Source organism: Solanum dulcamara, chromosome 2 (genome assembly GCF_947179165.1).
Source record: "Solanum dulcamara chromosome 2, daSolDulc1.2, whole genome shotgun sequence".
Classification (NCBI taxonomy): Eukaryota; Viridiplantae; Streptophyta; class Magnoliopsida; order Solanales; family Solanaceae; genus Solanum; species Solanum dulcamara.
The window spans coordinates 62639857-62711945 of NC_077238.1; the positions used below are offsets into that span (position 1 = coordinate 62639857).

The 72089-nt window shown below is 34.7% G+C and overlaps 1 protein-coding gene and 2 pseudogenes across 1 annotated transcript; 1 reads left to right on the top strand and 2 right to left on the bottom strand.

Moving 5' to 3' along the window:
- Positions 1-6799: 6799 nt before the first annotated feature.
- On the bottom strand, positions 6800-12790 carry LOC129880619 (zinc finger protein CONSTANS-LIKE 10-like). The gene is made up of 5 exons (XM_055954723.1): positions 12601-12790; positions 10934-11675; positions 10223-10450; positions 7904-8202; positions 6800-7536 (listed from the first exon to the last, which is right to left on the bottom strand). The coding sequence occupies exons 2-5, from the start codon at positions 11516-11518 to the stop codon at positions 7407-7409; spliced, it is 1242 nt and encodes a 413-aa protein (XP_055810698.1). The 5' UTR covers positions 11519-11675; positions 12601-12790; the 3' UTR covers positions 6800-7406.
- Positions 12791-23367: 10577 nt separating this feature from the next.
- Positions 23368-23960, top strand: LOC129872161 (uncharacterized; annotated as a pseudogene).
- Positions 23961-25517: 1557 nt separating this feature from the next.
- LOC129872169 (uncharacterized) lies at positions 25518-30184 on the bottom strand (annotated as a pseudogene).
- Positions 30185-72089: the final 41905 nt, after the last annotated feature.

Genomic DNA, 72089 nt, shown 5'->3' on the forward strand with positions numbered 1-72089 from the left:
TGAAGACCTTGAGAATGAAAACCTAGCTTTCCTTGGTGAAAAAGAAGACATTCAAAGGGGAAGGATTTTGTGTCTTAGAACTTGAGTGAGAGTAATGAACTTGGAAAAGCTTAGGGTCTTTAGATAAGGTAGGTTTATTCCCAAAACGACCACACTTCATAAATGAACTATGGGGAAAAGACTAAAATGCGCTTCTTAAAACTTGCCAGACAAACCTTATGACTCGCCCCTATGAATCATAGTCCCTTTTACGACTCGTAAGGAGGACTCATCCTGCAGGGTCTGAGAAAATCCTAAGGACTAAGCATCTAAATTTTTTTAACAACTCATTCTTATGAGTCATCGACTTCATTACAAGTTGTTCTGCAGGGTCGAGTAGTTTTGCAGGGTTTGAGCAAACTGTAGGACCAGGTCTCTGAAGTTACTTGACAAGTCATTTCTATGACTCGTCTAAAATTCTATGAATCGTAACCTCAAATCATAAACGTTCCCCTCACTTGGTAAAATTTCCAACATCAATACCCCTTCTACGAGTCAGCCCTACGACTCGTAGAAGTAGCTAGGACTCGTAGGTTGAGTCATAAAAGCCCATTCAGTCTATTTTCTCGTTTATTCCTTCATTTCAACTATCTATTTTCGACTTACGGATCTTACATTTGATATCTAAGGTAAGAGATAATGCACCAATGAATTTTATTCATCCATTGGGTCCCAAAAGAATTCAATTCTCCCAATTCAATTTCACTCAATTCTAAAGGGTTTCATGTCAATTCTTTATGAGTCTTTCTCAATTGATTCCAATCAATGTTATTTTATCCTGTTATGCATAAATTTACTACGATAAATGATTTTAAATTAATTTCACATAGACCCATGTGTAATACTATGATTTTCAATTATGTACTATGAATTTATGATTATGAACTTATGAATGATTTATGAAAAGTTATGAGTTATGTTTTCAACTATGAATGAATGAATTGTGAAATATTTTCTCACAATATGAAGTAATCATGATTTAGATCTTATAAAGGTAAATGTCTATATAAACATGTTATGATCATGATTTTCAAAGAGAATTCTTATGCTATATTTTATGATGTGGATTGCTATTGATTATTGTCTTTCCTAATGTTATGAATGATAGATGATTTACTTATTCCGTTGGTATTAAATGAGTGCCGAGAGGACTTTGTGGTGGAAACTTGGTAAGAAAATCTCTAATAGCAACCCCTAGTCCTAAACTACGTGCTCTTATAGATTTGCCTTAATTTGCTAAGCTAGTGGATCCACATATAACATATGATGATGATTATGATACGGAATCTACCTTGGTAAGTATCCTCTCTCTTCTTGATGTGGGAGTTATATCAAATTCTATGTTATTACTCACATGGTCTTAAATGTTGGTTAAGATTAATATCCCATAAATGACTGTTTTCTTATAATCTCTTAAATGATGTTTCTATGATGCATTGACCTTATTAAATATTTTCATGTTTTATTTCACTCTTTTCAAGTTATTTGGTCAAACATCATTAGTTCATACCTATTATGTCTGTTTATTCATCTTATGCATGTTTCTCACATACATAGTATATTCCATGTACTAGCACAAACTTTTGTCTATTGTCTTATAATATATGTCACGACGTTTCCTCTCCTCCACATGACTAGTTGGTGATCTACTCTTAGCTATTTGGTGAGTCCTCATATTTTGAGGGCGAGCCCGTCATGTTATTTTTTTATTGTTCAAGACTTATGTTCTTTTCTTATATTTGGTGACCTAGGGATTTTCCTATGCCCCGTCTAAAGTTAGTAGAGGCATGCCTAGACTATAGAAGTATGTTTAAGTCATTTGGAATTTATGTTTGAATTCTCCTATATTTGAGATTCTTTATATTGAGATTATTTCCGCATATATGGTTTTCTTTTGATGTTTCTTATTTATCTATATATGCTACGCTAAGAGGCTTGTTTGGGGTCCCTCGAGATCCTAAGCACCATGTCAAATCTAATACCTAGCTTGGATCATGACAATAACTAACTAAAGTTATGCTACTAAATAACAACTAATCCATGAAGTCCCCAAATGAGGAGGAATCACCAACTGCTGACTGGAATGCTACAACCTGACTCTCCACGAGTCTAGGAATGGATGCCTGTATCTATACCATGAAAGGATCAGCACAAAGAAGTATGCGGTTAGTATGTGGAATCTACTGAGTATGTAAGATGACACTAAGCATAATCATAACAAGTGACAACGTAAAATGAGAATAAGAGAAGTTTCAATAATTGAAATCATAGTGAAATGACTAAAAAAATATTATAAATCAGTGTATAAATATCATTTGAGAATGATTAGAAATACATATATACGAGTCTAGTTAATAACTCTGCATTAATCAAGTGTATACAATGCCATATCTGAAAGATCAAGAATGATAAGTTAAAAGTGTAACATAAAAAGAAATATTTTTGTTGGGGAGTTTCTTACAATCGATATACACCATGTGAGCTTATGATATTCAACTTATAATCCCAGTTGGACTAGCTGCCCTAGACCTTGCCAAGGTATAAAACCTATCCATCTATGTGGATCCACTATCTGTTCCTTAAAGAGCTTAAGGAGTTGGCCTACAAGGTGACATACTTCAACCTACAGCGGTACGTAATTATGGGACTTGGGTCTTCCAACTCGCATCCTTGTGCTAAATAATCTTTCCAAAATAATATATATATATATATATATATATATATATATATATATATATATATTGATGCTTATAAAATAGGTAAATTATCTATTTGTCTGAATTAAGTATGAGGCTATGCTCAAAATCATATCTTAAATAGTTTGTATTAGAGTTGAAATCCATATTATGCTTACCTTATTCTTTAAAACCCATCAAAGTTAAAGAAATTAAGTTATCTGGTTCAATAAGGTTTGAAAACTTGAAGTAAATCCATAAAGAACATAGGCTTAGGAGGAAAAATCATAAATTTCATGAAAAGCCTTAACTTAGATTCTATCAACTTTGTAAATCCTTTGAAAGTAAACACAATCCTGGAAGTTGAAAAGTTGAAATTTGGAGTTAAAAAGGGGAAACATTGAAGTTTGGCTGCTGAAACTGGCCTAAAGGACATGGCGACTCGTCGAATTGAACTTAGCGAGCTAAGGAGTCTCGCTAAAAACTTTTGAGAATTTCTTCTCAGAAGCAGGGCAAGTTGGCGAAGAGGAAGAGGAAATGGAGAGACACCAAGTTGGAAAGGTGACCAAGTCATCCCCGCATAAAACTTTAGAGAAGTTAGTATAGGAGGAAGGCACTGAGCAAGGAGAAGGTCCTGATCGATAATTTACCGACCAAGTAGTCGAGCAAAATCGAGCTGATCAAAATCATCTGAGGTTTTTCCCTCAGACCTCAGGAAGATTAGGCGAGGTAGCAGAGAGGTTGGTGATTCATCGACTGGGTCGGTGAGCACGTCCAATCTCGCCCATTTCACCTCTGCCAGTTTTAAGTGAGGTTATTTTAGTCTATTCCTACTCGTTTGACTTCTAGACTACATCGTTTTAAGTCCATTCCTAAGGACTATAACTATCCAAACCCTTTGAATTCCCCTCATTCACTCTCCAATCCCTAATTACAATATTTCTCTCTCTAAAATACTCTCCCGAGGATTTCATCTTCAATACAAGTTAAGGCTCAAGAGAATTCCAGTTCAAGTCTCCATATTCACTACATATACGGGTCAATATATCAAGGTATGCAGAAATTTATCCATGGATCGGATCCTTTCATCGATGGAATCCCAATGTTTTCTCTAAATTCTCCTTATTAAATTCTACTTCTAAGCCCTAATTCTTATGATATTGCATTGGGTTAATTTAATTATAGTTTCTCTCATCATCATTGATTTAATTATGCATGAATTGTGTTAAATTGTATGATTTCAAGTTGATTGCCAAGGACTCATGCATTATGTTATTTTCAAGTATGAACTTGTGAATTTATGATCATGAATTGATGAAGTATTTTATAAAAAGGTATGACAATAATGAATTATGATTTTAATGATGTTTCAATGATGTATTTATGGTTGTGAAAGGAAGTTCTCATACACTATGTTAAACAGGTGAAAGGTTTTTCTCACCGACTAATGAATTCTTATGAATCAATCATGTTTATAAGCTACTCTTATGACTATTTTTATGATGATACTAATGATTATGTACTAATGAATTCCTTTGGGATAATGACTAGGCACCGAGAGGAATTTTAAGGTGGTGTTTAGTCCAGTTGCCAAGTAGCTACCCAAGGGAATCCTACTAGCAACCTTTGGTCCCTAACCGTGTTGCCCACGTAGGTTTGCCTTTATGGCCTAGCTAGTGGATCCACATATAGCTCATGATTTTAAGATGTTTTAACGAAGTCTACCTTGGCAAGTAGCCTCTCTCTTCTCAATGTGAGAATTACATCGGATTTCATGTTATAACTCACATGGTCTTAAGTGTCGGTTAAGGTCCTATCCCACACAAAGGTATATGCCATGATGTACGTTCTTATATTCATTTTATGATGCATTAACCACATGATCACGATGTTAATTAAATGTTTTCGAGTCTTACTCATATTTTTAAAGATATTGGACATGCATCCTACATTCATATTGCTTATGTCCTCTTATCATTGTCCATGCCTGCTTCTAACATACTTAGTGCATTCCATATACTGACACATACTTTTGCCTGCATTATATCATAATGTAGGATTCGACGATCATGCTCATCCTCTCGCTCGTGGCTAGAGTTTGAGTTCTGATCTTTTATCATTGGTGAGTCCTCATGATCCGAGGATGAGACATTTATACTCTCATTGTTCTTATGCTTTTATTTCTTATTATGGGTGATCTCAGAGCTTTTCTTATGCCCCCATCCAGACTAAAGTAGAGGCATGTTTAAGCGTTCATGGGTTGTAGCTCTGATTGTTCGAACATGTTGCTTTAAGCTTTTTTCTTATTGAGACTTCATTGAAACTTATCTTCCGCTTATGATTTCATTGATATTTTAAGTTACCTTATGTATGCTAAGAGGCTTGGTTGGGGTCCCTTGGGATTTCGATCACCCTGTCACATTTAAGGCCTAGCTTGGGTTGTGGTATTGGTCATGAGAGTGAAATAGTACTCTCATTGAAGTCTTACATACTTGGAATGGAAGCCTTAGCTTGAAACCTTGAAGACGTAGAACCCTATTCTTGCCGAGAGGAACCTGAAGCGTACTTATTTTTGATTCTGAGTGTTAGGCGGGAAACTGAGGGGTTTAGGTTGACTAAATTCACTTAATCCCACTTAGAATAGGCCAAAAAGACATAGTATAATGATTAAAAGAGTGGGGAAAAAATCAAAATGACCCTGAAAGAAAACTGTTGAAGGCAATCTATGAGGGGCATCTACGGTCTGTGGTACCATCTACGAACCATAGATCCTGTCTGTAAAAATCAGGCCTAAATTATTAAGTCTCTGAAGTTTGATCTACGAGACTCATTTACGGTCCATAGTCCTTTTTACGACCTGTAAAATCCATCCATAGAACAGGCTAAATGTCAAGTCTTTGTACTTTGATCTACAATCCGTAAAATAGTTTATAATCCGTAGACTGAACCCGTAAAACTCAGACTGATCTTCTAATCTCTTAAGTTGGTTCACGAGCACTATCTACAACCCCTAGTTGCTTTTACGGGGCCATGAATAACATTCGTAAAACCCCCTTTTCTGTCGAAATCTGCTTCTTAACTCCACACTTTCTGATTCGAATGGTTTGGTTTACTGTGCGACTTTCGGGATGTTATAGGTACATGTATATACAATATATATAACTAAACACATCTTTCTAAATGTCATGTTCACTTTTTAGGAATCAAATAAATAAAGTTTTTACTTTCTTAGTCTTTCACAACTCTTTATTAGATTCTCTTTCTTTTCAATGGCTATAATGAAGATATATATGAATTAGTAGATGTGTTTTATGGATTTTGTAGCAAAGCATTCTGCTTTACTTGTGAATCTTAGCTCATCCCACCAAGTAATACAGAAACATATCCCTTTTATTAAAATATATAAATATTTTATCTGTGTCCCAAATATTCTTGCAATCATATTCTATACCTGACAATGGCATCACAACTAACAAATAGGACAACAAAACATATGATCGAATTACATGCTTAGAGGGACTTGTCTATAGAGATAAGAATGACAAAATCCTTTACGTACTTACTTTTGTATCATGACTCGTCCAATTGGTCTAATATGCTAGGACTAAAATAAACTTCTCAGTAAAACAAATGTAAAATCTAATAAACAAGTATTCCGTCCGTTTCAATTAATTGTCTAGTTTTAATTTGACTTGGAGTTTAAGAAATTAAAAAAGATTTCTAAAGCTTGTGATCTTAAATTAAAGATATGTAGAATGTACCAAAATGTACTTTAATCTTGTAATCTTAAACATTTCATGCAAAAAAATTAAAATTAAAGAGTTGCTGAAAAAGGAAAGAGACATTCTTTTTTGCACTGCATTAAAAGAAAAGTAAGACAAACAAATTAAAATGGAGAGAGTAGCTATTAGAAGGGCATTGTTTTCAAAAAAAATTAAACAGAAAAAGGTTTTCCTTCTGCTTAGACCAAAGAATATGAATCCTCAACTAAATTTGATCATAATTGCTCAAATAAATCTCAGATTCAACCAGAAACTATAATTCTCAGCATATGAGAAGATTATGGCAGTGTGATGGTTTGTAAACTCAAAGCTCCAACTGTCTATGCTATACATTTTATCTACAACAAATTAGGGAAAATGTTAACAAAAGCAAGTTTCCTCTGTCGTTACGTAATTCATTTTAGCCCTTCTACACATACCATACATGACAGCATAACATAATAGCCAAGGAACTCTCAGTCCTTCAGACATGAAAGGACGTACAGTTGAATTGTTTTGGACTCAAAATGTGTAAACGTCCACCTAGTTACAGGAATAACAACTTAAGAAAACGTGGTGTAGTCGATGAACAAAATAATTACAGCCGAGATGGGCAGTCTGAGCCCTTTCTGGAATGAAGCTGATCATGTACCTCTAGAAATTGCCAAGTCCCATTCTCTGCAGCACACTTGGTTAACAAAAGGTTGCATGTTCATCTTTCCTTTTCTCTGGCTGATAAATTGGATTTTGGTGAAATAGCAGAGGATTCTGCTTTCCTCATCCAGCTTCCTTGATAGGACATTGCAATCCAATGCTGTTGCAAAAAAGGAAATAAGGCTCCTTTCATCCAATCGCACGATACCTCAATCAGCTTTGCTCAATTTAATATCGATCCTTTGTTTCCTAATATGTATGGTGATAAGTTTTGGAATCAAAAGCTTCTGGTCTCGTTCAGTGGGTCATAATCGTAAGCATCACCAGCTTTGACAAAACGTCCCTTCACACGCCTTCTCACATCAGCCCTTGCCTTGCGAGAAGCATATCTCACATGCTTATCAAATCTACACATGAAAACGGACAGTTAGAATATATGAACAAAAGGAATAAACCAAAAGCCAAAGTTAGAGGAAGCTTCTAAGACCTCTGATGTACCTTAGCTACCAGTAAAGACATCCTCAATTAGATAAACTACTGAACATAAACGTGGACAAAATTTCTTGACTTAAAGAGAATACGAAAGAATATGAGTTTTGAATTAGGTAAGTTAAATGAGAAATGAGATGCCAAAATTAGGAGAAGCAGATGTGCGCCCAAAACTAGAGATTGCACAACCCAGAGACTTTTATTAGAACAGCACCATTTCTTCTGCATGGAACTAAAGATACTACTCGTTGGTGAAGTTATGCTGGTTATTACAAGAGAACTTACTTGCGGGTCTTCTTCTTTTCCTTGTAGCGCAATACAGCATTGCTTCTGCTACTTGACACCAATGAACTTTCAGGACATAGATGGCACCATGGTGGTTCTCCCATAAGTAGCATTGTGGAGGCTCCACATTCTTGGTAATCCCCGGCATTGCTCTCTCCCCCAAGATTAGAAAATGAGAGGATGGATGCTTGCCTCGCAAAGCAAGCGGTAGGTTCTGTTTTGCAGCTCATCAGGGAGTCTACGGACTCTGCATTGCTACATGCTGGCAGCATCGCCATTACCCTTCGAATTGATGACCCCTGGTAAATTTATCATTGATTCAAGTTCATGAATGTTTAGGTATGATTAAAGAGACTTTCATCATGAAAAATATCAAGAATAATCAGATGAAGAGATGAACACATCAGAACACTTGAATGGAATGTAAAAACATTAATCACTCACAGATTATTCAAAGGAAAGAAAGAGGTAAGACTTTCCGCAAAACAGGAAGAGATAAATGTTTAATGTTTTTGTGTATTAGAAGACCCATTATAGGAAAATCTCGTTCAGTGGTCTTACAAAATCCTACAATGATCAGTTTAAGTTCCTGATGTGTCATCCAATATAAACACAGATGCTGGGATCTATTTCATATACATGCAGTAAATTCAATACATGGGCAGAACTAAAACAATCTTGCCTCGACCCAAAGTCTTCATCAGCATCAGCTCCTGATACTTGGGGACGAGAAAAAGAAGAATTTTTGTGTAAGTATCTTAAGATACAGATTCATCCCCAGGAAAAAAATGTTTTGCATGTGGAGAATAATACAGTATGTACCAGCTCCGATCATGGATTTAGAATGTTTGTAATCACTTGACAGCAGACAGCTTCTAAACAATGGATATCATGTTATTGATTCAACAACTATCAATGAATACAGTTCCCACATCTATGCATTATGGATACCTTATAGAAAATACTGCCTCCGTCCCAATTTATGTGAAAGTGTCTGACTGGGCACAGAGTTTAAGAATGAAAGGAACACTTTTTGAAACTTATGGTCTAAAATAAGTCATAAATATTTGTGTGGCTATAAATCATCTCAATTAGGTTAAAATGAGAAGTTTACGGTCAAATTCTTACTAAATAAAGAAAAGTGTCATTCTTTTTGGAACGGACTAAAAAGGAAAGAGTGTCACATAAATTGGGACGGATCGGAGGGGGTAAATGAAAAGATCTATGCATTATGGATACTTGAATGAATATATAGGAAGTAGAGTATCTGCTGCTTCTTGACTAGTTTGCTACCAACCCCTGTCCCCACCCTTTAATAAGAGAAAAAAGGATCTTCATATACAAACAAGAATACAAAAGAAAAAGAAGCTAAAAGATAATGTACTCTGTTAACATAACAGAGCCATTTTCACTACAAGTTGTATAACACTCTCAAATCAACTATCCAAATGAATATTCTATCAACTCTTGTCCACGATAAATTTTTACTAGAAAAGGGGAACCAGAGGCCTACCGGTTTTTAACAGTTAAACACATCCATTTCCTTTGCTTATTGCGAAAACATATACCTACCACACATTATAAATTCATAAAATGCATCCAAACACACAATATTTGGCATTTTGATCAAAGTTCTGGCAACAAAAACAGAGACATAAACCAAAACCTAAAAGAAGAAACAGCACAAGAATAAGAAATTCCCAAGTATGCAGATCAAAAGGTTTGAGAAATTAGTACTATGTGAATCCTGTCCATAATGTAACACAAAATGCCTGATATAATCAACTGGATAATCAATGTTGCAAAGGGATTTAGGAGGAGAACATCCTTTATAATGCAAAACAATCTAGTTTCTCGAATCTTAAAGTAGATGATCGTTATAGTATTGGGTCAGTCACAGCCACATAAGTTTAGATGACAGCAGAAAACTTTCCTGATGGTAAGAATTATGTTCTCTAAGCAGTGTTGCAGTTCTCCACAACTAGTACTACGTCTTACTCCCAAACAAGTTGAGTCGGCTATATTATCCTCATTGCCATGTTTCTCCATTTAAATTCATCTCAGGCCAACATTATACAAAATAATATTACAGATAAAAAGTAAAGTTCTTTATATTTTCTCCTTGAATAAAAATCGCCCATAGGACTAAAAGACTCCTAGAAAGCATAGGGCCAAAAGTAAATGTGATAACATGACTAAAGCACATTCCATACTAATTGGTATAGCCTTACAAAAAAAAATCCATTATGACTTATCATTTGCTAAGTTCGCATGGATTTCAACAGATGCAGGACTAATAATGTTAATAGTAAGAATGACCTCGGCAGCATTGGCATCCTGGCAGCTGGAATCAGAAGCTGACATATCTTTTGTCCCAAATAATCCATCAATGTCGTTATTCTCGAATAGCTGATTTGGATTATTCAGAGAACCACTAAATAGCTCTTCATAATTTTCAAAACTCAAGTCCACTTCATCCATATTGAAATCTTGAGAGAAAGGATCATCCTCGTATGTAGTTGAGCCTTTTACTCCAGAATAACAGCCCTGTGTAAGAATAACAACAACATAAGCAACTTCCAAGAAGTCTTGTGTCGAATGATTTAGAAGCAATAAGGTAACACACATTGTGGATAACCATTCTTAAACATAACATAATAAAATGATGCTGTGCAATCAAATGCTTGACAAAGAATATGGAATTCTCCCATAAGGCAGAAGAAAGAATCATAAAGTACAGTTCATCTTCCTCTACATTTTTAGACCTGTTACGACTTCACTAATCTCAGGTACTGTTACAAAAAGGAGCTGGGCACAGGAAAATCAAAGCTCAAGTTTGTTGAAAGATTCCAGAGGAACAACAAGGTGCAAGATAACCTCAGCTTCATGAGCCCACCAAGTGGTCGACTAACTTATTGGTCGTCATTACTATCAAATCGAAGTCCAGGAAAACAGAACTATCAGTTCCGCGACATATCAGCAAGAATTATTAGCATCTCATTATAAGATATCTTTTAAAACCTAGATTACCTTTGATGAAGAGAAATTCACAGATCCAGCAATTTGCTCCACCTTGTTTAGCTTGTTGCCAAGAGTAGGCATAGAGGATCCCACCAATATGCTTGATTTGCCTGGAGTATGCATTTCACTCACTTCAACTGTCGCAGATGTATCTTGAGAGTTGAACTTTCCTTGAGGAGCTTGGCTATCCGTAGGTCGGTTTTCAGTGATGCTCATTGAACCCATTCCCTTCTCACAAGTTGAATCACCACCTGAATGGTTATCTAAGAGAAATGACCAGATAGTAGAAAGTTCTGCAGCGGAAGGGCATCCAGTATAACAACTAAGTGCTTGCCTCTTATGCATGGAACCTGTACTAGAACCAGCATGACCAATTGAATCACAGTTCTTGCAAAGAGAAATCTTTTCCTCAACACGTCTAACAATAGCTGGTTGTGAATTACATCTTTCGCATAAAAGTGTCCTGGAATGGCGCTGTGAAAGGGCATTGGCAGAATGCACATTGCGATCACACGACAAACATAAGCAAGCTGCATCTGACCGGCAATATACAATTGACCGCTGCTCCCCACAGTATTCACATATATGCCCCATCAATTCTCCTCAATAATCTTAGATTAAAAAATATAGTCTGTAAAACTTCTTCAGCAAAAAGATTTAGAATTTAAGCAATAGAAGTTGCTTCCTAGTTGAGCACGTACATACAGATTGCTCAAACAATTTGTGCTTCCGCTGTACCAGGGAATGAAATCTGCATTAAGTAAAATCCCAATGAAAAGAGAGAAGAGTTAAGATAGAATACAACCGTATCTTTCATTTATTGAGATATTTGCTCATCCAAAATGAAAATTCACCTTCTCACGACAATTCAAAAATTCAAACCGAGATAGCAACAACAACAACATATACAATGGAATTCCACAAATGAGGTCCGGGGAGGGTGGAGTGTACGCAGACCTTACTCATACCTTGGGAGGTAAAGAGGCAGAACAAGATAGCAGTAAAATGAAATTCCACTTAAAATAGAACACTAACTATTAAAGAGAATAGATGCCACTTCACTCAGAAAAGGGGAAAGCTGCGACAAACAAGTTAGAACAGAGAATCTAAACAAAAAGTGGAGAACTTTTGCAAGAAGCAACATCTTTTTTCTTTCAGACAATCACAAATCTATCAATTCCAAATTACTTGGGGTCAACTATATGGATCTTTTTCCAATTTTCTCTATACAAATTGAGTATCTAAAAGGATATATCATAGTTAAATTACTTTCTATGCTCGTCTTACCGCAACCCTCCTCGTTTATCCGGACAGCTAATATTATCTGAGCTGGGTAAAAGCTCTTTCAACTAAAACAACCACAAATCCTTTCAAAAAAAGAGTTCAGCAGCAAAACAAGGGTGGGTGGGAAATTGAACCAACAAAGCAAAAAGTCAAATATAGCCCAAGCTGCAGACTTGGAGACTTTCACACAAGAACAAAGAAAGCTACTCCAAGCAAATGTGAAAGAGCACACATATCAACAGCAAAATTCTCAAAATGAACAGTAAAATAATGAGAAAATTCAAAAATTTCAGCGACCCACAAACAGATCAAACAACAGAATACCAGATTAAGATCAAGCAACCCCCATTTAATTAGAAAAAAAGAATTTTCAAGAAAGCAACCATTTTTACCTGATATAATTGTGAAGCTGACCAAAAAAGGATTAGCAAGTTCTGGATAAAACTCTTTACTTTATTGTGCAGCTTTTAGGCCGTACAATAAAAAAACCTGAACAAGAAAAGATGGACCTTTTTGAGAATCTCTGTCCACTGTATGAGGGTAAGGTGATTGGTTCTTTAAGGATTGTATGCTGTTGAATAGTTGAGTTCTGATAACAATAAAATATCAATAAAAATATCAGCTGATAAAAAAGTGCAGGACAGAGAAAAAAAGAAAAGAAAAGGAAATGGACAGGGGAATAAGGTGTAAAATGTGGGGCCCTGTTTTCTTGTCCCCACTTGAAATGGAAATATACTCTAATTTGTTGCTTTTCCTCGTACTCTTTTTTCTTTTTTCTTTATAGTAGTATATAATTATATATGTGACTCGAGATTTCAAATTTGAGTTTTGAGTATGAAATTTTTTTGTGGATGTGGGAAGTGCTATCCCCGATGAAGTCCTATTCTATGAAAATTCAAGAATAGTCGGATTTCAATATGATTATCGGATATTGATTGAAAAATCATATATATATCATAACTTCTAATATTTTATCCTAATTTGTGTCCTGCACAATCTCTTATCTAATAACATGTTCACGATAAACTGAAAATGTGTTATGCCAATAATAAGTAACTTGCTTTATTAGGTTAAATTATATTAAGAATATAAATATATATGATATTAACAGTGTAAAGGGGCAATCCGGTGCACTAAAATTTTTATTATGCGCAGAATTCGAGAAAGGGCCCGATCACAAGGATCTATTGTATGCAATCTTACCTTGTATTTCTATCAGAAGCTGTTTTCAAGGCTTAATATATGATATTAACAATATATATAATTTAAATCGATAGTTTTATAACACAAAATTGAAATTTCAATTTGCAATCAATATATTGCAGTCAGGGGTGTAAATGATTTTTTAAAGCCGACTTAATCGACCAAAATCAAATATATCGATATAGGCTTTTTTAATAAAATCGTAGACTTTTATATAATTGTACTGAACAATTAGATAGGATTTATATTTTATAAATAAATTAAAAATATTATACCGAATAAATTTATACGTGTAAAATTTATTTTATAAATTAAGTTTTAAAATTATGAAACATTAAATTTATTGCCCTGAGTCGGGGATGATAGAAATGACCACAAGCCAAACAGGTAATTAAAACATCCAAAGTTCCTATCGTAAAACCTATTATGCTATTTCTATTGAAAATAAATTAAATCTAGAATCGTAAATACTAAGCTATAAAGTATTCTAACAATTTTGAATAACAAGCTATAAAGTATTATATATTTATTCTCATAATTTAAATTTCTCTTATATGATATTTAGTTTTAGTTTATCTATTACGGTATCAAAGTGAATATGATCTCCACCAAACATACGTAAAGTTTTTGCTAATATTCGAAAGTGGATACCATTAGTAGATTCGGGTCATGAGTCTCATCTTAACTAATTCTTTCCACTCGTGTCATCTAACTTTTGTCTTTGTGTAACTTTTTACACTACTATAAAGTAGCGTAATGAATCTCAAATTATTATGATTTTTCGTGTTGTTTTAATTAATCCATCTTTTAAACAAAAAGAATATCTAGAGAGCTTTTGTCAAAGTCTTACTAAAATATGCATGGTATTATGTTCTAACATCTACAAGTAATTCTTAATTATATAATGTTTTAAAAAATATCAAAGATTAATCAAATCATATCTATACCAAAGAAAAATCGAGATAATAGGATCGTTTCAAGAAGTCCATTTTTGTGTCATACAAAATAAATAATTAAAAAAGTAATATTATATAAATTTTATAAAATAATCGACAGAATTGTTTTATTAATGCTCTGGACTTTAGTACTGAACGCCGTAAATGTCTTATTTTTGTCGCCCCTTCATCAAAATATTTTGTTGAAGTAAAAAGTTGGGGTCATTTTTCGTCATGTGCATGTTTGGTCATGAAAATCAAATATTATTCATTATTATTCACCTTATTTTAAACTTTTAAAGTTGGAGTTGGACTTGTGTTTGATCATACTTATTGCAAAGAATATTTAAACTTTTGAATGTATTTTTCTAAATATGATTTATGAACCCCTCCGCACCTTCACCCCCACCCCCCCCCCTACCCCCAACACACAATAATTTTTTTAAAAAAACTAGTAAAATCACCCAGTTTTACTAATTTATCTGAAATATACAATCAAATTTATTTTAGAAAAGTAATATCTCAAGATATATAATCACATAGTGTCATATATAGATTATAACCAGTATATGAGCTATTACATACCATTACAAATATTTTTTTTCACTTTATTTGAAATTTTTAAAGTTGGGAGTTGAAGATAAAACATATGCTTGGTTATAATTTTTAGAAATAATTCTTGATTATTTGAATGTATTGTTCCTAAAAGAATATTATTTTTTTGAAAAAATAAATAATTCTTATAGACAAATACATCCAAATATAATGAATATTAGCTTTGCTTTTCCGAGATCTTCACCTACAACTAAAAATGTTCACACTTAAATACTCTATACATTGTGTAAAATGTGTTGGATTTTTGCATAAAAATTATGTACTCCCTCTGCAATCTCGCAATTTATGTATTACTTTTCACTTTTTAAGAGTTAAACAATTTAAATTTGATCATAAATTTGCGCATGGAATCTTTATTTTTTTTAAAAATGAAATTAATATATTTGTAAATCACGTAAAAAGTATTATAAATCAAAATAATTGACTATTCAAATTATTTAAAAGTAAAATTTACAGTTAAAGATATATTTATTTGAATCTCGAAATTTAAAAAATGTCACATAAATTGAGAAGGATGGAGTAGAACTCTGACAAAAAGGTAGATAGGTATGTAGCTAGGTGCATTGTAGGGCTTCTAATAAGTGTCATATTTCAATATAATTACATCAACTTAATTCAAATTGAAACTGATCCATACAAGTCAAGCCTATATAGTTTACTTCCACTATAAATCTAAAGACTATTATGGAAAAAAAAATAATCAAACTGTTGTTGTAGTTGACAAATCTCAATTGTTTAGTAATGTCTTGCCTTACTCGTCTATTAATTTTATTAAAAAGAAAAGGAAAAGGAAGAACAATATTATTAAGTACCTTTTCAATATGATTTTCTTTAATTAAATGTTTTTTTAATTCTTCTGGGTGTACTACAAAGCAATGTTTTAAGTTTATAACTTTACGTCTAGATGTTAGCTAGTTTGAAAACTTGAAGTTTCAAAAATAGTTTGCTTTCAAATTTGTTTTTAAAAATTTCAGTTCTCTAAGAAAATTTCAAAAAACTAGTTTTATTTGGTTCTTAAATGTAAGTTTCTTAATCCATACATCCAAAAGATAAACTTACTAAATATGTTTTGCAAGGGAATTCCTTCGAATCAAACTAAAATAAGACATGACAATTACTCTCTTTCCATTTTCGTTTTCCATAAGGTATTGCTTTAGGTCTCCACTAATGCAAATGTGTAAAGCTCGTAGAAGAATTTATGGAAATATTATTTGTGTGAGTATTTTTTAATAAATAATTATTGATTTTAACGATATTTTTTTATTTATTACCATATATAACAATACATAGCAACACTATGATAAATCTGCTATGTGTTAAAAGTGTTATGCATGCAATATAAATGTATTATAAATGTTTTAAAATATATTATGCTTGTTTGGTAGAAAACTGACACAATGTATTATAAGTGTATTAAATTGTGTGATAAATGCACTATCTATGAATAAAACTTTTATTATATGTGATTTTATAAATTATTCCCGATAATATGTATTAAAACTGTATTATAAATGTATTAGAAGTGTCCAGCGAAAAAAATATTATTGTTATAAATGATAAATATTTTCTTAATATATCATATCTATGTAAGTTTTCCAAGAATTAAATGTTATAAAATCCATTAAAGAAAGAAGGGTTGTGTAAGGCCAATTAAAAGAGAGAAGTGATCCATGTTAAAAAAAAAACCTAGGAAAAAATTACCTAAATACACAACTTATTTTATCATATTCTCTAAAATTTTCTATCATTTGAAAAAATTATAAAAATCTCTACTCTCTCCTATTTTTGGATACATTAGTTTACGGGATGTATCGGTCGGATATATAACTTTACGTGATGTATCGGGACATACGTAATGTATCTGAAATCAAGACGTGTTGTATCGGAACGTGGAAAGATGTATCCGAAACCGAGACGTGCTGTATCAGAATGTTTTGAGATGTATCCAATTTTAAGGGATTTTTATAATTTAAAAAAGAGTAGGGATAGGAGGTAATTAACTTTCAACACTATGGAATTTGTGTAATCCCTACAAAAAAAATCATTTTCAAGCTCATACTTCAAATCTTTGGCTAAACAAGAAATAATTCTCCATCCCACTACAACACTTACCAATGATTATTGTTGTTTCTTTTTAATAACTATAAAAGATATACTTGAATTTTTAAAATACTTTTATATTCTTATTTATCCTTAATGATACTCTCTTATATAGACATAAACATGCTATATGTAAAAAAAATACAAGATATTATGAATATATTCTTAATATATTATGCATATTGCAATGATTCGTCCCGGTCATTATAGGAAAGTCAATAGTTGAAGAAATTGAGCCAGAAAACTTTTTTTTTATAGTGATTTAAAATTTTTAGGCTAGGTCAATCTAAGATGAAATTTGAGTGAGGTGAGGTTTAGGGCAATCCGACTGAGGATTGGGGTTAATGTCTAAGGGTGGATTGGTTTTCCTAATAGCTAAGATGTTAAGGACTTCGTAGGAATTTTCGAAAGTGAATTTGGGTGAATAGAACTCTCAATATCGAACTTCGCGTGAAAAGGTGATTTTAGAATGTTAAGATTTGAGGGTGCATTTCGAAATAGAGGTTGGGGAAAGAATTCCAAGATTCTATCTTCGTGCGAGACGCTATAGTGGGTTAGTCGCAGATTTAATATATAAAAGTTTTAAAACTACCCTTTATTTTGCAATTTCGTTCTTGGGAGAAGAAAGGGCGACGTAGGGCTATTTTCGGTAGTCTTCCACCAATTTCTACTGTAAAGATAAGTTAATTATACCCCTTACTTGTAATTTGAGTTTTAGACCTTAGAATCTATGATGGAAACCTTAGGGAAGGATTTTAACTTGACTAATGGTGGGAATAAGCCCTGGTTTGGGTAGGATGATCATAAGAATGGCTTGGGGTTTAGGGTTTGAGCATAATCGAGGTGTTTTTAGGCTATTATTCATTGATTGTTATATTTTGTTATTGTTTAGACCAAGAATAAGCCAATGCATTACAAAAGGGGAAAACTCTCATTTTTAGAGCATCTAGGCTTGATTCGAGGTAGGAGATGGTTGCTGTTTTGCCATTTATATTATATGTGCTTGTCAACTTCTTCTTTAGTATTGCATGCATGATATATGATTACGGAAAAGAAAAGATCATGATTTGAAATGCTAAATATTATCAATTGCATGTAATGAATTTGTTACATGGGTGTACAAGTGTGATTGTTATTCATTGTGGTTATGCTTATGATATGTGTTGATTGTTGGATCGGGTACCACACCGGTACATTTGAATCGGATACCATATCAGTACATTTTGATCTAGTACCATGCTGGTACACTAATAATGGGAAAGGGTACCACGTTGGTACACTAACAGTTGTGTGTGTGTTCCTTAAGAGAATCGGGTTGGTTGTTGTGTTGTAATTATTTCATGTGAATTGTATATATCATATCAGAGTAAGGTCTGGAAGTCCATATTTTGCTATAATTATTATTTTTATTATATATTGTCTGTTCTACTAAATTTTTGTTGCTTGTCTCATATTTTGTATAACTGAAAATGATCGTGTGATTCTACCAATACACTATATTTGTGTACTAATACTGCACTTACTTTTTCTTTGTTGAGTACAAAGCATATTCAGGTGGTTGCTCAGAAACCTCAATGTGAGATTTCCGTGATCTGAATCCAAGGGTGAGCTATTTCATTTAGGCTACTGTGAATTCTTTTTAGTTTTTTTGTCCATCTCTTTGAACATAGACATTTAGACATTAATTTATTGTTTTCTTGTTTGGGTTCCATCCCCCTCATTTTAGACTTTGTTAGAGTACTGTACCATGACTTTCATCTTCTAAGGATGTTTTTCATAAAATATTTTAATTTATTTGATGGAGTTTATGGGAACTCAATCCTTTTATTTCTTTAAAACTATTTATTTCCTTTAAACTACATGATTGGCTTCTTAAAATGGTGTAAATGGGTTAAGTTTGAGTTAGAAGTTTGTAGCACCAATTGTAATAGGAGAGACTGAAGTACCCTAAAGAACACGAGGAGTAGGGGCAACATCCAATCTTGCCAATAACTGGACGAATAGCTCCTAAAGAATCGGAGCACTGTCGGGAATTGCAGGCGGCTGGGATAGCCTCTACTCCTCAGTCTGCTGCTCAAAATCATCATCATGCTCATACATAGGCTCAAGTGATGCTTCCCTAGCTCGTCCTCGAGCAGGTGTTGCTCCTCTCGCTCAGCCTCAAACCCTAACTTCACCCATCATTTGCCTCGCCCACAAACTGGGGCTTGGACTGCAGGTGCAACCTCTCCCTCAGTGATTGTAGCTCTAGTCCTCACTATCTATGCATAAGGAATATATTAGAGGTATACAACACTTGATATTAATAAATCGCATGAAAGGAATCAAAGAAAGGAATTTCTCCTATTAAGTATTTTGGAGCCTCTCGAAGATTAGTATGGACGTCTACATATTGGTCCACAAGACTCTACTAGACATCCTACTCTTTAACTTATGAGATCGATAACCTAGCGCTCTTATACTAATTTATCACGATCCAAAAATCGAGGTCATGATGATACATATCCCAAAACCCAACCTAATGTGTAAGAATAACAATAAATCACATACGAGACTCTCAAAGGGGGAAGTCGGGCCATAAATGAAAAAAGAAGAAGTATTACTAAGAAATATCCCAAAACCAGGTATCATAAATATAAAGAGAATATAATACAACCATTGAATGCAAAATACAACACAAGTCTTTGAACAATAATAAAAACTAAAAGTAGTAAATAGAACTAATGGCGATCTGGAATATAGAATCTCACCACTAATCCGATATGACACTCTCCGCTATAGAAAATCAGTTGCTGTATGGAATATTCTGACTAGGATCTGCATTAAAAGTGACACAAAAGTAGGGGTGAGTACAATCCATGTGTACTCAGTAGGTTTGATGACTGGTTTAAGCAATTAATCAAACTTATGAAATAAACTAAGAAATGTTTCCACCTACATATAAAAAAATTCCTACTCTAGCATCGGTGCCACCAATTTATATAGAACGGTATGAGTAAAGTAAAAATATAGGGACAATTCAGTATCACATATGATCAGATAAGTTAAATAATTTAAAGAGCAATGCAATGCAATGAGATGACGATACGATGGAATCAAGGTTGTCGCACAACCTGTCGTATACACCTTTTGAGATAAGGCTTATAGACAAGGACCCATGGGGGACTCGCATACATATACCAAATCACAATTTCAATATCTCATCAACTTTCCACCTAGCTCGTGGTCAAGGATATTAAAAGGTGTCTTATTTTCTTTCTCAATTTTTCCCCCATATTTCTGAACTTTCTAAGATGAATGATATGATGAATGAAGATGAATGCATCACAACACATATGATATTGGGGAAATATATAACTCAACATGTAATATAAAGTTCAAAGTTCTCAAACCTCAATCTAAACATGATATACACCCTCAATAGATAGTAATGAAAAGGAAATACATTGAAATAAGTGTTCACCCTTTTAAAAAATATTTCATTACTCAAGTGTGATCAAAACCCCCAAATCAACCCCTCACGTAGGCATTACAAGTCAAATAGTGCTACGAGCATCTGTCACAGGTAAATATTGAATCACATGCTCCTAAAGAAAATAGAATAGCGAATAAGGCATCCCCACGAGCCTAAAATGCACTAATAAGCCTTCACATGGGCAACACAGTATAACCAATACCCTCATGGGTATCACGATATAATCAACATTCCTAATTCGCATTAAGACCCCATCCCAAAGTCTTTACCTAATTTCAGTCTCAAAAAAGGATAGTCAAACCTACTTCAAAAGCCAAAACTTCACCTCAAACACTCTAACCAGAGCTCTACACAGACACCGACTCTAAAATGATGACTAACTATCAAAAATGGAAAGAGTTCATCAAAAAGAGGCCATAGATACCCCTATTACAAGGTTTTAGAATCAGAATCAAAATCGTCCAAAACTCACTGCAAAAACGAACAAGGGTAAAACTAGAATTTTTTGAAATTCATACTCTACATATCAAAGGGAATTCGTGTTTGAAAACCACATTAAAATTGAAATAAGAAATAGATTAGAAATCATGAAATTACCAATTTTTAATTTAGGAAAAAAATCCCAAAACCCACATTGAAATCTTAATTTTGAAAGAGTTTTGAAAGAGTTTTGAAAGATGAAATTGCTATAAAATAATTTAGGAATGATAAAAGAACTTACCTAATTGATTTTCCTTGAAAAACTCTTAAAACGTCGTCTCCCTTAAGCCCCAAATGTTTGAAAATGATGGAAATGGGAAGGACTCCCGAGTTTGACACTGTTCATGCATAATTTACCCATCGCAATCACAAGCCATTAATCCTCATGATCACAAAGCACATGAAGGGTTAACCATTATGATCACAGACCCCCCTTTTCGCAATCGTGAAGCACACTGAAAGAGTAGACCCATCATGATCGTGAATCACCCCTCTCTTGCAATCCCAAAGCTCACTGATGTTGTACATTGTGATCGTGAGAAAATACCTTGCACTAGAAACTAGAAAACACCAGCTATGCCAACTTAAAAATGTCTTCAATTGGACCCTCAAAAATCATTCGGAGTCAGATAAAAATAAATTGGATATGCTAACTCACAAGAATCGATATTCCAGACTCAATATAATCAGTGGATTTCCAAAAAAAGATTATTATGATGAAAATACCCTCCCAGACCTCATTTAGGCCTAAAACTCAATTTTTTACCTAATTTATCAAAATGAATTCTAAGGTCTTGGGCTCCAAATCAACACTCAACTAGATCAAAGTCGACCATCTGGATGCAACAAAACTTTGGAATTTCCCATCCGGTGCTCAAATCTTGAAAAATTTACCAAAGTCAATTATCTGAATAAAACTCCACTCAAGGTCTCAAAATCACTAAAATCTCACCTGATCGCATCGAGAACCGCACCAACCATCCCCACAATATAAACAAAGCATGAAAACACTAGGGGGACGGGAAAATGGTTATTTTATACTTAAAAGTAATTTTCTCAAGAATTGGGACATTACATAGAAGCATCCTTAAATCATAGTTCATAAATTGATGATGCATGCATAATCTCAAATCATAGCTCATCGTCATAAAACTAGTCATAATGCCTGGGTTCATGTAAAAATACTGAAAATATGATATTAACATCAATTCATGTCTTATAATATCATTGGCGATGAGTGAAATTATAAGTGAATAAACCCAATGCTAAGTCATCAAAACCCTAGAACCAGTGAATTAAAATTGATAGAAAAAGAAAGAATTCTTTGGGACTCCATGGATGAAAAGGATCCATGAATGAAATTCTCACATACCTTGATGATCCTTAGATATTAAATTGAAAAGGGAGACTTGAGTTCTTGAAATCATAGCTTGAACTTGAAGAAAACCTTGAGAGAGAAATCCTTGTGATTCTTAGAGAATTTTAGATGAACGAGTGGGAATGGGGTTTGTTTAAAGGGTTTGGGAATTTATAGGTCATCCAAAATTAGTCCCAAAATGACATGGTTTCAATATTAAAGGAATGAAAAAAGTCTGAAATACCCCTAAAATAAACTGCCCATCAAGGTATACAACCAACTTTACGGATCGTAGAAATTTGTACGGCCCATAGAGAGCCATCTATAGAAAGTGACTTAAATTTTGAGGCTTGGGGTTCAAGCTTTATGGGTCCTTTATGGCCATAGAATCCTATATGGATCGTAAAGTCTATTTGTAGAAGTTGTGTCACAAAAAATGAGCTACTAGAATTGGACCTAATTTCTATGGGCGTGGTCTACGTGTCGTAGAAGACATTACTGACCATAGACCCCCTTTGTCCTGAACAACCCACCAATTGGCACTTAGAATCCCTTCCACGAGGCCCTTCTACAGACTGTGAAACTTTATACGGCTTGTAGAGGGTCTTGTACAACTACTAGTGCCCAAAATTTTCTAAGTATGGCTCCCTACAGTCCGTATATCTTTGTATGTACCGTAAAGATGCTTGTAAACTTGTAACAGCGAACTATTCTAAAAAATTTCTTTTCGTTTCTCAGTATTACACCAATCAACTTAATGATTCTTTCCCTATTACAGTAGATTCTCTAATTGATGGTGACATTAGTCAGCCTAATGAAATTTTTCATGTGACAATAGATGCAATAACTGATGGTGAATCAAGTGAGGAAGAGGAAGATGAAAATAAACCTTTAGCTAGTGATTATCATAGTGATGAGTTCGAATTTTTTTAGGAAGAAAAAAAGAAGACAAGTATTTGAGAAACTAGATAATTTATTAGAGTTGGAAAAAGGTATGACCTTCAAGAATCTTCATGAAGCTAAAAGAATTGTGAGTTATTATTCAATTGATAGGAAGAAGGGCCTTAGAGTTGTTGAGAGTGACTCTACCAGACTTAGATATAGGTATGATATTGATTGTCCGTTTGTGTGTCTGACATTAGAAGTTAAGCAAGTCAAGGACTTAAAATTAATACCTTAAAAATAGAACATACGTGACAGGAAGCCTTTAAGAACAAAAAAGCTACTCAACAATCTTTATCACACTACTTCTAGAACAAGGTTTAGAATAACCCCAAGTACATGGTGAAAGACATGAGGCAGGATATAGATTATTCAAAGATGAGGAAGGTTAAGAGACTTGTCTTAGAGAAACTGGAGAGTAGCTTTATTGATGATTTCAACAAGTTGGAGGCTTATGCTCAAGAATTGAGGATTAGCAATCCTGGTTTCTGATGTGGTGATAAACATATCTAAAGATGATCTGGAACAAGGAAAAATAACATTTTCAAGAATGTATCTTTGCTTTCAAGCTTTGAAAAGTGGCTGGAGAGGTTGTTTGAGGCCATTTATAAGGCTAGATGGAATATTTTTAAAAAAGAGGTGTAAAAGAATTTTATTGGTTGGCCTTGGACAAGATTTAGTGAAGCAATTCTATTCACTTTCTTGGGCAGTGGTGGAAAGAGAAATAGCCAGAACATGGAAATGGTTCATTGAGTTGTTGAGAAATTCATTAGAGCTAAAAGATGGTGAAGGAATGAACTTATGTATGATATGCAAAAGGTAATAATTTGTCAATTTCATCACTTTCTAATTTTTTTATGTATACACTTGAACTACTTTATGTTTTTTTGTTGTTTATTGTTTTAAGGGATGATCGGTGCTGGTGGGTAGTTGCTTCCAAAAGAACACCATAGATGGTGTGTAAGGTATATAGAAGCCAATTGGGCCAAGACTTAGAGAGGTGTAGAGATAAAAAAAATTATTGTGGTGGTCTGCTTTGAGTACATATCAAGAAGAATTTGAAGACCAATTAAATACCATGGATTTTATATCTGAACAAGCTCCTGAAGATCTGTTATGGTACCCTGCACAACACTAGTGTAGGACCTATTTTGATATAATTTGCAAGAATCATAAATATAAAAAATTGTCATGACCCCGACTCATCGTGACTGGCACCCACACTAACCATCTGATGAGAGAACCATTTCAACAGTCCAACAATTAACTAACACAATAAATAAACAAGACAAAAATGCAGAAGTAGTCTTAATCAATAATTAATACAGAGTTTCCATGAACTCAGAAATAATCTAGTCCACAACCCAACATGTACGCAAAATTTAACTCCTAAGAACTGAAAGTTGAATGTACCAAAATGCTAACAACATCAAGTCTAAGACAAGGGAATACAATCCCTAAGAAAAACATAGTCATGAAGCTAAACCAGTGTTTGAAATCTAAGTCCTGAGAAAAAGACTAGAAGAAAAGAGAGAGTCCATGACAGCTTGGAAGAATAGCTCACCGTTGAACTCGAACATAATCACTCATCTAGGCGAGGTCTCTCCGCAACCGGATGAATATGCCCTGTACTAAACAAAGACAGAGCAAGTGTAGTATCAGTACATAAAATCAACAGTTTTTACAGAAAAATACCATTTCTGGGGTCTTTACCCCTTAATAAGTCGTGACTATCCTTCTTTGGCGGGACCATCCTACTTTAGTTCCCCGCCTTGGTAGCACTAATCCCTCTCTGGCAGGATAGGCGGAGACAGAGAGCTCGTAAAGAGTCTCTAAGTCTCCCCTTTCACAACATACCATCTCCTTAAGATGTCTTAATTTATAACCTTCATGCCAAGTTCAATTCAGAGAGTTTTACTCATCCGAATACGATTTCGTAAAGTCGTAAATTCTTCGAATCCTGCTAACCCAACCAAAATAAAGATTCAATCCCACACCTATCACAAGGTAACCCTAGACTTCACCTGACTCAGAATTCATCCAAGTTTGCCCTAGGCTAAATTTTTTGGAAGTTACTATTTGAAGTTTTTTGGCCCAAATTCTTTTCCCATTGGCCTATCCATAATGACACGGACAGGTCGTTACAATATATATAAATTTACCCATCACTCATCTTTGAGTGACCAATTAGGGAAAATAGGACTAAAGTAAAGATAGAGTAGTATCTGCTTCGATGAACAATTGAGGATACTTGTCTTGCATGTCCTTCTCGGTCTCCTAAGTAGCTTCCTCCACCGAAATATGCTTCCATTGCACCTTTACCATGTTGATTATCTTAGTCCTCAACTTCCAGACATCCCGGTCAAGGATTGCAACTAGTTCTTCCTTAGTTCTCAACTTCCAAACATCTCAATCAAGGATTGCAACTGGCTCTTCCTCATACTGAAGATCCTTGTTTAACAACTCCGAGCCCGATTTAATGATGTAGTCCCCATCTCCATGGTACTTTTTTAGTATTGACACATGGAACACCGGATGTACTCCCAACTACCTAGGTGATAAGGCTAATTTGTACATCACTGGCTCTACATAGTCAAGAATTTCAAAGGGGCCAATATAGCGAGGACTGAGCTTGCCCTTTTTACCAAACCTCATCATCCCCTTAATGGGTGAAACCTTTAGAAGCACTTTCTCACCAGCCTTGAATGTCATATCCCTTATCTTACAGTCAACATACTCTTTTTGATGACTTTGAGCTGCTAGAAGCTTAGCTTGGATGCTCCTTACCTTATCTTGAGCATTCCTCACTAAGCCTACCCCAATGGCTCCACTTCTCTAGCTTCAAACCACCCTATAGGAGACTTGCATCCCCTCACATAAAGTGCTTCAAACGGTTCCATCTCAAAGCTGGAGTGGTAACTATATTTGTAGGAAAACTTATACAAGGGCAAGAACTTGTCCCAATGTCCCCCAAAGTCGATCACACATTCCCTCAACATATATTCCAACACTTAGATAGTCCTTTGTGATTGTCCATCTGTTTGTGGATGAAAGGCAGTGCTGAAAGTGAGCCGAGTTCCCAGATCTTCATGTAACTTTCCCCAAAATTTAGAAGTGAACTGTGTACCACGGTCTGGAATGATAGAAAGGGGCACCCTATGTAGACTTACTATCTCTTTCACATAAATCTTTGTCAGTTGTTGTGCATTATAGTCCACTTTAACCGGAATGAAGTGTGTTGACTTTGTCAACCTGTAACCACCACCCAAATGGAATCATACTTCCCAAAGGTCTTGGGAAGTCCCACCATAAAATCCATAGTTATTTTCTCTCACTTTCATTCAGGAATGGGCATTCTTTGAAGTAAGCCTGGAGGTCTTTGATGTTTATATTTCACTTGTTGGCAATTCTAGCACTTGGCTACATATTCTTCTATGTATTTCTTCATTCCCGGCCACCAATATAGATGTTTCAAGTATTGATACATCTTAGTTACTCCAGGGTGAATAGAGTACTGCGAACCATGTGATTCAAATAGAATTTTCTGAATTATTCCATCCACCCAAGGAACATAAATCCTTCCCCTAAATTTGAGCACTCCACCTGCATCAAGTTTTGAATCTTAGGTCTTGCCTATCAACATTTTTTCTCTAATCTCATTCAGACTTACATCTTCAAACTGCTTGACCTTAGTCTCCTCTATAAAAATGAGCCTTCGATCAACACTAGCTATCACCCCACCTTTTTATGAGATGCCTAACCTCATGAATCTGGCCTCTAAGGCCTGAATCTCTCTAGCCAAGGGCTAGTTGTAGGCTACCAAATAGACTAGAATGCCCATGCTAACCCATTTCCAGCTTAATGTGTCTACTACCACATTAACCTTACTTTGATGATATTAGATGATGACATCATAGTCTTTGAGAAATTCCATCCACCTCTGCTGTCTTAAATTCAAGTCTTTCTAGGTGAACACATGCTACAAATTGCGGTGACCAGTAAACATCTCACACCTGACGCCATAGAGATAATGCCTTCAGATTTTTAGGTCAAACACTACCGCTGCCAACTCCAAGTCATGAGTCGGGTAATTCCTCTCATGCACCTTCAACTGCCGCGAAGCATAAGCTACGACGTTCTTATCTTGCATCAACACAACACCCAAACCTAAATGTGAAGCATCACAATAAATAATGAAGTTTTACCTTTGATCGGCAGGGTCAAAATAGGCTTTATGGTCAGAATAGTCTTAAGCTTTTGGAAGCTCTTTTCTTATTTGTCAGTCCACTCGAATGGTACCTCATTTTTAGTCAATTGGTCAAATGAGTGGCGATAGAAGCAAAGTTCTTCATGAACCGGCGATAGTAATTGGCCACTCCCACAAAACTCCTAACTTCAGTCACGGAACTAGACCGAGCCCAGTTCTTAACTGCTTCAATCTTCTGTGGGTCTACCATTACCCATTCCTTTGAAACAACATGGCCTAAAAAGGCAACTGAAGGAAACCAAAATTCACACTTAGAGAGTTTTGCATACAACTTCTGCTTTCCCAGAACACCTAGAACAATACAAATATGGTCTGCATATTCCTATTCACTCTTTGAATACACCAAAATATATTCTATAAAAATGATCACAAACAAATCTAGGAATGACTTGAACACCCCATTCATCAAATTCGTGAAGGTTACAGGTGTATTGGTCAGCCCAAAAGACATCACCAAAAATTCATAGTGCCTATACCTAGTTCTAAACTCTATTTTGGTACATCCTCAGGCCTAATCTTCAATTGATGGTACCCAGATCTGAGATCAATATTTGAAAAGACCGATGCACCTTGCAACTGTTCAAAAATGTCATCAATCCACGATAAGGGATATTTATTCCGGATGGTAACCTTATTCAGTTGTCGGTAGTCAATGCATATTCTCATACTACCATCCTTTTTCTTAACAAACAACACAGGAGAACCCCACGGAGAAGCACTAGGACAGATGAATCCCTTAACAAGGAGTTCTAGGATTTGAGCCTTAAGCTTTCTCAACTCTGCCGAAGCCATATGGTAGAGAGGAATAGAAATTAGATGAGTACCCAGCTCTAAGTCAATGTAGAAGTCTATATCTTTGTCGAGAGACATACTAGGCAAGTCTGAAGGAAACACTTCTGGAAACTCGCTTACTGTTGGAATAGACTCAATAGAGGGAGACTCTACATCCATATTCTGAATATGGGCCAGATAGGCTAGAAAACCCTGCCCCACCATTTTTCTAGACTGGAGAAATGATATGACCTTAACTGGATTAGGCTTGTACACCCTTTACCACTTTAACCTTTTCCTCTCTGGGATCTCTAGAGCCACAATTTTTGCATTACAATTAAGTACAGCAAAATAGGAGGACAACCAAGTCATACCTAAGATTACATCAAAATCGATAATGTCTAAAATTACTAAGTCAACCCAAGTCTGGAATTCCATAAACATCACTAAACAAGCACGATAAACAAGGGTGACTATGACTGATTCTCTAATAGGCGTAGAAACATGGACAGAGGCATCAAGTATATCACACAATGTATCAAAATTCAAGGCATATTTCATGTATACATACGAATAAGTAGACTCCAGATCAAATAAAATAGTAGCTATCCGGTCACAGACAAGAATAGTACTTGTGATCATTGTGTCAGACGCCTCTGCCTCGATCTTTCTCGAAAATACATTCGGTCATCCTGATGGGCTACCTCCCTAACTAGCTGTGCTACTTCTCAACTTGCACTACCATTACCTTGGCCCTCACTACCTCTCGAGTTTCTGCCTTGCCTACCCTGTGGATGTCCTCTACTGCTGTCTCTCCCGACTATAGGTACTACTTCTCTAGCATGCTAGGTTACTGAAACTGTCCAGTGGGGTGAGGATATTCTCTCCTTATATCCCTCGGTTCTCTACAATTAAAATAGTCGCGCTCAAAAGATGGACTGCTGCCTGAAAATGATGCTCCTTGACCCTCATGGGCCTGATGCTGTCGCGAAGTACTTAAAAAATTGCCAGTAGAAGCAGGCAGAGCTGATTGAATTATCCGGGCTGCAATTACTGGCCTACCTGAACCTCTAGAATAGAATCACTGGAACTTACCTGTGCTCTTGGGCTTTTTATCCAAAGCCTTGGCCTTTCCATCTCTCCTCACACCTTGTACCTTCTTCACAAAGTTAGTGACTTCGTTGAAACTCTTGCCCGACGAAGTCATGTAAAGTGACAACACCTGCAATTCGGGGTTGAACCCCTTCACAAACAATCGGATCCTCTCTTCCTCTATAGTTACCAGCTGCATAGTATACCTAGACAACACAGAAAATTTGGCTTCATAAGTGGCCACCGACATACCACCTTGTTTCAAGGCCATGAACTCATCCTTTTTATGGTCTCTCAAGGTGTGTGGTACATACTTCTCCAGGAATAAGGCCTGAAACTGGACCCAAGTAAGTGGGGGAAACACTGATGAACAATATTCCACATACTCCCTCCACCATTGCTTGGCCTCACCCTGCAGCTTAAAAGTGACAAATTCTACCCCATTCTGATGCACTATGCCCAGCTTGTGCAACCTCTTGTAGGAGTCGAGGATGAACTTATAAGCGTCCTTATTCTCTGTACTATGGAAGACTGGAGGCTTGAGCTTTAGAAACTTAGTGAGTATGTCATGCTCGGTGTCGGTCATAACAGGGCCCGTAAGTGGTCTGAAGAAGGCATCAGTGCCTACTACCTCATCTACTAGCGAAGCTGCAGCAGCAAAAGGGCGAGCAACAAGAGCTGGTGCTGTGGGGATGGTGGGAATGGCTCCAGTGCCAGCCAACCCACTCAGAAAGGTCATGAGTTGTCTTCCACATGATTAGTATTCTCCTCCCCTTCAACCTTTAGATTCTCTTCTAACTCATTCTGGGGAGCGGGAAGGGCCTCACCTATTGGCACCTTTTCAATTAGAACTTCCATCCCGGGCGGGTGATGCTCTCCCTCACCCTCTGCCGCATCTTCCTCTCCTACATCTACCTCGATTGTACCCTCGAACGGCTGACTTCTTCTTTGGCTCAACTGGAGATATGGGCCGAATAACATTATAGCGGGTATTAACCATCTGCAGACAACAGAGTGAAAGAGGTTAGATACCAATTGGAATTAAGTTATAGCACGAAGGAAAGAAGATAGAGAAACTTTTCTAAAGTCATGTATCCTCTCAAAGAAAAGTGCAGAAGTCTCCTTACCATTCTATAAGATTCTACTAGACTTATTTTGGTACGACGAGATCAATGAACCTAGGGCTCTGATACCAACTTTATCACGACCCCGACTCGTTGTGACTGATACCTGTTGACACCCAATTGTGGCTTTCTATACTCAAAATTAACGTCTTCAGACTACTTGATCGTTAAAGAACACAAAATATAATTTTTTTAAATATATTTTTTAGTTTTAATTATTTTTTTTATTAATAATTATCCTTATTTTAGCATTTTTATGATTTTTTATTTTATTTTTCCCTTTTAATAATTTATGGATAAACATTCTTAATTTCGTAAATAATAAGATTCTTATGAATTTATTGTCATTTGAAAATTTTAATAGTCATATTATTTTTACAATCATCTTTAAACGTACACAACATAACACTGTAATTTATTCTCTACAACACAATATATCTTAAAAAATATCGATTACATTTTTTTATTTTTGGTGTTACATATCGATACATATATATATATATATATATATATATATATATATATATATATTAATGACTCATTAAGTCATTTTGAGAATGATTTCTCATTCATGTTCAACAATTTAATCAACACAAGAAATCAAATAGCTTTTTATTAACACAAGAAATCAATTAACTTTTCTTTTAATTAACATAAGAAGCCAAAGAACTTTTTTTTTATCAATACAAGAAGTCAAAGAACTTTTAATTTTTGGTTGATTAATTGTTCAAACAACTTGTTTAGGGAGTCTAAGATAGAAGATTTCATCCAAGCTAAAATTAAAATTTTAAAACAAAATTCTTTCAACACCACTCTCTCCATTATCTTTTCTTTTTCTCCCTCATAAACAAACTATTCTCTCCATTCTCTTCTCTTTTTCTCCCTTTCAACACCACTCTCTCTATTATCTTTTCTTTTTCTCCCTCATAAACAAACTACTCTCTCCATTCTCTTCTCTTTTTCTCCCTCAAAAAGTCTCCAATGAAGCTTGTCCTTTCAGCTAGAACAAAGCAACCCCTCCCTTGTTGGTAAGTAAATCGAAATTGATTTTTGAAACTGCATAACTGTTAGTAATATTGGTGTATCTCATTGTATAGATCTTTGTTTTTAGTAAATAAATATGTTTTGAAAAGATGAAACACGTACCTACAACTTTTATGTTTATGTTAGAGCCTAGATCTACTGTTATTGGGTCGAAAAATAGGACGCAACATAGGACAAGTTTTGTCCAGATTTTTATTTAAAATTCCAGCATGTACAACCTTTAGTATTTTGATCATATATTTCTGTACAAAATGTATTTTGTGATGATTCTTTTCGTTTTGCAAGCTTAAGACATATATCTACAACTTTCATGAAGGACATAAAGTCCAGTTTTGCCGTTTGGAGTTTCACATTTTAGGTACAACATGAGGTACATTTTTGGTCGGATTTACTGTTTTGATAGCCTTAAGTGTTGTTGTTTGTTGTTGTTGTTGTTGTTGTTGTTGTTGTATAGCCTTAAGTGATAATATGAAATATTACTTCAAATTTATATATAGTTCAAATTGTAATTGGCCAATGAAAAAATCTTTTCCGTCGATTTTCGAGGCCTCCCCATAAAAAAAGACGGAAATTTTAGTTTAAGTTTACATTTTACGTTATATTTTGCAAGCTAAAACAAAGTCCAATAGTGTTAAATCAATAACCTCCGGAGTAGCTCCATCTTCGGGAAACAACAACTAGCTATCGCGATGGTAAATCCGATAAGAAACTAACAAGTAACAACTCTATCTCTCCTTTGTTTTATTATTTTTTTTATTGTTGTTTTACTTTCTTTTTTTGTTTATAGATCTACTTTATTTTATGATAGATATAATTATTGTGATTTGTTTCTATTATTTTTTTACTTATTGTTGTTGTCTCCATCATATCTTTTATTAGTGACATCTATTGTCACATATATTTGCTTTTGATTATTTTAATTGATTGTTTTAAAAGATATGATAGTTTTAATCTACTTTGTTTGATGATAGATATAATTATTTGATGATAGATATAATTATTGTGATTTGTTTCTATTATTTTTTACTTTATTGTTGTTGTCTACATCATATCTTTTATTAGTGACATCTATTGTCATATATATTTGTTTTTGATTATTTTAATTGATTGTTTTAAAAGATATGATAGTTTTAATCTACTTTGTTTGATGATAGATATAATTATTGTAATTTGTTTCTATTATTTTTTTACTTTATTGTTGTTGTCTCCATTATATCTCTCTATTAGTGATATTTATTGTTTGTTGAGTGAAAATTATTATTTTGTTTTTTGTTTGACTACTTTTGTTAATAGTTTAACTTCATTTGTTTTGGCTATATTTATTCATCACTTTTGTTTGTTGGTGGATTATAATTGATGATTAGTGTATACTTTATTTATTTATAGTTATCTTGTATCTATTTTTAACTTTGCTTGATTATTTTTGCTAATAGTTTAACTTCATTTATTTTTGACTATATTTATTCATCAAAGGATTATAATTGATGATTAATAATAATTTACTTTCTTTAATAAATGATTTCTTAGTTAATGGATGTTGATATTATTATTTTTTATTCTTTTTGAGTATTTAGGATATGCTAAAGCTAGGTTGATTCACTTGATATTAACTTTAGTATTACTATTTTATTTTTTATATTATCATGTGTTTAAGTTAATTGATAAAATCTTCTCACTTATTTTTTTGTCATATTGTACCTTTATTTTTGTGGGTGTTGGTGCTTGGTGATGTAAATGTTCACTAGCTTTTATTTTTTGTTATTTTGTTTATGTTACTATTTTTGTTGAATTATTGTTGTTGGTTTGGATTTTACATCTTTTATCTAGTTTATTTCTTATTATGTTATTAATTACGCCATTATTGTTTCACTTCTCAAATATCTTATATATTGTCTCTATTATGTCGATTGTTTCATCAATTATTGGTTGCCATGGCTTTCACGTCATTTTATTGAAATAATTTTACTATTTTTTAATTATTATTGTAATTCATCATATTAAATAGAGATTACACCTAAAAGGTCGATGAAAAAATTACCGTCGATTTCCAAGGCCTTCCATGTTTATAAGATGGATTTTATTTTTGGTTATTATTATTATTATTATTATTATTATTATTATTATTATTATTATCATCATTATTCATATTTATCCCCTACTAACACTTTTATTAAGTCTTTAACAAGTACTCAGAACTGCTTCCCGAGGAAGTTATTCGAATTAAATTCGAATAACATTTTAATTTATTATTGTGTATATTATTGACGTTAGGCAAATATTAGGCCGTTCTTTATATTATTGCTTTAATTTACTCATTATGTATATTTTATTATATATTTGTGCAATATTTTTATCTCCTTAATTAAAAAAAAATGATGAGTTCAGCTGGGACCCGCAATTGTGGATTTTAAAGGATGCTAATACCTTCCCTTCGGAATAACTTGAACCCCTTACTTAGGATCCATTGGCTTCGTAGATATTTTTAATAATTAATTGGTTTTAATTATCCCAAATTATGATGATTCCTTAAATTAAATATATTTCTTTTAAAATCTCTTTTGAACAATTGAATTGATTTTTTTACAAATCACCACGACATTTAATAGGGATATAACACTTATTATAGTTACGCTTCTGAGCCCACTATATAATAAAATTCTATTTTTTTGTAGTATACATATAGACACATATATTTTAAAATTATTTTGATAATATTTTATTCATTATTAATATTTTACCAAGTGTTTGTATAGGTATTCGGAGATATTTTTTGCAAATGATATTCAAAATTATTTCTCTTTTCATATGATAAAAGATTTCTTTGTTCATATTAATAAAGGGCTATTCTTTTAATATTGCATAAAAATTACTTATATATATATATATATATATATATATATATATATATATATATATGTATGTATCTTTTCTCATATTTTCATACACATAGTTGACAATAACATACATTTTCTTGATTCATATTTTTTTATACATATATTTTATATAATTTTAATACATATTCTTTACATATATATGTGTTATACTTGTAAATAATAATTTTATCCCTCCCTCATTGATAAATTAAGTCTAGTCGGGTATCACATTTTGTGAATTTTGAAGGGTGCCTAACACCTTCCCTTTGGAATAATGTAAACTATTTCCTAGAATCTAAACTGGTTTTTCGCAGATTAAAACGTGAGTCATACAGGTCATGCATCAAATAGGTTTTCCTTATTTTCCTTAATAAATTAGGTGGCGACTCTATACAATAATTAATCCTTTTAGAGTCCATATGTTGTGCTTTATCTAACCTCGGTTAAAAATAGGGCATAACAATACCCACACTAACCCTCCGGTTGGAGAACCATTTCAACAGCACAATAATTAAATAACGTAGTAAATAAATAAGATAAGGATGCGGAAGCAGTCTTAATCAATAATTAATATCGAGTTCCCATAAAATCAAAATCAACCTAGTCAACAACCTAACATGTACGCGGAATTTAACTCCTAAGAACTGAAAGTCGAATGTACTAAAACTCTAGCAATGTCAAGTCTAAGACAAGAGAATGCAATCCCAAAGAAAAACATAGTCATGAAACTAAACCAGTGTTTGAAATCTAAGTCTTGGGAAAAGGACTAGAACAAAAGAGAGAGTCCATGGCAACCTGGAAGAATAGCTCACCCTTGAACTCAAACACAATCACTTCTCTAGGCAAGGTCTCTCCGCAACCGGCTGAATATGCCATGTACTCAACAAAGACAGAACAAGTGTAGTATCAGTACACAAAATCAACAGTTTTTGCAGGAGAATATCATTTTCTGGGTTTTTACCCTGTAATAAGTCGCGACTGTCCCGCTCCTACGGGACTATCCCACTCTGGCGGCACTAATCCCGCTCTGGCAGGATAGGTGGAGACAAAGAGCTCGTAAAGAGTCTCCAAGTTTTTCCTTTCACAACATACTCTCTCCCCAAGGCATCTTAATTTATACCCTTCACGTCAAGTCCAATTTAGGGAGTTTTACTCACCCGAATATGATTCTGTAAAGCCATAAAAGCTCCGTATCTTCTTGGCTAATATCTAACCCAACCAAAATAAAGATTCGATCCCCTACCTATCAGAAGGTCAACCTAGACATCACCTGACTAAGAATTCGTCCACCTCTGGCCTAGGCTAAATTTTTCCTAAGTTGCTACCCGAAGTTTTTTCTGAACCATATTCCTTCCCCATTGGCCTATCCATAATGACGGGGATAGGTCATTACAAAAATAATTTTAGTGAGTCATTAAATAAATGAATTTTGGAAGCAAGGAAAAAATCAATAATTAAGGTGTTGGAATATATCAGAATCAAGGTATTACCTATGTTTTTTCATAACTGCTATATATATATATATGTATATGTATATATCATTATTTTTATGTTATGTATAGGTATATAGATTATGAATAGGTTGAAAGATCTTGAAGAGGAGGGTAGAAAGTGGGCAAGATATTTCAGTTCATATGCTATTGATCTTTATAATGATTTCAAAATCATTTCACATGGTTGTTATGTCAAATCTAATGGAGACCTAGGTTATGAAGTGGTTGAGGGTGTTTATGGGCATATTGCGAGTCTTGTTAGGAAGAAGTGCATATATAAGACATGAGATTTGACATGATTACCATGTCTTCATGCCATTAAAGCTTTAGAACATGATAAAAAAGAATCATTAGATGAGATGCATTGGTAATATTCAAAAGAGGCTTACATGTTGGTGTACCAACTTAAAATTCAATCAGTTAGAGGTGAAAAATTCTGAAAAGTATACCCTCTCATGCTATGGAGCCACAAGAAATACATAAAATGGTTGGTAGATCAAAAGTTAAGAGAGTAAGGTAAAAGGATGAGGCAAGGAAGAGAGAGGGATTGTGGTCAAAAAGTAGAAAGGGGCGAAAAATGACATGTGGCCATTGTAGTGCAACATTTCACAATAAAAGAAATGTCCATGGGTAAATTCATTATTCCTTAGTCATATTTTACATTGTCTATTTAATAGTCTAACTACTATGTCAAATTCTTTTAGCTTGAAAGAAGAGCACAAATTCTTCCGGATGTGCCACTGTCAGCACCACAATCAAGTCAAGAATTTGTCTTCATGCCAACTCCTGGATTTGTACTATCTTCTAGTCACCAGAAAATTCAACCAAGTAATAAAGTTGCTGGTCCTTCAAATTCAAAGAGGAAAATAAAGGACAAACATGTTGCACCTTCAAAGAGGTTTGCCAAAAATAATGCTACTACTTCAAGCACAATTCAACAATCTATTGTACCTTCAAGAGCACTTATTGATGAATATGAAGTTGAGTTTGAAGTGAGGATGAGACGACAATAATTAGGCCTAGGGAAATATACGAAGCTATAACTAGGCCTTCAAATGAAGAAGTTGCATCAACTACCTACAGGGTCAAGGAAACTTAACTTTAGGGATGATGAGAGTGGTGTAAGTATGACTACTAATCTTCCATATTCATCAAGAAATTTGACTTGGAAAGGCAACTCATGTGTGACCTCAAATCAGCTTTAAATAATAAAGGAGAAAAATATTTGCAAACTGAATGCAAAGAGACGCTAGCATTAGGAATGGCAATTATGCATTATGTAGTGATTTTTGTTCATTATATAAATGCGCAATGAAAGTTTTTATTTTGTTTTTGTGAATCAGTCTTGAAAGTGGTCGTTTGGTGTGCTTATGTTTTGTGACTGGCCATGTATGCCAATGACAAGAAAATAATATTTGAATATTTTGTGGGCTAGACGTATATCTATCTATAATTTTTTTTATGATTTGCATTACTTATGCCTTGTAGAGTGCCGAATGTATGTCTTTACATTTTGCTTTTTCTATATATATATAGTACTATAATCAAGCTACCTTATCTATAATACTGGGTACTACTACTACTAGTACTATGTATTTATGTGTTGCAAAGCTTGAGTATATACATACTGGGAACTACCTGAATTACTACTACTAGTACTATGTATTTATGTGCTGCAGAGCTTGAGTATATACATACATATACAATACCACCAGGAATTGTCACGAAATGTATAAAAAAAACAATGTGAATAACACACCTTCCTAATAAAGTACCTACTATCTGTTGTGCACAAAGAAATACAATAATTTTAGGCTAACAAATAATATAAAACTACAGATTGTTCATTAGGCACAACACCATAATTTTTATTACTATTACTATGCAAAACAACAATTTTGCAGATTTTTTCATTACAATCAAATGCAAATTTCAAATTTGCAAATTTCTTTCTTTTGACAAAAACATCAAGACACTAAACTAACCTGACCAACTAATAATACTAATGTAACACAAACCTACTAAAAAAACACACAAACCTACTACAACATCTTGGCAGCTACAAACCCAACAATATCAACCCAAGAAAGTACAAGCAAGCTTATCAGTTGATACACTTTCAACTCCAACTTCGAAACTTTATCATCCAAGTTGTTCACTTTCTTCAAATTTGCACTTCTATTACCTTCCTTAAACTCCAAGTTTGACATTTTTTCCTCTTTCTCCGGAATGTGAACTTTCATTAGTAGCAGTCATATTTTTCAAATAAAAAATTTCAACACCATCCATATCCTCCACAATTTTCTTTAAATGGTCTCTTTCCTTATGAATTGAATCTAATTCAACTTTTTGGTTATGAATCATTATTAACACATGAGGTCGGAGTTTTCATCAAATCAATTCCAATAACCACAAGAGTTTGATTCAAGAGCAGTAAAATATTTTGCACTCAATCCTCACTTACATGTACGGGACTAAAACTGTTGAGGAGAAAAAACAAAAGAAGATTCCGACATTTTTAAAAAAGGAACAAAAGAAACAACTTCAATTTGTTGGCCAGAAAATTTTGTTCGATAGATCATTGATGGTGAAGAAGAGAGGAAATGAGTGTATTTTGGGTTACAAGGTTTGAGGAATGAAGGGCTTATTTGGGTTAAGGGATTAGGAATTTTTACACGTGGGGCCTTTGGGTGGAGCGGGCGGATATAGATTTTGTTTTTTGAAAATTAAATTAGTTTAATTAAATATTAGGGTAACCAATAGGATAGTGACATGTCACTATTGAAATTGTTAATTGTACTTAACATTTAGACCGTTAGAGAGGGTAAAAAAGAGCCGAAAGGTTAACGTGGGGGGAAGTTTAGGCTTGATAGATAGATGAAGGGTAATTTTGTATCAATTCACATAGTTGAGGAATATTTAGGCCCTTTTCCATATTCTAATTAAAGATGATTATAAATTTATAATAAATAGTAGTACTATATTTTCTATTGTGTTGGAAATATTTGACTTTAGAAAATTGAGTTAAGATTTAAAAATTTTCATGATTATGAATGTGAAAAAAAAAATGTCAATTCCATCTGAACACATATACATTATGCCAAAACGTCGTAATCACTTTTTGCTTCTTAATAAATGGTATTTATTTTTATTTTTACTGAAAGAAGAATGAGTTTATGTTTGTTATAAACGACTTTTAAAAAGTATATATATTAAAAAAAGATTAAATTAGCACAAGAAAGAAATGAGAAAAGGACAGATTGACTAAGTGGGGAATAACAACTAACTTGACATGTCCCTTGTGTCAAGTGGAGGATGAGAACATTAATCATCTTTTCTTCTAATGCTCATTCACAACTGGAATATGGACTAAACTACTAGCTTGGCAAGGAATACAAAGATCAGGAAGAAAATGGCATGAAGAAATTCAATGGGCAGTAACACACATGACTGGGAGAAATGGTATAGGACAAGTGTATAGGATGAATTTGCCTGGAACTATATATCACTTGTGGATGGAGCGCAATTATAGAATCTTTCAACACAAATAGAGGACGAAGGAGATCATTCTTAGACAAATTATACGAGATGTGCATGATAGAGGATCTCACCAAATCAAGCCTACTATTTTCTTTTTATGTTGTGTACTGATCACTTTGTTAAATAAAAGCTTTTACTTACCAAAAAAAAGGAAATGAGAAAAAGCCAATAAGGTAAAAACGATTTAAAAGTGAACACTTCACCATGGCATTAAGGGATAGTTTACAAATTACAATAATTTTTAAAAATAACTAAAATTAAAAGAAGAGAAGCATATATAACATTTATAGAAAATCAAATAATACTATCTTAACATGGAAGAAAAAATCCGGTACAGGAAAATTCCTTTTATAGTCTAATACTTCATTTAAGAAACTATTAAAAGAAAGACTTCCTACTGATGATTATTATTATATCATGATATTTGCATTCATGGGTCATCCATGTGTAATTGTTGTTCCACAAAAAGGATGCTTAATCTTATTCAGCATATAATTAGTAATAATAAGAGATAATGGTTAAAAACAAATGTGTATACTATTAGCAGTTAATGAAGAAAAATTTACTTCATGTCGTTATATATAGTTTTAAGTAAGTCATTATATCTTAGAATATATATCTAAAAATAGCTATTAATCTATATATTATAGGAGGACAAAAGACAAATCATGTATATGCGGGATTTTTCATTTTTCGAGATTCAAGTTATATAAATTTTGATCAATACATTAATATTTATTTTTCCATCATATATATTGACATGAGAAAAATTGCAACTTATAATTTTTTTTGAATATGTAAATTTTAATTTCAAATTATTTAGATGATCTAGTTCAATTTAGCTTTAAAGATTAGATAAATTAACTCTTGAGAAGCAAAAAATGTCACATAATTAAGATGGAGGAAAAAGTCATGTCACATGAATTAAGATGGAGGAAGTATGAAAGTATTGTTTTTACCTCTTTGATTCCTTAAGAAGCTGTAATGACCTTGAGGGTCATTTTCGGAAATTTTCGAGAAATTACCAATTTTTCCTTCTCGTTAGTTTCCCCGAGTGTTAATTGATTGGTTTGTGTGGTTGGTTTTGGTGAATTCTTAAAAGGTTGTTATTTGAGTGGGTTTTTGAGTTTTAGAGGTTCAAGTGACTCAAAAGTGATTTTCGGTACCAATCAAAACTACGAGTCTCAGAACGGAATTCCGTCAGTTTCATCAGCTATGGAATGTGGAAATTGATCCAGGAGAGTCATCGGAAACAAATTCGGGGTTGATACGTGGATTTGAGGTCTTAAATTGGAAAGTTTGGTTTCAAATGAACCAAGTTTGACTTTAGTCAACAATTTAGATTCGAAGATTTGGATTGGACTTCTGATAGCTCCGTTGGATTCAGTGGGTGATATTAGGACTAAAAGAGGCTTCGTTATATTTTTCAAAAGTTTCGAGGGCATTTTGGTCTTTTTGAGGTTCAAGTTAGTTTAGTTGCGATTTATCGATTTTCGAATCGAAAAGACTTTGAATTCTAATTTTGATGGTTCCATTGAGTCCCGAACATCGAATTTAGTAGGAATACATATATGGTTTTTGTGCACGGGATTGCGAACGAATTCCGAGGGTCTGATCAGGGACTTGGTATTTGGAACTTGTGTTGTTATTGTGTTGTTGGTGCAAGGTCAGCTTAAGCGGATCAGGTTCGCAAAAGCGAACCTTCTCTTTAGTGAAGGACTCACTAAAGCATAGTTCGCGAAAGCAAATCTCCGCTTTAGCGATATCTGAGAGGGGTTTTGACCGGGTTTTAGGCCATTTTTCTCAAAACTTCCATTTTCAATCCCTTGGAGCTTTGGGAAGGCAATATTTGAGGATATTTTTGGGAAATTCATCTGGATAAGTTTTTCACCATTCCTAAATCAAATTTATCTTCTAAAATCTTTAAATACCATGATTTCAAGAAGGGTTTTTGGAGAGATTTCTTCCAAAGTTCAAACTCAAAAATCTATGTTTTCTAACTCGATTCTTGGTCAAATTTTGTGGGTTTTCCAACCACGAACTTCCCTTGATGAGTAGATCATGTTTTTCAAATAAATTTTTGTTGCCCTCTTTCGAAATTGATTGATTTTTAGATGATTTTATCCCCGATTTCAAAACCTATCAATATGGATGTTATTAGACTCCTTGTGATGTGTATGTTTCATTCTTGATAGTGGGTTGTCAATTCGGGCATTGAATTCGAGGGTTGATCGCCCGATAGAAGTATTCGAGTGCGATTTCATTAATTGAGGTAGGTTTGACTATTCTTCTTGAGACTGAATTAGGGTAATTAGTTAATCCTACGTTATAGACTTTGAGATGGGGTTGTAGTGTAGATTGAGACTGTTTAATTACTCGAGATGCCCGTGTGGGGGCTTATTTCTGTTGTGTAGCCGTGTGGGGGCCTTAATTGCTATCTTATCTGTGTTGGGATTGTGTAATTCATGAATTAATTGTGTTAGAGATATGAAAATGTTATTTGTCTTGAGATACCTGCCTGAGGAGTTGAGTTGGGGGTTTTGAGTACAATTGAGTACTGAGTTGTATCTAGTAGAGGGTGAACATTAATTTTAGTAAAAATTCCTTCATATTACTATCTATTGAGGCTGAACATCATACTTAGGTTGAGTTTAGAGAAGTTGAACCTACTGTATACATGTTGAGTAGAATATTGCGTCTGTGACATGTGTATTGTGATGCATTCATCCTCATCCATTACAGCATTGATCTTGGAAGTGGAGAATAGTGAAAGTCTTTTTGAGAAAGAAAATGTGGCACCTTATTGATCCTTGAGCACGAGCTAGATGGCAAGTTGATGTGATTTTGAGATGTGATATAGTATATGAACTGCGAGTCCCCATGATCCAATAAAACACATGATACGTATAATGTTTCTATTAAATACTTTTATTCAAATTTTGGAAATTTTTAATCAAAGCATGATCTAGAAATGAATTAATTATAAAAGAATGAAGATGGAATTATTTGTAGATTCCCCACCCTATAAAGAAGCAAAGCTACAAAATTGGGTATGGGTAAGTGGTATATGAAGAAAAAATAGAATGGAGCTCCATCACTACCTACACTTAGTGTAATTTACAAAAGTGGAAGTAGCTATGAAAAGGAACTTCAAACTCACATCTTCTTTGTGTCTTCTTCTGCAATTCCATAATGTCCATATATATGCGGGTGAAGCTAGAATTTTGGCGGTGGGTTCGATCGAATTCAGTAACTTTAGTTCAAATATTGTATTTGTCTTAAAATATAATTGAATATGTACAAATTATTAATTTAGAACCCAATAACTTGAAAAGATTAGAATTAACAACCCATAATTTTTTATTTTTTTTATAAGTCACAAGTTTCAAATTCACTACATGTATAGTATAAACTTTTGACAATTCAATTTCAACGCTCTAAAGAGAATGTCACGACATTTTTTTGTCAAAGTGAAGCTATCCAACTCTTGGAAAAAGATGTTTCTTGAATTTTTATAGCATCCAATCGCACTGCTTTTGTTCTTAACTAGTTTGGCATTTTATTAACAAGGAGAAAGTCCTATTTTTTTTCTTTTTTAAGATTTCGCGTCTTTGAGTTCATAACTAAAGTTTTCCCTCTAAAAATAGAATGATTTGAGTTGGATTTTTGAGTTACAAATTTAGAAACAACATTTATTTTTTTAATGAAAAGATCATGACATAATTACTAAATCACATCAGTTTAAAGTTGAATGATATATTAGCCTCTCTCTATAAATAAATAAATTACTAGATCCATTAAAGAAAAATATTTGCAGTTTAAAGTTTACTTTCCTTCTTCTTTTTTCATTTTATTTGATTTGATGCGACATGTTTTAGTTGAAAAGTTAAGGGGTTCAAGTGATTAATTTTGTTTAATCGCTTGCGCACGTCTCAACTAATTTCATATGCTATCCATTACCATCTCCAATCAGAACAAATATCAAATAATCCTATCTGCCAAGACTTAGACATATAAAAAGAAATCTCTTAATTTTTGTACTTGCATTATCATATATAGTTCTCAACCAACTTCATTAACCACTAGTTTAACCTCTAGGCCATAAACCAAGACTAAAATAAGGAGAATGCTAACATGAAATTAGGATTCAATGCTTTTGTCATCTCAAGATAAGACAAAAGGCTTCACATTGTAATTAACCAAGTGGAAGAACCTAGCTAGTCCAGTAATTCTTCAAAAATCACTTACATGTTAAACACAAATCACTATTATCAGTTCACCAACTTAAGTCATAAAAACTAAAATGCAAAAGAACTCCCAATATAGTAATGCATTTTATGCTTCCAGAGTGTTTATGATGAGATCTCATCTTATAATTATCTCTATGAAAATAAGTCAGTCACATGTACTGTGCACAAAAACCAACTCTGGAAAGAACAATTTCACTATCCGAAGAATTAAAAAGAGAGGCATATGGTTCTTATCAAACAATTAAAAGGAACGCGTTTACAAGCATATCCCATGAAACATGGGACATATATTCTACTAAAGTTCCTATAAGAACATTTCGTTTATTCATATGCTCCTCTTTGCAAGTACAAACACGGTCCGTCAGTTGTGAATGAAGGCACTAGTACTATATCCCTCCATGTGTCTGTTTGCACGTAAATGTGAAGCAGCATCAGCAGTCACCCTAGCCACGGCTTGAAAGCCTAGAGAGTTTTAGCATATCAGATGAGCTAAGATCAAAAGAGCAGACACATAGATGTATATAGTTCCAACCAATTGACAAACCATAAGCTAAACTCAGCAAGAAGGGTCTAAAGAACATTGTGTTGCAGTATTAATTTGGCTGTATCAGCAGCTCAGATGTGGGTACATTTGTTCTCTGTCAAATACTCAAGTTTAAGGCTGAACTGTATCCTATTACAACATATTGGAGATCTTTCTTTATTCAGATTACAAATTATCAAATTAGTCAACCTAGTGTAGCTAGAATGCAGGTTTCTTGAATGTACTTTCATATATCAATATGATCAATAAATTGTTTAACTAATATAAAATGACTAAACGTGGAATCAATCAATCAACTGTGCCTCAATCCCCATATTAGTTCTGTGGGTGGGTAAGCTATATGAATCCATCCTGCTCTATTCTGATTCATTGGTAAGCTATATGAATCCATCCTGCTCTATTCTGATTCATTTCATTATGATGTTGCATAAATTGTCTTTTACTAAAAGATGTTACATCAAGACAACCATTTTTCTTTAATTACCACAAGTTATCCAGTTTAGAGGGCAGTGATCAACTAAATTGTGACAGACGCAGAGAAAGTAGGTCAAAAGGTTCAACAATCTTACAGTAGTGTGAAGTAACTAAACTACCAAAATGAAAATGGCCATATTGGCAATTTCATGGTTTGCCCTTTCTAGCTTGATACACAGGCTGTGTTAGAAACACCAAAACCAGGCCTCGGTAAGAAGGAGCGAGTTTCCTCTACCAAACAACTTGAATAACCAAACTAGTACTAACTCCATCCCATTTTCTACGACCTGCCATTACTATTGAGCAGTTTAAAAGAGAAACATTTGAATGAGAGTTACTACAAGGGAGTTCAGTATATATGTCAAATACTAATTGAAAAAAGTGAGAAGATATCAAGTTGTTTCATCAAATGCTCATAATGTACTGAAGGCTCATGTTATCAGTGTAGGTCTCACAACGGACTCCATACAGATAGTGCCTCCAGATCTTAAGCGCGAAAACTACCACCGCCAACTCCAAGTCATGGGTAGGGTAGTTGCGCTCATGCAGCTTAAGATGCCTCGACGCATAAGCTATGACCCGGCATCGCTGCATCAATACATAACCCAAACCTATGTCGGATGTGTCACAATATACCGTGAAGCCCTCACCCTCAACTAGAAGAGTCAAAACAAGAGCGGTGGTAAGTAACTCCTTGATCCTCTGAAAGCTCTTCTCCGACCACACAAAAGGAACATCCTTGGAAGTCAACGGGGATTCAATAATAGAAAAGCCCTCAACAAAGCATATGTAGTAACTCACTAACCCAACAAAGCTACGAAACTCAGTAATGGAAGTGGGCCTGTCCCAATCACGAATAGCCTCAATCTTTACTGGATCGACCATAGTACTTTCTTGGAAACCATGTGCCTAAGAAATGCTACAAACTCAAGCCAAAACTCGCACTTTAAGAACTTGGCATAAAGCTGCTGATCTCTCAAAGTTTGAAGCACTATCTTCAAATGCTGCTGATGCTCACTCCGGCTCCGCGAGTATACCACTATGTCATCAATGAAGAGAATGACAAATAAGTTAAGGTATGGCCTGAATACTCGATTCATCAAGTCCATGAAGGCAGTAGGATCATTAGTCAGCCCAAAATACATCACAAGGAACTTATAATGGCCGTAACGTGTCTTAAATCCGGTCTTAGGGATGTCTACTGCCCTAATCCTCAACAGATGGTAATCGGATCTCAAATTTATCTTATAAAATACTGCGGCACTGTGAAGCTGATCAAATAGGTCATTAATGTAAGGCATATGACAATGGTTCTTCACTGTCACCTTGTTCAGCTGTTTATAGTCAATGCACATCCTAATAGTCTTGTCCTTATTCTTCACAAATAAAATAGAAGCACCTTATGGCGACACACTCGGAAGGATGAACCCCATACCTAAGAGGTCCTCAAGCTAAACACTAAGGTTCTTGAGCTCTGCAAGTGCCATCCGATAAGGTGGATAGGCCGAGTGCCTGGCTCCAAATCTATGAAAAAATCAATATCGCGCTTAGAGGGAAGGCCAGGTAGGTTCATAGGGAACACATCCATAAAATGTCAAACCACAAGAACTGAGTCAATTAAGGGGCCCTCTTTACTAACATCACGCACATAGGCCAAGTAAGATAGACAACCCGAAGCAACCAACTATCGAGCCTGCATATAAGAGATAATCCCTGCTGGTGCATCACTATTAGCACTCTACCACAATATCGCAAAAATGCCAGACATGGATAAGGTAATAGTCTTAGAGTGAAAATCCAAGACCACATAGTAAGGGGATAACCAGTCCATGCCCAGAATCACAACAAAATCTAGCATATCTAGTTGAATAATTCAACTTTAGTATCATAACCCTGGATCATCACTAAGCAAGACCGCACCACCTGATCCACTACTAAAGACTCACCCACTAGAGTCAAAATATGAACCGTCTCTACCAAAGACTCAGACCTCATATCCAATCGGGAGCGTAATAGATACATACATATGAAAAAGTGGATATTCGATCAAATAAACATGTGGCAGGATGGTGGCATAATAGAAGCATACATGTAATAATATCGTCAGATGCCTAAGCTTCTGCCTTCGTTGGAGCCGCATAGAAATGGCCTTGAGTACCTCTGCCCGGTGCATTTGACCTTACGCCTAACTTGCCTCCCTGCACTCCACCTCTAGAACCCTGTCGGCCTCTCCAACAATCCTAATCCCGACTTCGTCTCTAACTAAAGGAGGCAATGTTTTCACTGGTCTAGCTGTTGGGGGAGCTAGTACAATCGCCCCTTGCCCGGGTCAAGGGAACTCTCGGTACCAATCATCTAAGATGTCGCAGTCATAGCATCCATGAGAATATTTACCTGTAAGAATACGACCACCATGGCCTGAAGAACCCGCATTTGATCCCCTTGAATTCTGGCCCGTGCTAGGACCACCCTGCTGATGTTGGATGCCATCAGAAGTAGGTAATGCAGCTTGAACAGGGCGACTATATTGACCTGCTGAAATATCTAGTGGGTCCTATCATAGGAGTCCCTCTTTCTAGTCTGGGACCCATTATAGCTGCCCTGGTAGCGAGGCCTCTTATAGCTGCCCACTTGGGCCTCACGATGAATATGTTTCATGGATTGGGGATTGCCAACCACATCAAGAAATGATCGACATGCTGAAGCCAGATACTTCGTATCAACCTTCATCCTGTACCATAACCCATATACAAAGCAACAAACTCTCTTCTCCTTTGTAGGTAAGATCATGGTGGCATAGCGGGACAACTCATGGAACCTCGCCTTATACTCTGAGATGGTCATGGACCTTTGCTCCAATCTGGAGAACTGATCACAATGCCTATCTCGAATGCTCCATGGTATATATTTGGCCAAAAAAGCCTCTGATAACTCATCTCAAGATACCAGAGGCGACCCAACTGGCCTAGACTACAAGTGTGAGCGCCACCACTTCCTAGTGGGCTAGCGGAATTGATGTTCAGTGAAGTTATCTCCTCTCTACTGCATGAGGCCTAAGGACTGAAGCTACTCCTGGAATGTAGTCAAGAACTCATGGGCGTCCTCCCTAATCGCCTCAGTAAATATCGACGGTGAAAGTTTTTGAAATATCCCAAGCATCTTTTGCTCATGTAGTGGCATGACCCCATCATCTATACACTGCTGTGCTGCCATGTGAGCAAGTAGTGGTTGGCCCGCTAGGGCTACTACTATAATCTGACCCTGTGGTGCTGAGGCTAGAGCTGAAGTTGGTGCCTGTCTTATCTCACCTATAGCCGCTAGAATCTAGGTGAGTATGGCATGAGCTCTTGTTCTGCAGCTAGTGAGGGGGTGGTTGGGCTGGTCTCGTCCCTACCGACTATGGAGGTGCGAATGGTGCTCTGGCTCCTTCTCTAGTTTAGGAGCCTCTTCCCTATAACAAGATGGTGTTGTAGCCCTCCCTCGCACTATCTCTGGGTCGGCCTCTACCCCTACCTGGGGCTCTAACTATGGGCCCAGGAGCATCATCCCTGGCTGTTGTGCCTTGCGTACGAGCCATTCTGCGAAAGAGTGAAACAAGTAAGATTTCAAGGAACCAATAAGACCCATGTTGTATGAAAGTGAGACAAAAGGAGAATTTTTTTCTAACAACATCATGTAGCCTCCTGAAGATAAGTTACGAACGTCTCCACATGAATCTACTAGACATTAGCACTGTACAAGTGAGATCAGTGATCCTAGGGCTATGATACAACCTTGTCATGACCCTATTCCTCAAGTCATGATGACACCTATTATAACCCACCAGTAGGTAAGCCAACCCGTAACCCAAACTAGCTAGTAATGAGTTTAAGGGTAGAAATTAAATATGAATAAGCAATTTAGCTTAAATAGCATAGATCAGTGGAATACAAAAAAAAATATATATACAACTGATCCCCCCCAGAACATGGAAGTCACTAGTATAGAGTTGGCTAAACAAAAGAGTACAAGTCCTAAAAATGGAACACAATAGCAAGACTTGTCTTAAAACATAAAAGACTAGGCATATATATATTGATGGAGACCAGAATAGTACAAAACGCCAAGTGCTCACGCCCGTCTACGGATCAGGATACTCCAAGCTCGAATTAATGCTGGCCACTGGTGCTCGGACTTGCATCATAAAAACAGATGCAGAGTGTAGTTTAAGTACTAAAATAACAAGTACCCAGTAGGCATCATAGACCGATTGAGCTTGAAAAGTTGAAGCAATATGAAAAGAAGGAATAGGACAGAACAAGGTTATGAGAGGAAGTCTAAAGTAAAGTAAATTGATGCACACGAGTGTAAAAAGAACTAACTAAGTAATCTACAACAAAACTACACCTAACTGAGGCCCCATAAGCCTAAAAGGTACACTCGTGCGCAAGTTTAATAAAAATCCAACCGGACCCCTATAATCCTGATGAGTACACAAAATAGCTATAACTACTGAGAACTGAAACTGAGAACCCAAGATCAAAGAATGTAGAACCAGATCTTTGTACCGAACTAGTAGAATCCAAAAGTATAGAGGTCGAACCTAAAACTGGATGCTCTTCAAAAGTCCAGTCTGGCCGAGCCCAGACCTTGAATCTAGATGCCCGCCAAAAGTATCAAGGTGGTAAAGGGCAGAACTTGAATTTGGATGCCTGCCGATGATATCGCTTTAGTCGAGGCCAGACCCTGAATTCGGATGCCCACCATGAGTTCCAAGGTAGTTGCTGAAAGTACTTCCAAAGGTCTATAATCACAAATCTCCATGGATCACCGTCCACTCCTACTCAATTAATTAAACTAGCCAGGCCAAGCTCCAAACAAAATCTTGAATCGCCAAATAAAACTCGGTACCATCGCCGAAAACTCATAAAACTGTAGAGTCGGGGAGGAAAGAGCATAAAGTCATCAAACCAGTGCACCACCTAGATAAGCCTCAGACTATCAGACTCGAGTCTTCTACACTAATTTACAAGGATCTAAACCAGCCGAAACTACATCAGAACAAAATTAAGGCCTATCGGGTCTGAATCATGCATCTCTATGGCAAGCTCTAGTCAAACCTAGGCTAAGTCCAAACACACTCTAAATAGAAAATAAAAAAAGTATAAAAATACACCACAAGGCATGGATGATCAACAAGGAAAGTAGCATGCTCGCAATTACCCGGTACAATCCCAATAATGGTCTAAAACATGATTTCTAAACATTTAATCATGATTCAATACTACCCAATTCTAAATTCCAACTAATCAACATGTAGTCACATTCTCAAGCTCAATCTAAAGAGGAAAAAACCGTAGCCTACCTGTAGGACAATCACACGTGCTCTAAAGTCACTAAATATGAGCATTCCCTTTTAGAACGGTCTCCAAATGCTTTCACACTATCAAATATAGGTACACACCATTAATATAATCGTTTTGACATTAAAATTACTAAAATCAAAGAAGGACCAATTTTGAAGTCAAAAATGGAAATACAGGACTGACTATGGTAATTCTAGAATTGACTCCGTGAAAAGACCTCAAACACCACCTCGAACTTGTGTTCCAAAATAAAATATAATTTGGGGTTGTTCACAAGATATGCATCGAAATCACATTTTAAGCTTAAACATTCAACAATGGAAGCAGCTTCAACAGGAAAATTACCTCACATGAGGCGTATTTGATACCTTCCGAAGCTACCCACACGTTCTCCTCGCAAATCCCCACAACCCAGCCTTCGAATCACTCAATTTGGATAAGAAACGAGTGAGATATGATTGTTCTAAGCGTTGAGAGAAGTACTAATCTCTGGTCTTAAATTAAAATCATGACGAATTTTCTCATCGCGATCGTGGAGCACTAGGCTCGCAATGGCGAGCCACCGAAAAAATACCCTTTGCAATCCCGGAAGGGTCCTCGTAATCGCAAAGACCAAGAGGATAGACCCTCTCAATCGAGGCCCTAGGCCTCACGAACGCGATGGGTATAGGGGCCTGCAACTCAGCTGATGCATCAGCTGAGTTTTGGCCACTTCAAAATCCCCGATGGGGTGCTCGGGATTCGTTTGAAATCCCGTGCATGCAAATGAGATCTGCTGCCCCACCAAAGTCAACTTTTTGGACTCATTGGCTCATTTAAAATTTTTATACGAGGTCATTTTAATGAAAAATGGGTCCCACACTCATGTCATGTAAAGCCAAATTCTACAATGGGCTTCGGAATTAGATCGAAAGCCTCGGAAAGCAAACGAAGGACCATTTTAGACCAAACTTGAAATTTCATACCTACCCGCGTTGACAAAATTTTCATCCGAGTGTGTTTTCTAAAAATATTGACCAAATGCAACCTTAGGCCAAATTTCAAAGGCTAAAGCGCCTAATGACCCCAAATTCGCATCGATTGCTTTGATACTCGTGTTGACCATGCTACTAGCTTAATTTGATTATTCCAAAGCTGATGGAACCGTCAAAATTCCATTTTGAGTTCGTTTATCTAAAGAAATGACCGAAATCAATTTTTCAAGTTATAAAAGCTCCAAAATAGGAAAATGGGCCTAAAATCCAAACGAACGACCAGACGACTGAGCGGTCACTACCAGCAAGTCATAAATGACTTGAGGTCGCTACAGAAACTCTCTAAATGATGTAAAGAAGGCATTAAGGCAAAAATGATCTAGAGGTTCATTACAAATCTAGGCCAAATGTGTTAGTAAAATCTCTTGCTTCAATATTTGATCATGTGGTTTATATTGAAATAATGGTCAGTGATGCTTTCATTACAGAAATTGCAGTGACTTCATATATGTGTTTTCCAGATTTGCTACAATCACTCTCCAATTGGTTCATAACTATATGAAATTATCATTCATTAGTCTCGTTTACATTGTTATTGCCATTACGTGGTGCCATAATGATTATAATAAATTCTAGCCATGTTATTCTCCTTAAACAACTGCTAAGTTATTCTTCTATCTTTTGTACATGCGAGCTCTCTCGGATGAGTCCATCGGAATTCCCCTTTGCATTTTGACTTGAGCCATCATGGCTCCCAATTCCCATTGCTTCAAGTTATTCATCGATCCAACGAAGTTGAAATGGAAGCTGGTATACATTGAAAGGGAAGATGATGCACAGGGCACGAAGCTGAATTACATGTGTTAAAGGTCAAAAATAGGCTGATATACAGTCTAGATATAGGCGATGCAGATGGAAAAACAACCGATATACACTGAGATACAGTGCGTGTACAGTTGATATACATACACGGAAATGGGCCAAAGCCCAAGTGCAGTAGCTGTCCAAAAGAATTTTTGATAAAAAATGGGCTGAAATTCATTGCTCCAGCAGGTCTCTTGTTAGAAATTTTGGACAGGGATGAAGATGGACCTGTTAGTTCAATAATTTTGAATTTGGGCAAGAAGCCTAAATTTACTTGCTCTATTTAATTGTTTATTTTTGTGTTTGTAATTTGTTTAATTCTAACTCTAAGTTTAGATTAACTTAATTAAATTTCTTAAAGAGAAACCATCTTTGTTATGATAATTTATTTTATTTGAATAATTTATTTAATTATCTTTCTTTTCACTGTCATTTTGACAAAGTTTGCTTCCTTTATAAAATTGTTATAAGCGTTTTAAGTTAATATTTCTTTCAAATATTTTTCAAATGTCTTTATTATTTAAAAGTAAATTTTTCCAAAAAGTTAGTCAAAAATATAAGTTTTTAAATCGTCGGATAACCGTGCATTAGCGGCTACTTTGAGTGCTAACACCTTCTCAAAGTGGAAATTAGAATCCTTATCATTTTTCTCTAATTATTAAGACTTAAATCTGTTAAAGTCTTTTAAATCAAGTTTTCTTAATTTCTTTAAAAATTAAGTGGCGACTCCCTTTTGAGTTAGCTTTTCCCTAAAAATTTAAAATCAATTTTAAATCGTCCTTTCCCATACATAACAATAAGGAAGATTGGTCTGCTCCGAAAGAAATTTTAGAGGAAATGGTCTTGCCTCCAAAATACAAAAGAATGCCCGAAAGACCAAGGAATGGAAGGAAAAAGAACTTTAGTAAGAAGCTAACTACGAGCACAAACTGTTGTGGACATGAAGGTCAAAACAGGTGATCTTTTAATTTCTTTTTCAAAGAGAAGTATAATTTCATTTTGATGATACATTCAACTTTCAGTTGAATAAATATCAGTTATTTGTTTTACATCTGAATGTATCTAGACATTGCATTATTGAGAAATTTTTAATATATATATATATATATATACATACATATTGATATAAAACTTGGATCGGGACCAGACAGGTATAAAGGGGCATTCTTGAGTCCCCATGGTAATTTCAGAGAGGCACATGGGTCCTACTTCTTAGCCGGTACTGGAAGTAGGTGTATATATGTCACGACCCGACCTAGGTCTTGGACGTAACACGATGATCGGGATGCAAGGGACCCCAACCTTAAGCCATCTTAGCATACATCGCATACATAAGGTAAAGAACAACATAAATATGAGCAGAAGTAATCATTAAATGGGGAATGAGACTAAGAAAAATCAACTCTAAAAACGTGCAATTCGAACTACACCAATATATCGTCTAAACATGCCTCTAGTCTAATCTTTGACGGGTGCTTAGGACAAGCTCCTACCTCACCCTAACAATAGAAGAAAGTCTAGACCATAGCAACATGAATAAAAGTCATGTCCTTGATAGAATGAGGACTCACCAACTTCTCGAGAATCTAAGGCAAACTCGAGCCACGAATAGGATGATCGCGTGTGTCGTCCGTCCCTACATTATGAGAAAATATAGGCAAAATATGAGTTATTACATTTGAATGTACTAAGTATGTGAGGTATGCATGAACAATTAAAGAACGTAATCAATATTCTACAGGATGCATGACCAACCACAATGAACATGAGTATAGTTTAAAAGCAACTTAAAACATATGGAACTCATGGTCAATGAATATTATAAGAAATTCAACTTCCAACTCATAACTTGACATCTCATAGCTTTAACTTGAACTTGTGTGGGATAAGACCTTTAACCGACAACTAAGACCATGCGAACTATTACATGGAATTCGATGACTCCTGCATCGACACAGGCCGATGACTCTTACATTGAAACTGGGGAGGCTACCTTGACAGGGCATACTCCAAAAGTAACTCAACTCAACTGGGCTATGTGGATCCACTAGCTAGGCCATGAAGGCAACCTACGTGGAAAACATAGTTTAGGACTTTAGGTTGCTACTAGAATTTCCTTGGATAACCAACTGCGTTATCCAATCGAATCCACCTAGATGTCCTCTTGGTGCTTAGTCAATATCACAATGGAAACTTATTAAAACATAATCATAACATATTAGGTAAAGTTAGTAACTGCCTATCAATCCATATTTAAAACATATTAGGAATTCATCTACTTGATGATTCATAAGAATCCATAACTTCGGTGAGAATCTTCCTTATTACCATATTTAAACATCTTTTCATCTTAACTCTGATCATCATCATAACTTTAACTTTAGAATCATGAATCTCAACTTTAACTCATATAAAACTTTTATTGAAAATCATTTAACTCATGATCAACTCATAAACTTTTCTTAACTTCATAATCATACCTTGAAAATATAGCTTTATGCATGGACATCAATAATTCAACTTAAAATCATGCAATTCATATGATAAATACATATAAAGATCATTTATAACATTTAAAGGAGTAATCAAATTAGTCCAATGTAATTCATCAAAATTAGGGTTCATAATCAATTATAGATTGAATGAAAACTTGAGAAATCTTTGGGACTTCATGGGTGAAAAGATCCCATGAATTAATCCCCACATACCTTGCTTGAATCCACTAAGGATTGAAGAGGAACATTGGAGAAATTTGAAAACCCTAACTTTAGCTTGAAGGAGAAACCTTGAGAGAATTTATTCTTGCCTTAGGAATTTTGAGAGAATGAATTGAATAGGAGGGGAATTTGAAGAATAGAATATTTATAGACTTTGAATATGGCCATAAAAGTCTCTAGGTTCATTGAACCAAACTTTAGAAAAGACAAAATTACCCTTCATTTAATCCTGGATTTCAAACCTACGAATGAGTTTCTACGGGTCATCGAAGTTTTGACGAATCATCTAAACGACTCATCTTGCAGGTCTGAAAAAAGTACCAAATATCAAGTCTCTAATGTTTGGGAATGGAAAAGGTTTATAGCCCATCTTCTTGTCTACGGGTCGTCCTGTTGGCTCTTCTGTAAGTCTAAAAAAATTACAAAAAATAAGTCTCTAAAATTTTGTGATGGGTGGTTCTTATAACCCGTCATTAATCCGACGACTCTTCCCGGTAAGTCATAGCACCTCTTCTGATGACAACATTAAACTTTGATCAAAAGGTCGCTCTACGACTCAACTATACAAGCCGTAGAGATCTTTACGAGTTGTAGGGAGACTCGTTCACCTGGATAGATTCAAAATATTGAGGCTTTTCTGCTTGGTTCCAACTTTCCAACTTAGGGGGTCTTACAATATATCTTGATATGAGGCACTTTGCACTGATGATCTTATTGGTTTTATTGTATAACTCTCATTAATATATGCGTTGCCTATCACTAGTATAGTTGTTTGTACATGTTGGTAGTATGAAATATCATGCAAATTTACCTATTTTTGAGTGGACCTTCTGGATACACAAGGGCCTGGGAGGTATTTTCTGATTATTTGCGAACTTATGGCAGTATAAAAGGTGGTCCCTTGTTTGAAGGTAATTAATGCCCTTGTTCTTATTTATCTAATCTTTTGTATAGGAATTTAGTTGATATGATACTTTAGGCCTTTAGGAGATATCTATGTTACTTCTGTTAGTTGGTTGTCACTTAGTTGTCCTCCTTTATAGTGTGTTGTCCTGTTTAGGTTTTGGGCTGGCGCCACCAGGTATGTCCTTTGTTTACTTGCTTGTTTCCTATCTTCTCCATTCCTTATATTGGATGTTTCTTATTGCAGGTTTCCGTATTATTCTTGTTGGTTACTTGTGATATAAATTTGCTTACATGCTCTTTATACTTGCTTTATTTTTAGAAGTCAGTTGGCCGATGCCTTTTGAGTGTCACTTGTTGGTACTCATACTACACTTCTACACCTTGCAGATCATAGTACGAATTTTTTTTACTGATTTAGGTATCGTGTGTAGCAGCACTTGAAATTTGGAGACCTGAGTGAGATCTTGGCATTCAGAGTTGCCTATCTTCCTCTGTTTTGTCTTGGACTAGTCTTTATTTTATATTCGGAGACAGTTGCACTATTATTGTATCTATATAAATCATGTACTTCCTTATTTAGTTTAATAGCTCGACTACTGATACTAGGTCTTGGGGTTTATCTAGTTGTATTGTTCTCTTTCTTTTTTTCTTGTTAGTAATATTATTATCATTATTTGTTTCTCTCCTTCTATTTGTGATGGTCCATTGCCTATGGTTCCGTACTGTGGGGTGATAGCAGGTGCCATCATGACTTGAGAAATCAGATCGTGAAAGCTTGGAGTCTAGTAGATGGAATCTGAATTCCATAGCTAAGATATTCAACTAAAACGGCTACAAAAATATCATAGTCCCTGCATAATAATGTAGAATACATTAAAAAGGAAAGTAAAAATATAATGAAAAAAATACTTGCAGACTGTCACTTCCTTGTTGAGCAATGACTTAAACATATTCAACATGAAAATGGTGTTGTAGTCCAAGCAAACTGTTCGTTACACTGTCCTTGTGTGCATCAAGTTATGACCAATTAGGTGATCTATTTTTTCATAAAATTCATTGTCTTAAATGTACGTATTTAACATTACAATCAATTTTTGTATCTCGATGGAGGAATCTCTTTTTCTTGAGCCAACCGATAAATCGTAAACACGTATCAACCTCTCTTTTAACACAATGATAGTCAACACCCAATAAAAGTCTCCATCACAATTGCAGCTACTAAATATCAAGACAAATCAGTAGGGATGAAATATTTTTTGATGATGTTGGTCACTAACCTCTCATGACGAGATACAACAGCCCCATGTGCCATGTCTTCTTGCGTACTAAGATTAGCATCAACATGACTGGAATAATACCTTGTGTGTGTCGTGTTTATGTAGAATTTAAAGATATAATTTACTGTTGTGTATCTGTACTGATTATCAAACTAATGCTTTGATTTCTTCCGAAGATAGTAAAAGATGACATCGATGTGCTCCACAATGTATCAAATAGTTAAAAACATATATTAATTATAAAATATGATACATAATCAATAAAATATGACACATTTAAACGTGTTTATGCCATTTATATTGTAAATATATTACAGTTGTGTACCTGATACATGACTATTAATGTATCTGACAGATTAAATAAATAATTAATTATGTATCAGATATATAAAAATTATATATAAATTACTGACCTTATCATTCTAGCATCTGTTTGGCTAGGACATAAATAAAATCAATTCTTATCATGTGAAAATGCAACAACAAAATTTATTTTGTCAAAATTGAGCGAAGAGCATTTAACTTTGTAATATTCCTCATTTGATTTCCTGTAAGAATATTGCTAGTAAATTTATTGGAAGTGTAGAATAAAGAATTAGTTCTAGAAGAATATTAATAGAAAAATTATTTTTTGGCATGTGATCTTAAAAGGCCTTTATATATTCATATGCAGTAGTATGTGATTATCTCGGAAGGATGTTCGTAACAGATGCCAAAACCTTTAAAAATTTATTATTGAAGAAAATCAGATGACATTTTCTCCTTGTCTTTTTCACTTTAATCAAATTTGATTGAATATGGTGACTGGAGAATCTTTGAAGGCATCCTACTGCGTGGAAGAGGAGTCTTGATATCGTCATGCAACATAATTTATTTGCATGAAAGAGTGGTAGGTAATTGATTATCGTGGAGAAGACACTCGGCCTCAACTATTTCTTGATGACTAACCACCTTCAATAGTTGAGCAGCTATAGAAGCGAGAAGGGCGAATAAAAATGCATCTACCGCGTCTTGAGTTTCAGCAGAAATTGGAGTGGATGTGGTGGAATACTATAAGATAAGAATGAAGTAAAATAGAATTATTATAGTATATTTTGTGTTTTTATAAATTAGCTCAAGTATTAATAAATGATATAGTTAATGAATCAAAGTAGAAGTATGAAAATTTACCGACATATTATGCTTTGTTAGATCTTATCTATATGTCTAACATTATCTTGAATTGTGTTAGTCATATCTGGATCCATGGTTACATCTTTCATGACATTTGGTAATTCATCTGATGCATCACCCTAAATGATATGTATCATGTTAATCTGAAACATACGATTAATAATGTATCACAAAATAATAGCCTGATACATTACCTTTAATCTACTCGAAACACCTTCTTCCTTAACAGTTGTTTTTGATTTTGCTGATACATCCTCTATTGGTTGTAGAATATTGGATCTTTCATCAGTCTATAAGTACCAGATTAACAACATGTTCACAACTGACATTTAAAATGTAATAACATGATGTATTTGATACATTACATTGAAATGTATCATTGAAATTATTAAAGTATCATGATATACATAATATATTTGCTTCACTATCTTCCTAAATATTGGTTTGTTCTTTAGATTTAAGAGCATCAACATCATTGGGATCAATGATGTGCACCTCCATAACACTAGGTGGTTGAGGTTGTTCAATCACATGAAATATTTGCACAAAATTATCCTCTCGATTTGAATTTGATGTGCCAGCATGGTCATGCATCTACAAAATTAGGTACATCAATAATTGTAACATATTATAAACATAATTGTTTGAAAATAACATTTATACTTTGAAGGATGGATGAACTTCACTTCCAATGGCTTTCAACAGCTCGGCGTGATTTGATTTGATTAAAGCCTCAAGACGATTGAACTTTCGGTCAATCTTAAAAAACACAGCTATAAAAATTAGATTGTATCTCTAATTAGATATATATTGAATGAAAATGTATACTAAAAACTTATGTATTTCTTAAGAAACTTTTTTACTTTATTGATATTCATTGTGACCATTTGTTCAGTTGGAACTGGAGATACACTTTCTATCCCTGTCGGTGCATATGAAATTTCAATAGTGAACACTGACTTTTTTGATAGTTGTGGAGGTAGATAAGTTTTTTCTTCAGTAGCCACTTCTACTGTTATTGAATTTTTACCAAGAACAATCCTCCTTCTTTTTGGAGGAGGGGGATAAAATGTATCAGTAAGTCGACCGGAGTTTCTTAACAACTGTTCAAATGATTTAGAAGTAAAGTCCTCAAAACCAGTCTATTCTTGAGGTTCCGCTTGATTGGGCTTGACAACGAATGTCTTTTGGAATAAAAATTGTTAAAGTATTAGTAGTTGAAATAACTTCAGTACCAGGGAGATTAAGGGATGACATTTCCTCCTGTGATGGGATTATGTTGAAGCACACATTCTGAAATATTTTTAAATAAATAGTCAATTCATAAAAAATATCAGTATGTATCATAACTTGCTTTAAGTAGATAGATACATTATTAAAATAATATAATGTGCAATTTGAATGTATTTAATTGAAATAATAAGAAGGCTATATAAATTAAATAAAAAATGATTATGAAATTTATCTCACTAAACATGCTAGCCATAAAAATCTCATCTTTCGGCTTGACTCCAACAACTTGCCCATTCAAAATTCTAGGGATGTAATTTTCCTCTCTAACAATAATATCAGGCAGAACTTCTGATGCACATTCATACATCCATACATGCAATGCGTATAGCATACCTCCTAAACGATACATCTGTTGAGCAATTGTAAATTCTTTCATCAAGCTTTTCATCAGTTTAGAAAAGGCTAATTGTTCCATGGAAATTGTTCATAACGATCATCTTCTACCATTCTAGAATCATCAATCGATATTGGTGTATCACCTAGTAGAGAAAATAAAAAGGTGTGTATAAAGTACAAAATGCCATTTGAACAACATCATAATTATTGTTCCATCTTTCCATCAGAAAAATGTTGTACCAAATAACCTTTGTTTACACATGTTCGTGCACTATAATTTTTTTTCCAACAACCTGCTAGAAAGAACATTCGGATATCGAAAATTATCAATATTACCTTTGAATCTCAAATCAACAATAATAACAAATTTTTTGATGAAAAAATGAAAGACGTTCCTCTTAACGTGTCGAGCATGTAATTTCAAAAAGTGAAAAGAAATTTGTTTAATTACATACATCAAACCTAGCATTAACAAAGAATAAGTATCAATATCATAAGCTTTGATACATTACAACATATACATTGAAGGACAATATACATAATGAGTAAACTTTTAACTGTAGATACATTACAATAAATGATACATAGTAAACTAAATAATTTGGCATATTTATGTATCAAATGCACAACAATAAAAGGAGAAAAGTTTGGTAAACTTATGTATCAAATATGAAAGCATGAGCGCGATACATAACAGAAAACATATGTATCATGATATGAGATACATTCATTCAACTCCCCATATCAGATATAACAACCTTATGTATTATGAACAGAACAAACCATGAACATTATACACATAAAACTTATGCATCATAATATGAGATACAATCACTCAAATTCTGAAGAAAGCATTCAACTATCCATACTAGATACAACAACCTTATGAACAAAATCATGAACATTATATATAATAACAACTTTTGTATCAAAAATACAACTATGAACAAGATACATAATAAAATTTATCTCAATAAATTACGGTTATGTATCAAGAATGATATTTAAATATGATTCAGTGTAATGTAAGGATTATATAAGAAATTAAGAATAAAAAATTACTACATACATTAAAAATCCATACCTTGGGTAGAAAAGGGTGTGTTGTAACACCTTCAATGTTTTTCTCCCTTTTTTTGAGGCTTTTCTAATTGGAGATTTTGAACTTGCAACATCATCCTTCACTAAATACTCCTCATGCAATTTCTTCATAATTGAAGGATCATGTATTTGGATCTATTTTCACCATAACCACCACCACTAGAAAAATTAGAATCAGGAGTAGCAAGTTTTTCTTGTCGAGGATTTCATTGGATAAGACCAATACTAAAAGATGGACGGGAATCCATATGTATCAGAAGTTATAGATGAAGAGCATGAAACATAAAAAAAACTTTGATAAAAAATTGGAGAAGAAAACACAAAAACAGTGATGAAGAAATTCTCCTCCTTTTTTTTAGAAATTAAAATTGATGAAGAAGCCTAGAATGACACAATTGTTATTCAAAATATCAACCGCTGATACATGAACTTGAGTTTTGGTGTGAATTTAGGATAGTTAACAGTAAAATGAAAATGGAAAGAGTAATGTATCCGGACGTTAGAGAAAGAAAGAAGAAAAGAGTGGTTTTTGAATCTTTTCCAAATAATAGAAATTATTAGAGAATACAGTAAAATAAAGTGTGCAATCAAGTAATTCTTCCTAGTTTTAAAACTTCTCATTCCCTTCAAATTCTAAATAAATTGTAAAACTATTCAATTTTTTAAAAATAAATATTGATGATTAAAATAACATGCAAAAAGTACTGAAGATTAAACTAAAAACAATCCATTTTTCATTTGTTTTCCTTAAATAAGCAGTTAATGTGATAAAAAGAATAAACAATTTAACAATTTAACAATTTGTGTAGTTTTAACATTGAGTTTCTAAAATTTAAAAAATATATATCTTATATCTAAACTAACCATCCCCAAGCCCTCACCCATATATCCCATTTCCTCATAGATGTGAGATATAGATAAAGCAAAATTAAAAAAATTATTCAAAATATATATTTATATTAAAACACACGATTTTAGAGAATTTTTTTAATTAAAACATGGCCAAAGCACTTATTTATTAAAACCAAACAAAAAAACGTTCAAAATGGGTAAAAAAAACACAAATCATATAAGCCTATTCGTGGAACTACCTATTTTTGTGGAACTATGAGCCCGTTTGGATTGACTTTAAACCCCAAAACCAACTTAAAACCCCCTTTTAGCTTTTGAACGTGTTTGCCTAATGTTAACTTTAAGTCATAAAGTTCTTAAAGTTAGTCAAAAATGAAAAGTTAGGATTTCTAACTTTTTTTTTCTAAGTGCTTAAAGCCAATTTGTTTGACCATGGAAATTACTTTTATATCCCTTATATTTTAACTAAATTTCCAAGCTACCATTTTTATTCTTTTAACCCTAAAATTTAAACACTTATTTTCAACATAAGCACTTTTATCCAAACACTCAACAACTTATTTATAAAAATAACTTTCAGCACTTCAAAGTTCTAAAAGCACTTCATACATAAAAGTTACTTTTTTTAAGCCCATCCAAACGGGCTCTATATCTCCACAAAATACTCTTGGAAGATAATTACAAGTAATGCTACTAAATTTAGGAACTTGAATTTATTTATATAAATTTGAAACACACGTACTAATTAACTACTACATGGCAGCACCATCCCCCCCCCCCCCCCTCTCTCTCTCTCTCTCTATATATATATAGCATCACAATTTTTTTTTAATTTTTGGTATAATTAAAATGAATTAACTATCTGTAATTATATTAAATAATAAATTACAATTTAAAAAACAAAATAGAAATTTAAAACAGTTTTAAAAATTAATGTGAAAGTAGTTTAAAAATTATCCATTTATAATTTAAAATAGTTTTTAAAATTAACATCCCTAAACCATCTCTCCACTAAAAAAAAAGGAATCTCCACTTACTCAGAAACACACGTTTTTAAACTACACAAACAAAAAAAGTTACTCCTTATTCGTAGCAACTAAATATAAGTGTTAGCTTCCATAGATGGAGCTTTACTGATGAACTAAAGCGAAGAAGAAGAGGAGATTTAGAGAGAATAGCAAGCTGAAAAACATCTAAATTGTATTTTCATTCATCCAATTCAACTATCTCTTGTTAGTGAGATGTTTATACACATAATTGGAATGGAATCTGTTGCTCTAACAAACTACAACTGTCAATCTAATTAATTAACTAACTTCTAACTACTTTTTTAACTGCTCGAGTTAGTCTTTAACTACAGTAATTGCATCAACGTGTATAATAGCTCTAACACTCTACCTCAACCTAATGGCTTGAATAGATCTTTTAGTCCCGTCTTGCTTATCAAATATTATGTTGACTTCTTCCTAATCCTTTTGTGAGTATATTTGCTAGTTGTTCTTCAGTAGGTATATGATTGGTTCTAATCATTCCTTGACTTATTCTTTCTCTCACAATGTGATAGTCTATGTCAGTATGCTTGGTTCTCTCATGAAATATTGTATTTGCAGCAATTTGGATTGCGGATTTACTATCACACTTCAGGTCTATAGGTTGTTGAGCATGGACTCCAAATTCTCTAAATAACCCTATCAACCAAGTGAGTTCTGCAGTGCAGGCAACCATGCTCCTAAACTCAGCCTCTGCTGAACTCCTGGAAACAGTCTCTTGTTTCTTTGACTTCCAAGAGATTAAGGCTCCACCAAATTTCACTAACTAACCAATGACTTATCTTCTAGTTTCTAGGCATGCACCCCAGTCTGAGTCATAGTAAGAAGACAACTGATTTGTGGTTTTAGTAGGCATGAACAATCCCAAACTAGGTGTACCTTTGATGTACCTTACAACTCTTAAGGCAACTTCTAAATGAGTTTTCTTTGGACAATGCATGTATTGACTGAGTCCTTGCACTACTAAAGCTATATTAGGTCTGGTCATAGTGAGGTATAACAATCTTCCTACTAGTCTTTGGTATACTACAGGATCATGTAGTATCTCATCTTCATTTGCTTTTCTATTTGACACATATTTGTCATATTCTACTGTGGTCATTTTTTGATTTATCTCCAATGGATTCTTAATTGGTTTTCTCCATTTAATCCAGTCTCTAAGACTAACTACAAGGCATACTTTCTTTGGCACATCATTATTCCTTCCTATGATCTGGCTACTTTAATTCCTAGAAAAAACTTTAGTTCTCCAATATCCTTCATTTTGAACTTATGTTGTAGATCTTCTCTTGCTTTCTTGATCATGTTATGACTGTTTCCAGTGATCAACAAGTCATATACATATACTAAGATAATCACTAACTCCTTATCTACCCTTTTTGGTGAACAAAGAATAATCATAGTGGCTTTGAGTGAATCCCATCTATGTAAGAGCATCAATGAGCTTTTTGTTCCATTGTCTTGGGGCTTGCTTAAGTCCATAAAGTGATTTGTGAAGTTTGCAGACCTTCTTAGACTCCCCCTATCTAGAAAACCTTCAAGAATGTGCATATAGACCTCCTCTAGGAGATCACCATTGAGAAATGCATTATGAACATCCATTTGATAGATGTACCACTTGTTGGATGCTGCAAGAGCTACAAGAGACCTGACAGTCACCATTTTAGCATCTGGAGAGATAACCTCTTGAAACAAAACATTCCTACTGGTAAAGAAACTTTTGGAGAGAATATCATTGATCTTGTAACCTTTCTAAGTTACTGAATATCCTATAAGGACACCAGGGATGGCTCTATCTGAATACTTATCTAAGGGTCTGGTAGTGGAGGCATAACTGAGGTATCCAAACACTCTGATATGAAAGAGGGAAGGAGGATGATTGAACAGGATTTCAAAAGAAGAATTAAAGTATAAAAGTTTAGAAGATGTTATATTTAGAAGGTACATAGTTGCAGTGACACATTCACCCCAAAAACATAGGGGAATAGCAACCTGAAATCGAAGTGATCTAGCAATGCCTAGACTAGTTCTATGTTTTCTTTCTACTACTCTATTCTGCTGTGGAGTGTAAACACATGAACTCTGATGTAGGATATCAAGAGTGGACATGAGGGATTGAAATTCAGTACTGAAGAACTCAAGGCCATTGTATGTTCTTAGTACTTTAACAGAAGTAGAAAACAAGTTGTGGATTCTTATAAGAAAATTTCTCATTACAACAATGACCTTAGACTTACATTGTATCAAAAACACCCAAGTAAACCTAGTGAAGTCATCTACAATTGTGACAAAGTATCTCTTATTATTGTAGGTAGAAACTTTATATGGTTCCCAGATATCACAATGTAACAAGGCAAAAGCAGACTTGGAGCTAGAACTACTAACAGTAAAAGGTAACTTTGTGTGTTTTGCCAAAGGGCATACAGTGCATACATGATCTTTAAGATTTAGATGTCTAAGACTTTCATGTTTTTTGATAATATCCAGAGGAGCATGTCCTAACCTTCTATTTCACAGAATAAAAGAATCAGGTGTCTACTCAGCTATGTTGACACACTTAGTTATTGAACATTGTGAAGATTGACTTACAGAACATCCCTTCAGAATGAATAATCCCTAATCCTCCCTACCAATCCCCTTCACCATGCTAGTGTAGAGATCCTGAAAGATGCACAATTCAAGAAAGAAACCTACTGAGAATTGTAACTCTTTAGTCAACTTGGCTACTGAGAGCAGATTAAACTAAAAATCTTGTAAGTATAAGATATTAGAAATAAGGTGATTAGTGAGAATTCTTGAACTTTTACTATGAGATACATGTACTACACTACCTGTAGGAAGATGAATTGTATTCTTCTCAGATTTGGGAAGCTCATGATAGCTATCCAACAACTTAAAATCAGAGGTCATATGATTTGTTGTACCTGAATCCACTATCCAACTAGTACTTATAGTATTAGTGTTTAGAGATTTCATGATACTTGCATTGGCAACTAGAGTGGAGACCTGTTCTTTATTTCCTTTCCTCAACATTTGTTAGATTTTTTGATACTGCTCCTAAGTAAAATAGGGAAGAAGTTGTGGTGAGACTTGAGACGTGCTAGCAGTAGAGGTATTCTGGTTGTATTGAGCAGAGTTATCATGGTTATTGAAATAACTTACATTAGACTCATGATTTCCAAAACTTGTTGGTTCATTTGCAAATAGACCTATCCTTTTTTTCTTAGATCAAGGCTAGTCAGGAGGATATCCAATCAATTTGTAGCAATTCTCCTTGGTATGGCCATTGTAGCTGCAATACTCACATACTAGTGAACTGTTCTTCTATGGTCTGAAGTTGCAGGTGGATGGCCTCCTGTTAGCATAGTTACCTCCAGAGCTTGAGTTTCCACCTAAGAAGCTACCTCCAGAGCTAATGTTTCCTCTACCATAAGTATTTCTAGATCCCATGACCACTCCTTTACCAGTAGTTCCCCTGAATCAAGAGCTAGAACTTCCTTTGTGATTGAAGAAGGATGCTCTTTCCAATGATTCAATGACTTTACTAATAGATGAAGACCTTGCTAAGGACCTTTGAATCTCATGATCTATAATCATAGAATAGGCCTTATTAAGTGTTGGAATTGGAGACATCATCAGGATCTGACTTCTGCATTAAGCATAGGTCTCATTGAGTCCCATTAGAAATTGCAGGAGTCTTTGATATCCATGATGTTGAGAATAATTTCAAGATTCAGGACAACTACAGCCTGGACAAGGCATGATTTCATCAAACTCATCCCATAGATTCCTTATTCTAGAGAAGTAATCAGAGACAGATAAATTTCCTTGTATTAGAGTGACAATTTCCACATGTAGATAAAACACTCTAGAGCCATTTACACTATCGAATCTCTCCTTTAAATCAAGCCAAACGTTATGAGCATTTTAGGCATAGATTATACTATTAGTAGCTCCTTCCTTACAACATTCATGATCCATGATAGCACCACTGCATTCACTTTCTCCCACTGATCATGAAGGGATTCATCAAAATTGTCTTTGGTGTGCCTACTATCAAAAAAGCCTAACTTGCTCTTTCCTAGCAAACCTAAAGCCATAGACCTACTCCAGAGTGCATAATTCTCAGATCCAGTTAACTAAAAAGAGATGAGAGAACTACCTGGAGTGTCATTTGGTTGGACATATAATGGATGGTTGTGATCTATCTCTACTTTTCCTGTGCTACGAGCTGTGGATAAATTAAGAGCCATATCTGCTTCTTCAGTCACCATTGATAACTCTTCTCTGATATAGACCTTTTCTTCTACTGAACCTTTTATTGAATCAAAGCTCTTTCTACAATGGCAACCTCTGGTCAACTGTAAATCTCAAATCTAGTCTCTGATACCATGTTAGCTTCCATGAATAAAGCTTTACTGATGAACTAAATCTAAGAATATGAAGAGATTAGAGAGAATAGCAAGCTAAAAAATATCTAAATTGTATTTCCATTCATCCAATTCAACTATCTCTTGTTAGTGAGATATTAATACAGATAATTGGAATGGAATCTGCAGCTCTAACAAACTACAACTGTCAATCTAACTACCTAACTAACTTCTAAGTACTTTTGTAACTGCTCGAGTTAGTCCTTAACCATAGTAGTTGCATCAGCTTGTATAACAACTCCAACAATAAGTTTTTATCCTTGTTTTACTTTATTTTTAAATATTATACTTATTTAAATCATTATCCTGTGCAGTTACAAGTTTTAAATTTTATTGACATATGTTCTTCACAGTTAAAATTTGATCAGTATCTTAATTGTTCATTTTAACTACATCATAATATTTCCTCCCCCTCTTCTATTTTTGTGCATATGTAAATTTTTGTTTCTTCCTTTTCATTTCCCAAATATCCAAGTAAATTGTTTTTTCTTTATTTTAATTTTTTTGTTCCCTTTCGTGTTTGCTTCTTGTTTTATATATCTCTTTCATGTTTATTTTTTTTTTATTTTTTTTTTTCGTGTTTGATTCCTCTTTTATTTATCTTTAATTTTTTTTACAACAATTTTAGTCATAGGAGGTAGCAACTTTGTTGGTGGCAATATGCAAGGCTGCACTGTCAAAGGGTATAGAGATCAATAGTATGAGTAGGTATTTGTAATATATGACTGAACAGTTCAATAGGGATTTCAGTAATTAAAAAGAGTCTTCACTGATTGATTTATATATCTTAAGCATTTGTTGTTGATACATAAGGATCCATACAATTGCTCTATCCTCTTATGCTTTTTTTTATGAATTATGGATTCTCAAATTTTAGTATTTTCTGCACAGGTTAGGACGTTCCTCTTACTTAGATTCATGGGTAGATCAAGTCACTTGCAAAGCCAGGGACAGATGTCAAGACCCAATTTCTCAAGTCATGATGACACCTACTCCAACCCACCAATAGGTAAGTATAACCAAAAGCCCGGAGCCAGAAGCAATAGGCTATCAAGTAGAAGAGAAACAAACGAAGCAAAAAATGATAAGAATAAGAAGAAAGAGGAGTCAACATAGGAACATATCCAAATAACCATCCCCAATACCTAGCATTAGTCAGTAATCGAGCATGTAGAAAAAATAAGAGTACATGGCTTTTACAAATACAAATATAGATATAGTCAGTCTTCGAAAGCAAGTAAAGACTAGTCGTAGCCCAAAATAGATGGAAATTAGCAACTCCGGACGTTAGGAGCTCACCAAATCTCCGAATCCAAGCTGCTCCATACCAAGTTCAAATCACCGGCGATAACCCATAATATGATCTGCAGGGTGCAGAAATGTAGTATGAGTACCAAACGAATGGTACTCAGTAGGCATAGGACGATTGATCTCCATAGATAAAGAAAGTATAAATAACATATAAAAAAGGTGAGTCCAACACAAGTAACTAAACACAAGCTAATACAAGGTAGAACAGGAAGTAAAAATGAAGAGATAATATAAAAAGAGAAAAGAACCAGAGTCGAGGAACGCACCTGAAAGCACAAGCCAAGCACCTATTTACAATATGAAAGCAGTTTGAAGTCGACTAATGAAGAATAGAAAGTCGATCAACACTGCTAACCACATAACAATCTAGAGACTAATCCAACTTAGCCTAGTAGGGAGTACCAACAATAAATCTAGACTAAGACCCCTTGTAACTAGCTACAAATACAATAATAGATAAGTACAAGTATAATCGAATAATAACCGACCAGATGCCCATATCCTCAAAAGGTACAAACATACCCCCATCCACCATAAAACTGAGGGATCAAACAATAAACAAGTATACTGGTGATAGGTAATATGAATAAATGCAAGTTTGTAAAAAAAAGCAGTAACATCATCGGTGGCTCTCAGTGATCATCAATAAATAAGTGTATAGACCCACCCCGGCTCTCAGCCTGCTAGGTAGGACCTATGTAGCTCCCTTATCTAGTACAGTGGTACTCACGATCAAAGGAGCCCATAGAGGACATGGGAAGTCCGTATACACTGTTTGGCCCCGAACCAGGTCTTATACATAACATATCATATCTCCGTCATGGTATGGAGAGTGAGTAGGCCGATGCAGTAAAGGCGATGTCGCACTGGATATTAATGTAAGGCTAAGTGCATCCAAGATGCAACCAATGTAGAAAAAAGGTGACACCGCACTGAATATCAATAAAAAGTTGAGCACATCCTTGATGCCTCTAATAATGCCAGTATAAAAAAAGTACGTCCTCGACGCTTCATAAGTCTCAAAAACTAGTGATCCAAGTGGTATGACTTTCATTAAAACTAGTTTAAAAATAGTAAAAGTGTGAGAACGCCTTCTCCAAATAGTAGTGAAAAATCCAAAAGAGGAACCAGGATTGTACCACAAAATATGTGAAAATGCTCAAACAATGCAAGCATGCCATAACTAACATCCAATCAAGGTACACACAATAAGAAATGTAATACCAAAACTTACCACCCAACCAAGGTTAAGGAAACTAACCTGGGATCGAATCACTTCTTGAAAACGGCCCCAGATCCAAAAATAGACAATAGAAAATAAGGTATCACAAGCCTATCGCTAATCACAAAGCAAAGTAATCGAGAAATGGCAAAAAATCATATAGGGGAGAAATATCTCTAGGAACAACGCCTTTACCCCAAATATGCTACTATCCTAAAATGACCATTTCGGAACTGGTGGAACCATCATAATTCCATTCTGAGGTCCTTTTCTTAGAGTTTTGACCAAAGTAACCATTCAAATTCCAAGTGCTCCAAAACAGGGAAATGGGGATAAAATCCAAATGAATGACTAGGCGACCAAACTATCAATGCCATCAAGTCATAAATTACTTAGGGTTGCTACATGAAAGATCTATACACTGAAAAGATTTAAAAATAGAGGATATGACCTGGAGAGTCATTACAATATCCACTACTAAATAAACTTTCATTTGTGAAAGTAGAAGGACAGTTACAATTTGAAAGAAAGAAACGATGAGGGTACGGGCTTGTATGCTCCTCCAGACCCTGGAACAACCTCTTGAGTCAAATAATGCCATTACTGAACTCAGGCTGAGTGGAAAAATCCTCAAATTCACTTCATATCCAAAAGTTCCACCAATTCCCTTTTTGGGCTCCAACTCTCGCTCAATTAACCCAAACATGACTGAAAACACCAAATTCATCTAAGGAAAACCAAAACTACACTGAAATGAGAAACATAGGACCATGGCAGATGCAACTCAGCTAATAATACAAAATACTTGCCTTATGCTCCAAATCCATCTTTTTCTAGCCACCAAAAGGCATTCTACCGGTCCTTAGCTATCCTGAACACCTCTAACAGCATCTGAAACCCTTTTACAGAACCATAAAACACAAACCTCGAAGGTGTCACATACTTCAACTGAACCTCTAGGGGTGAAAACAACCAAAGTAAGGAACACAATGTAGGGAAAGGCCTAAAACTCCAATATCACTTCAGAAACCAACAACCCAAGCTGAAATTCACCTTCTAAAACTAAACACTCCACTCCAAGGGACGATTATCTTGCGAACGACAAGGTCGCATGGAGCCCAAATCCAATGACTTACTTCTACCATAGGAACTTCACAAAATCTATCACCTTATTCCCAAAACTACTATGCAAGCACTAACTTGATCCAACCATCTAGCCCAAGGGAAATTAAGCATGTAGGCGGCATATAAACATAGACAACTGATCGGTAATGGCCCAATAGCACCAACTCCTATCCACAGACACGACAAGCTATCGAATATGACCAAGGCAGACCTCGAATCCCGAATAAGAACCAAGTTATATCTTAAACAAATTACTTTGATCCCATCATATAGATGGACCTAATAAGCAACTTTCCATCCTCAAGCTTAGGCTACCTTTGAAGCCACCAATAAACACCACAGTTCAAACTCCAAAAGAAATACAAAGCCTTGAGAGCTACCAACACAACTGCAGTAACAAGGCAAAATGAGAGATCACACTTCCAAAACTCCCAACTAGCCAAAGTCAGCACCAAAACCCTAAAAATTATGGTTTCAAAAGACTGAACGAACGAACCACAACTTTGCAATAGAGAATAAGACTAAGGCATAAGGGAAGAGATGGCCAACTAGGATTACCATAATACAACAAAATGCTATACTACCTTTCACACAACTCCAATAACCACAAGTCTCCCAACTTCCATTAAACCCTATACCAAGACTGCCATAAAGGAACCAACTAGGTAGGTCAAGAGAGCGAATCTCGACTTCATAGTCTTAGGGATAAAAATACTAATAAGGCATAGGAAAGAATTGATAAGACAGATCTACCGCAACTCTATAAAAAGGATACATCTCCCAATTACTTACTTCCTCAATAGACTGCCTCTCACCCACAAACCAAATGATCACAAGTAACAAAGACAGCTATCTAAGACAAGAAAACCAGAATGACAGAAGAGAAATACTAATCAAAGCAAAGCTAGTTGTACAAAATGGTAAGAAGAGCCATTCCAAAACTAATCTAATGGGATGATGCTCGACTAAGACAACCTTCTAATCCAACTAAATCCCCCAACACCATAACTTCCAAAACTAACAAAGCTGGTCTAGCCATCTATCTAACAAGGATCGGTACCACAACACCAATAACTGGCTAGGGAAATAAAAAGGAATAACTAACTAGCCCAGCCGCAAACTCACAACACAACCACCAAGGCAAAGGCATGGAGAGTTTATCAACTACCACTTCTCAATAAAGAAACTTGACCTAGTCGATCCACTACTAAAAAGAAATCAACTACGACACTGAAACATATACACACAGTTCCCAATAAGACTGGTATAATAATTATTAGGTGAGTAACAAATCAAATAAGCATTTATGGTTATAAGAACCCCAAAC

Bases quoted from the DNA above. Each gene is read 5' to 3' on its own strand.
- LOC129880619 (XM_055954723.1), bottom strand. From the start codon at position 11,518: ATGGGGCATATATGTGAATACTGTGGGGAGCAGCGGTCAATTGTATAT. The intron at 10,451-10,933 runs GTAATCTAGGTT...ATTCTTACACAG, and splicing joins TGAATTTCTCTTCATCAAAG to GGCTGTTATTCTGGAGTAAA. The intron at 7,537-7,903 runs GTAAGTTCTCTT...TTTCATGTGTAG, and splicing joins GAAAAGAAGAAGACCCGCAA to ATTTGATAAGCATGTGAGAT.